The sequence below is a fragment of the Pseudopipra pipra genome, chromosome 1 (assembly GCF_036250125.1).
Source record: "Pseudopipra pipra isolate bDixPip1 chromosome 1, bDixPip1.hap1, whole genome shotgun sequence".
NCBI lineage: Eukaryota > Metazoa > Chordata > Aves > Passeriformes > Pipridae > Pseudopipra > Pseudopipra pipra.
This window is the reverse complement of record NC_087549.1, coordinates 24,054,755-24,126,843: the sequence shown is the minus strand read 5'-3', so window position 1 is coordinate 24,126,843 and position 72,089 is coordinate 24,054,755. Positions and strand designations below refer to the sequence as shown.

Genomic DNA, 72,089 nt, shown 5'->3' with positions numbered 1-72,089 from the left:
TTAGGAAACATTTCTTCACAGAAAGGGTTCTTAGGCACTGGGACAGGCTGCCCAAGGAAGTGGTGGAATCACCATCCCTGGAGGTATTTAAAAGACACGTAGATGTGGCACTTAGGGACACAATTTAGTGATGCACTTGGCAGTGCCAGGTTAATGGTTGGACTCGATGATCTTAAGGGTCCTTTCCAACCTATATGATACCATGGTTCTATGATTCTGTGTTCCTGAATGCACCTAGGTGTGCTTTGAGTTTAGTGCCTGCTTTGCATGGTCAGCAAACTGCTTCTGAAATCTTTTGTAGTTTTGTGCCTTATGTTTCTCCTCTCATCCAGCTCCTGGATGAGTGCTGGGTGGATGAGGACTTTTCTTCTTTAATAACTACACCAACTCCCCCTGTACTTACATGTCTTTCTTGCTCGGCTTCCTCTCTTCTCTTTGCTTGTCTTCCTCTTCTTTTCTTTTTTCTACTTTTCCTTTAGTTGCTATCCAAGCTTTCCCTGCTAGTTGCAATTCCCCTGCTTCCTCTCATGTCCTATATTCTCTGTCACAAACATTGATTTTCTCTTCTTGTTTTCCTAAATCCTGGGCCCAGTGAATCTCAAGTTATTCACACTCTTGGAGTGAACATGAAACATGAACATCTGACTCTTGAGGCTCTGTGGTCTGGACTGAGCACTCAAATAAACCCAAGGTTTGTGGATATATCCATCACTGTGCAAGATGAGGAATACACAGCTCTCCAGTTCCCAGCAGCCCAGCAGCTTATTTATTTGCTTAAAAAGGCACAGGCTCTTAGGGAGATGAAATGGAAGAGCAATGACATACAAAGAAAGGAAATTGTTTGCTTCCTGTGCAGATTAGCTTCATCCAAGCTCAGACTTCAAAAAGATTTGTAACTTTTAAACACAGTGGTTCTCCAAAGCACATGTCCACGATAAAATGATGGTTGACCTAATCCCCTTTTGCTTTGTCTCATGTAGACACTAACTGTAGACAGGTTTTGGTATACACTGTACTCACTGAAGACATTTTCTATTATAAGGAAAGTACCTTGTAAAACTACACATAGCTATAGCTTTATAATGTAATGCATGGCCTGAGAAAATATGATTTTTCTGTAGATCTTAGAGATAACCTTCTACCACAAGAAGGTGGTACTGTGTAGTTTATAGGGGGTTCCTGGCAGTCAAGAGACCTGGCAATCCCAAAAAGGGAGCACAGTATGCGTTCCTCCACCATGGAATGATGTCAGTGGTGCATGTCTGGAAGTGATATAGTATAATCACACGATATATATATTGACAGTGCATAAAGCTTAACAGTCAGAGATGTGGAGAACTCCTCATTCAAATAGGAGGAATGAATGGTACTGCTAAAGCACAACAGGAGTGAGAGGCCCTGCTGACAGAAGATGAGCACTTTTAGATTTCCATGCACCTAGCATTTAATTCAAGTCTAGGGACAACTGCAGTGCTCTAGTTAAACCAGGCTGACAGGTCATATGCAGGAATCACAGATGTTTATGCCATCAGAAACAGGGGCCTGCCTCCTCCTCCTTCTCCTCCAGCAGCACATGGGACCATCAACTGCAGTGTCCTGCTTCTCAGGCAAACCTTTTGAGTGCAGTTCTGCTATGTGGGAATCCTACTGCATGTTGATACCGGGCAAATCTCTTGTTCCAGTGTTATTATTGGGATGACGTGCCACAGGCTTGCTCTTCTGAGTCATAAAAGCCAAATTCTATCGTCTACACTAATGCTGTTTGTAACTAGTTTAGATTTCCATCTTATACCACTTTCCCTTATATAGCTATTTTTCTTCCTCTGGTGTTTACTCTTTCCTGATGTATTTTTAGAAACCTTTTGTATTCCTTTTCTCTTCCCTGCTAAGCAGGCGCCAGTGCCTCCTGTAGGATAGTGTCCATTAATCTGATCATTGTCTCATCTGCTCCTGTTTCAAATAATCCTTCCTGACAGGGGATGCCCAGGAATGTCCACAGTGTTTCAGATGGGATCTCACACTGTGAGACACTAGTATTCATAATTTGCTGTCTGCACATATTTGCTTTTCTCATGGCTGTGTTGCAGCAGTGGTTCATGCTCGTCCAACAGCATACCAATATAATAGGCTTCCCCTCAAGCCATTCCCATCTGTGGTTTCAAAATCAGCAAAAATTGTTTTTGATCCCCAAGTAATGGTGCCCTTCACAGTATTAACATCGAACCCATTCCTATTACTTATTTCTCAAGGTCACCTTTTATTCCTTTGTGATATTCTGGTTCTGCATTGTGCTGACAGTTAAAGATTACTCGTGTCTCTAGCAAATGCCATTGCAAAAATTACAGTCTTTGCTGAAGTCTCAAAGGAAAATATTTAATTAAATGAAACCAAGTCTGATCTTTGATAAACTCCAACTTATATGTACTCCAGCTTAGTAGTTTTGTTTTCAATATGATCTCGTTTACCTTCTCGTTCTGAAAGCCTGGTATGATTTTTCATCCCACTTCTATTCTTTACCTTCCTCAGTTATATTAAGCATTTCCCATTGGACAGTGAATCAAAATACCATCTGACAGTCAGTGGGATTAGATCTGTTGGGTTTTGGTTCTTTTTTTTTTTTTGAGGGTGGAGAGGGGGGTAGAGGGGGTGGAATTCATCCTTCTGTCAGTCTGAGATAATTAAACTTTGTAAACCCATGTGCCTTTGTTTCCATTCAGAAATTATTTTCATGTCTTTAATTATTCCTTCTTTTCAGTTATGCTTGTTCTTTAAAGCCATTCCTACTTCTGAAGTGAGAATACTAGTCCTGGCTCAGAACACTAATTTTTTCCTTTCTGAAACATCATAATTGTGATTCTTTACTCATAATTGTAGCCTTTTTAACTTAATACCAAACTGTGGCTACCAAAACTGTGGTTGCATGTAACTAAATCTTGTAGAATTTAGGAGATGGAAGCCCATTATTAGAGTTCCTGAAGTTCTGTTTACATCTCAAATGTGATAATTTCTTTTAGTTGCCTTGCTTCTTTCCATGTTTTATTTGATTTTTCTCCTTGTATACTAAGACAAAGTATGAATTGAATCTTTAAGCTATTTAGTCCTTGATCTGTTGTGACTACATTTCTTCTTTCCCTGTTACTATTTTTCCTTATTATACTACTGAAAAAATGTTTTATTTTTCATTTCCATTGTAACAACTATTCTGATTTTTGGCCTATTCTTACTTGACATCTGCACTTCCTGACGCACAAAACACAGTTTTATTTGATCATAAGAATTTGTTTGTATTCTTTAGGGCCATAGATTTACATACTCGTAATTATTTGTATTCTTTAAGGACTATTCCTAATGTCTTCTTCAAGAGGATACTCAGTCAATTAAGTCTGGAGTGCTTCTCTGTAAGTTTGCCTCTCCCTATGAAGAATTTTTCTATTTTTGACCTAAAGAAGTGACAAGATTAATCCTCACTTGGTTCTTGGAGTTTTTCAGTTCAACCAGCTTCACCATTTTTCCTCCCACTTGACCCTGAAATTGTGTGGGACTTGCAGCTCCAGCTGGATCCTTACAAGTCTATGGGGCCTGATGGGATTCATCCCAGAATCCTCAAAGAGCTGGCTGATGTCATCACAAAACCTCTCTCAATGATTTTTGAGCAATCTTGGGAATCCAGAGAGGTCCCAGCTGACTGGAAACTGGCAAATGCTGTCTCAATTTTCAAGAAGGGAAGGAAGGAGGACCCCATAAACTACAGGCGTGGGAGTCTCATTCTGTGCCTGGTAAAGTTATGGAGAAGATTATTCTGGGAGGTATTGAAAAACACCTGAATGACAATGTTGTCATTGATCACAGACAGTGCAGCTTCACAAGAGGAAAGTCCTGCTTATCAAAGCTGATTTCCTTTTATGACAAGGTAACCCATCTGATTGATCAAGGGAAGCCAGTTGATGTCATCTATTTGGATTTCAGTAAAGTTTTCAATACTGTCTCTCACAGGATCCTTCTGGACAAAGTGCCCAGCACAGCTGGATAAACACATCATGTGGTAGGCGAGCAATCGGCTCACAGATTGAGCACAGAGGGTAACAGTGAATGGGGTAACATCAGACTGGTGACCTGTCACTAGTGGGGTAACACAAGGGCTCCATCTTGGGCCCTGTGCTCTTCAACATCTTTATAAATTACTTGGATGCAGGACTGGAAAGGATACTCACTAAATTTGCAGATTAAACAAAACTGGGAGGCCCTGCAGGGAGATCTTGACAAGTTAGAGGACTGGGCAATCACCAACCACATGAAGTTCAACAAGGAATAGTGCTGGATTCTGCACCTGGATGGGGCAACCTGGGATGTTTGTACAGACTGGGGAATGAGATGCTGGAAAGCAGCACTGTAAAGGGACCCGGGGGTCCTGGTCGATGGCAAGCCGAATATGAGTCAGCAGTGCCCTGGCAGCCAGGAGGGCCAACCATGTCCTGGGGGACATCAGGCAAAGCATCACCAGCCAGTCGAGGGAGGGGATTGTCCCACTCTGCTCTGCACTGGTGCGGCCTCACCTTGAATATTGTGTGCAGTTTTGGTCACTGCAATGTAAGAAAGATATTAAACTATTAGAGAGTGTCCAAAGAAGATGGTGAAGCCATATGAGGAGTGACTGAGGTCACTTGGTCTGTTCAACCTGGAGTAGAGGACACTGAGGGGAGACCTCATTGCAGTTACAAGTTCCTAGTGAGAGGAAGAGGAAGGGCAGACACTGATCTCTTCCCTGTGACCAGTGACAGAACCCAAGGGAATGGCCTGAAGTTGTGTCAGGGGAGGTTTAGGTTGAATATTAGAAAAAAGTTCTTCACCCAGGGGTTGGTTGGGCACTGGAACAGGCTCCCTAGGGAAGTGGTCACAGCACCAAGGCTGACAGAGGTCAAGAAGCATTTGGACAACACTCTTGGGCACATGGTGTGACTCTTGGGGATGATCATGTGAAGGGCCAGGAGTTGGACTTGATAATCCTCGTGGGTCCTTCCAACTTGGCATATTCTGTGATTTTGTGATTCCTGGCTAGTACATCTAGAAACACTTAAATTCCTGTTGAGCTTTTTTCTTCAAGCTGAACTTGGAAAGTTAAAATATGCTCATGTGACTGCATTCATCACTGCATCCTAAAGACTTGTTTTCTGCTTCAGATTGATGACTAAGACATACAGTGATGGTCTCCTGTTCTCAGCTCAGTTTCTTGAGATTGTATCTTTTCTGTCCTACTCTTTTTCTGGTGGAGATAGTGGTTCTTCTGTTCTTCAGTTAAACCACATCCTCTTTACTGCTTTATTTCCTCTTTGCACTTCTGGATGAACTTTTTTTTTAATTTATTTTCTTTCTTCCTTGCTGTTTTTCTTCTTCTTGTGATACCACACTTCTCCTGCTCCTTTTCCACACCATCATGCATGTCCTGTCCATCTTCAGGGTTACTGCTTGCCCATGGGTGCTCTGTTCCAACCACATCAGGTAGGGCTTCATGCATAAATAGTTGCTGTCGGGTAACTCCTCTAGCAACTTATGTCATCTTTGTCATCACACCCACCTGGAGATCTCTCTACTCCTGCCTTAAAAATGAATTTAAATTGCCATCATTGAATTTCCTCATCCTTGACATTTTTCTTCACAGTTGTTGCAGGGAACTCTAGGCTCCCTTTCTATAGACTTTTATTCATTGTTTTCCTCTTGTTTGGCCCAGTCTACCCCTTCACTGAGTACTGCAGTTAAGTGGGATGATTGTAGAGCTGCCCTCAGTGTCCTCACATGTCTGCAGAGAGTGACAGATCCTGAAATGTGAAAAAAGAGGAGTTTCATCCTTGCAGCCTCTCCTGATAAAGATGCTGCTATTGTTGTTTACTGTCATACAAATGCCATAGCCAAGACACTTGATACTGTATCCAGGCTAGGATGCTCCTGGCCCTGGGTTAAAAAAGTTAGAAACACAAAACAAAACAATATTTTGAGGGATGGAGGACCATTGCAGGTATTCTGCCAAATCTTGGACTAGCTGATGAATTGCCATACATTAGCATTATGTGGTTCTACTGAGTTAACAACATTAAAGGCATATTTTTTTGGTTCTGTCTATGAACAAGCCCCTTACACTGTGCTGGTGCATCCAGGGTTGTTCTGGAGCTTGCTCGTTAAAGGTGAAGTTCATACTAAGGGTAAGTCCAGGCTTTTGTCATTTATGTTGACAATAGAACTCTGCATCAAGTAAAATCTGGAAATTTATATCATCCACTCTTCGAAAATGAAGTATTTCAGAGATAGCAGGAAGTACTACAATTTAAATTGGCTTTCAGGGAACACACCTGCATCCATCATATTAGAATATGGAAAACCATATTCTACATCTCATACATGTTTTGTTATTATGCCTAAATACTCAAATGTCTCTAAATGCTCCAGTGTTGTTCCAGAATTTTTTCCATGTTTTAGCATTAGATTGATGTATAGCGACATGATATAATACCTATTTTCTTGAGAAACTAGAATAATCTTTGTATTCCCTTTGCCCTGGGACATCTTTGTCAAGGTAATGACTATCTAACCCCCAAAAAAAGTGACAGTCATGGTATTTCTACGCAATGCCTTTCAAGAGACCATAGACATTCCTTTTCTGGATCATTGTTTTGATACTGGGATCTTCGATGCTGCTCCAACTAATAAAAAAATACAATCTGCCTTTTGATGTACGTTACGAGTTCATCAAAGACTTTTCAAGTGAGTGGCCTCTCTAGCTGTATTCTCCTAAATAGAGAGTAAGTGCTTTGTGGGAGTCTGTTTTGCTTTGGAGCAGCCGAAACAGATAATCACCTCATCCCTACATGTACACACTGAAACCCAGCAGAACTCTCTGTAGGGACAGATGCTTCTGGCTCTGCAGTGAAGTCAGTGCTATCAAAGCAACAGGCAACTTGGTCCTTGCTCTGCTCAGTGTTTAGATTTCTGTAACTTATCAGCCAAGTAATCAAAACATCAAGGCAGATGCCAAGTAAAGGGAAAATGCATGTTATACTGTTCTGAGACCTCCTGGTTCCAACAGTGAAAAAATGTGCAATTTACAGAGAGCATTCTGCTGGAATTATCCTAGTAAGATAGTTCCTGTAAAAATCCTAGTACAGGTCTGCCCTACCTTGACAGACTAAAACAGCTAGCTAGGATTAAAATTAAGACTTAAAGGCTGCTCTGTCATAAAATGGTGAGATTTAATTCTGGGGGTACAAATTGGGTTGGAAATCTTGGAGTGTGGACAATTTCTGGTGGACAGACATACAAACCAGACATCTGAATATCTATTGACTCATGCAATACCTAAAATCAGACCAATTCACAAAGGCCTCCAGCACTCTGTTCCTTCCAGATATCAGTGACCTTGTTTTCAAAAGTCATCTTTGATCTGTCTTGGTCACAAGACCATATCTGAAGACCACCATCCTTGGAGATGGATGGCTCCATGTATGGATCCCCCCCTGGCCTTTAGAGCAACAGGTTCCATGAAGTGTCGATCAGAGTAATTTCAAGCTGATTTCTTCTACCTGCTGGTAAATAGTCTTCTAAACACCATTTTCAAATCCTTCTACATCACTCTGTCAGCTAGTCCCCTGCAATGAAAATCACTGTTAGGTAACACCACTGTTCTCTGAAACTTCATCAGTGTGATGTGGTGTTCACCTAACCCTTGGCCATGTTTGCTCAGGGTAATGCCCTCCCATGTCTTCCCTTTCCAGGGTGCTTCTTTGTCATCTGGGGATTCCTCCCTGCTTCTATTCTGAGCTTGGTAGTTCCACTTGAATCCCCAATGCAGCACAGCTGATCAGCCACCATGTCAAGGAAGTTTGTCAAGAATACCTGCATTGCTTCTTATCGAAAGTCCTTAATTTTTCAGCTGACATCTGCATATTGGAAGTCATTAAAACACAGAACTACTTTTCACTGTTATCTAAACCCATTTTCAACAAAAGCACCGAGACATGCTGTGTTTTCTTGCACGACTCTACAAGGGTCTGGGAAAAACTGTCATGTTTCATTGCTTAATCCTTTTCTGTTTGCTCACATCTCATTTTCCTCTCACATTAGTCATGGTCATGACTCTTTATATGAAATCTCCCATGGTCATGACAGCTTTAAACACATCTTGAACCCCAGGGGGTAGTGCCACAAGCTCCCATATTCACAAGCTAGGAAGGGTTATGTCATTGCCATCTGCCTGGGCCTTGCGGGTATGACCCAGGATCTGTATCTGAAACCTGAGCCTTCCTGGCCCAGAACCTGTAGGCCATGGAGGACACCAAAGTGCTCCTTAGAAAAAGACTTGGCAGTAGGCTTAGGGCTCATAAGCATTAGCAACTGCTTCTAACCAGCCCGATTACGCTGCTCCAGTGGCTGTCTTCCCTACTCTCCTTGCTTTTTAGGTTTCCTGGTATTTTTGTGACTCCAAAGTGCACCCCTGCTCTCCCATTGGATGCACAGTGCTCAAGGCTCATTGATATTTTAAATCATGACCTGACTCTCAACCATGGACCTGCCTTGCCCATACCTCCACCCTGGCTTTAGTCCCAGCCTGTTTGATTGCAAACACTGTCTACTTCCATAACTTCTGCTTTCCTACAGTTTCAATTGGTCCACTGTACACCCTTGGTAGCGCACATTAGTTGCAACATTTGACTGTCTTTTCAGGCAATCAGCCTCTGAAGGCACCCTGAGAAATAACGTCACTGTCAGGCTGATTATAGTAATTCTGCTGAAAACATCATGGCACAAGACGAAACACCATGTAAAGACGAAACATGTCACGAGGAGAAATGGCCTAGGAAACAGCACAATGACAGAGAACTGCTTTTTCTCCCATACATGCTAGTTTTTACAGGAATGTTTCTTGTAGAAGTGTTTTACGGAAACACTTCTTTGTTAAGACTACCTCCAACTAACATTTCCAGATGCAAATCTGCACACTTTAAGAGCATCTTCAGACTATAATTGAGTTGTACATCTTTTTGCTCCTTCTGTTGTGTGCTTTGATGACACCATTTAATACCTCTGTGGGAGAGCGCAGCTCTGTTACATACTACAGTGTTAGAAAATGGGACTCTGCAGTGGGTGTTGGCAAGAACTCAGTTTTCAGATGAATAGTTTGGGCAGTTGCAGTGATGATGGTGAGTAATTTCTGAAGAGAAGACATAGGTCTTACTGTGGGAATTTATAACTCTGGACCATTGTAAAATTCTGATATGCAGTGCAGCAGAAAGCTAGCAGAGTTTGTTTAAGACCCTCAGTGATATGAAAACTACTGACAATGTTTTAATAGCCACAGGCCTCTCTGAGGGGCTGAGAGACTTCCTAGCAGCAAATGAAACACTGCAAAAGGAAATGAATGCTCTTTGTGCATATGCAGGAATGCACATCAAAGGCAGACCGAGACCGGGTGATAGTCCCTTGCAAATCAGACAGGCTCTGGAGTTTGCTGGTATCAATAATATTTAAAAGCCCAGGGTATCTTTCACTCCAGATATTCTAGGAAAGTGGCTATCATCACAGCTCTGCTATGATAATGCCTCCCTGAGCCTCTGAGAACACAGTCCTTTCCACAGCTCTGGAATCTGAGCATCCTCTATATGGCATCCCCTGAGTCACTTGGCATCTTAGTGGATCTGGCTCCCTCCCTCCCTCTCTCCTTCCCTCCCTCCCCAGCATTAATCCTTTCCCCAGCAGGGCTCTTGCTGCTCCCAGATGCTCTGCTGGGGCAGCCAGCCCACCTTGGGCACCACCACACTGCCACTCTTGCTAATTGTTGCTTATGCCAGGTGCTTGCTTAGTCTGTACATAGCTGTCTTTTCATCAGAGCTGGGACATCATCCACACTAACAGCACGGAAGGAGCTGTGTGGCGGTTTCAGCTATGCTAGTGACAGGCAGGCAGGCTCTGCCTGAGCTGGCAGCCCAGTGAGGACTCTCCAGGAGATGCCAACAACCCTGTGCAGGTGATGGAATTCCACAGGTTGCCTTGAAAGGCTATCCCCAGAGTCGTCCTTTACAATGCAATCGCAGACCTCTGGAAAGGCAAAAAACATTAGCAGGTGACAAACTGCAAGCCCGACATCCAGGATGTATTTAGTTACAAATACCTGATATTTGTAACTAAATGACTTGTTAGTACAAAATGGTTTACTAATGCTTGAACCCACACAGACAGAAAAATGAGCAAAAATAGACACTGCCTAGGGCTTCACATGTGTCCCCTTCTCGCTTCCCTCTTATTTAAACTAATTAGGCATCATTCAGTTTTCTTTTGGCCTCAGGTCCCCTGAAGTAAGTGTGTAGTAAGATGCCCTCTTACCTACTCATTCACTCTATCTGATAGCCCACACTGACAGCCTGATTTATACAGAAATAATAAACCGCTCTGATCTGTGCCTCACTTAAAAGAAGTGCACTGTGCATCACGGAAAAAAAAAGTGGAGCCCAGCAAAACACTTAAAACTGGGACCTAAGACAATAAACGTAAGGCTCTAAAAATTAGACTTGGCAAAAGGCATTGCAGATAAAATCAATAACGAAAGGATAAGAATATATTAACACAAAATATTTCCTGGGGAAATGGAAAAAGTTTCATAAGAGTAGATTTTAACATCAACGGAGTTATCCAAAGGGCAAGAAAAAAATCTGTAGTCTTTCAGATGTTGGCCAAAAATGAAAGAAAAACAGGCGCCTTCTCAGTCAGGTCTAGCAGCAGGAGCCACCAGCAAAAGGAGCACAAGAGGGGTGGCAACTGGAAATCCTCCAGCTTCTGAAGCCCCTGGCACTTGTTCCCTCTAACTCTTCCGTGGCCATCAGAATCAGAAGTATGTGCATGCATCCTGAAGTTCACTGATCTCCTTCCAGGTAGGAAAGATGGTGATGGTTCAGAGTTGCTGCACAGCCTTCAGGCCTGTCCACTCATGTAGGTCTTCAGCTAAGGCTCAGAACACACTTCTACTCTCATTTTTTGGTATATCTTGCTTGGTGCTGCCTTCCTTTTCTTTCTACCTGCTGCTCCCACCATCAGCTCTTCTGTAACTCTTCACTGTCCAGATTGAATGTGTGGAAGCAACACAACACCAGCTATGCCAGTCCCCATCTCTTGTTAGTCTGCTTGGCCAGCTGGGACAAGTTAGTTTCAACAGCTGTAACTCAGGTAAATCAGTCAGTAAATCAGTAGTAAGTCAGTAAATCTTTGCTGGCATCACTCTAGTACTACCAGTCCTCCACTGCTTTCCTACAATGGCTTTTCAGTGCTGAGCGAGGACAGGCAAGTCACTTTCCTGGGAAGGGACAAGCAGCATGGGTGAGCTCACTACACTGAGCAGAGGGATGTGATAAACCCTGCATGAACCTCACCTGAGGAAATGTCTTCTGGGTTCAGCTGTTGCATCTATTTGGCTTTGCCAAGCAAAAGAAATAATTCAAATGTAGGCATATAGTTTTGCAATGAAAACCTCAGGGTGTGAACTCTTTGAAGTTTCTGGCAGGTGGAGAAACAACACGAGGTGTGTGCCTATGCTGACTGCCAGCAACTGGATCCCAGCTCTTCACCTGCCAATGGGATTAATGCACGAGAGAGGTCCCCCCTCATCTCCAGCTTCCATCTTCTTCCCCTGGAGTTCATCTGTGGCATAATATCCATTTGCAACTGCACTCATCGTCCGTCTGCGGGCCCCAAGCTCTAAATAGAACAGACTCAGATAGTTTGTCTCCCTGCACTGTACAGTCTTTCACTATTGGTGGAGGAACATGCTGTTCAGCAACAAGTTCAAAGATCTGCTGCTGGTTTGCCTTTAATCTTCTGTTTTGCTTTCGGAATATGCAATCAAAAAACTGGAAGTGTTTTTCCTGGCTTAGGATCCTTAACATGATCATGCTGTCCATCTTTTTGTATGTTTCCATCGTATTTAATTGCACTAATGGATGCTCATGTTGTAATCCTTTGGTCACAGACTCTGGTGCCTCCTTTTTCTGAGCTCTGTCCCTAGAGGATCACAGAATTACAGAATATTCTGAGTTGGAAGAGTGTTCCCCTGCTGTGGCACAGACCTGTAGCTCTGGGACTTTGCCCTGTAATTGAAGCTGTAAATTTCTGAGTCCTCTGTTCAAGGCACAAAGTCAGTCAAGAGGCAAGGAGAACTTCTCTGAGGGGGTGAATGACACTGGAATCACATTTAAAAACTGGGCACAAAACCTCTGATGTCTAGAAGGAGTGGTAACTATGGATTGTGTGGTTCCTTGCTCTAGTTTACATAAGCAATTAGCTAATTTTAGCTCTCAGTTCTGGCAAATCTGTGGGAAATAACACCAGGAATAAATGTGTTTATTTTTTTTAAAGCAAAGTCTTCTCAAACTCCTAGTGAGGTGCACCTAGGATTAGCTGCCACACAGAGAGATTAGGAGAGCATCCATCTGCTTCCAGCCAAAACCAGTTGCCCTTTAACATCCAGCTTCCTAATCTCACCTAAGTGCCCTCTACACTCCTCCACATGGTGTTTGCCTACCCCAAGACCACAGCTCAGTACAGAGCCATTCTATGGGTGAAGACACAATTCTCCCTGCATTCCCCAGATCTGGGGGGAGTCTGTCCCCCCACGAGTGCTGATGGCTCCAGCCAGCCAGGTGGCATGGCCGTCCCAGCCATGCTGCTGGCACACAGCCCTCCCCATCCATCCCCATGCCACAGGGGGCTGCCTTACCTTTATCCCCATTAATAGGCACAGCAGTAGCTGTGTGTGGTGGATACAGCCTTGTACGCTTGAACATGTGAGCAGAGCTGATGAACTCTGCTTCAAAACATGGATTAAGGGCATGTTTCTTCTCCCCAAGAGCTGCCGTTCTGTGGCATTTGTTCTATAAACCTAGATAAAAATCTTGTTCGTACTTTTCAAGTTTGTATTTACAAAGGGTTGAAAAATATGCATAATGACAGTTTAATTAATGTATTCTATTAATCCTGGAGATAATCAAAACCCTGATAAGCCTCTAATCTTATAAAAAAGGATTAGAAAGCACTGAAACATCTTTTGCTATCTGTGAACCTTGTAATGAGATGTTGCATGCTTGGAGGAGGAGCCAAGGAAAGGAGCAGTGCCAGAGGACATATTCTCAGCAGATTTCGTCACTGGATTTCTTGTGTGATATTGCTCTTGGCAGAAAGGTTGTAACTGGAGTCCAAAGCCATCAACACTATTTTCAAAATTTGTCCTCCTATCAATGTATAAAGTTATTCTAATAATTTGTGGATAAAAAGTAGGAGAGCTTTAGCTCCTCTAACGTCTTCTTCTAAGTATCATGCATTTAAAGTACTAATTTGATTTTAATGCTTGCAGACCTTACTAATTTCTTCAAAGTTAATCCTGCATGTGTGAAAATCATGCCAGTATTCTGGCATGTAACCATTGCCAGAATATCTATTTTTCAAGAATAAAAAATGAGTATAAGCAAATATTTCAAAGGTGTTTAAAAAAGCAATAATACAGCCAACTTCAGAGAACTATTTTTTTGACGTCTGTAAAAATTCTTGTTTCAGTGCTATCTATAGCTTTACACTTTTACGCTTAAAGTGTGGTTTATGTGTTGTCAGTTATTACCAATAAGTGTCAATGAAACAACTTTGAAGGATATGGTGACTAACAGACATTGTCAAGAATTCGAGGTGCTCAAAAAAAGGTGAAAAAGTGCTCATTCTTTAGAACTTAAATTCAGAGCAAAAACATAATGCACAGGGCAAAATGTCCTAATAACTGCTGCTCCTGCAGGGACCTGAGAACCAGCTGGAGCTGGTGGGAAGCATGTTGGGAAGGAATAATAATAAGTATTGCTTCTCTTCCTCTCCAGAGACCCAAGGAAAACTGAATTTGTCCCTTGGAAAGGAGACTGGGGGCAGCAGTCTGCTCGGGGGAGAGAGTTAAGGCTGGGTGAGAATTTTTGTCTGGCTCCCAAAAGATACTGAACCAATAAAGGACCCAGAGCAAGACTGGGTTAAATAAACCCCTAGAGGACTGGGGATGAAATCCTGACAGGCAGGCAGGAGGAGAGCAAAGAAAATGAGAATATTTCTGTCAGGGTTGGAAATTCGTTTTTTTTTGTTTGAGGGGGTTTTTCAGTTTGTTTTGTTTGTTTAAGGGAGGACTACTGCACAGTACAAGAAGCACTAAGAAGCATGTGATGCCCCAGCCACAGGTTGGCTAGCAGCTGCATTGCTTAGTTATGCCTGTGCAAGCATGAATATCACAAGTCCCTTGAGTGGATGGGACTTTGGGCAAGTGGAGTGGGGAAGGGGACAGAGGTGAGGTGAGGCAGTCAAGGTGCTGCAGGCCCTGTCTGTGCTCTGCTGCAGGCAGAAGTGTGGGCTGTCAAGGGGTCATTGCAGCAGCAAGGGAAAACATGCTTGGCCCTAGAGATGTCCACCCAGGGCAGCTGCCAGAGAGGGAGCACCCCAAGGTGATTTCATTCAGATCTCTCCTACCACACATGAACCACTTTTGGTAAACACTTGCAGTAGAGTTGACTCCCAATGCACTGAGACTGAAAGTCTTCAAGACCAAAGAAGTGTTCAAGACCCCAAAGATGGGGAGAACTTTTTTGCTTGTCTGAGAAGCTCTGCTATCCACTGGTCTAAGGGCAGCTGGGAGAGGGTGCAGTGAATTACCCCATGAGACACAGGAAACTGCAACAATGCCTCTGCAGGTTGAGGACAGGGAAAAGGTGCTGCTATCAAACCAGCCATGAATGTAGGTAAATCAGACAAGAAATTTTTCGATCCTTCTCCAGAAAATAAATTTTTGAAAACAGGAGATGAGCTTGGGTAAACTTATGAAACAGAAAGACAGGTCGAGGAGGTAAAGCAAAGGAGAACTTCTGCACATTTTCCTCATCTTCAGATAAAGCTGTGTGGCTATACACAAGTACAACAACTCCTGAACTTTGGCTCCTTTATTTATAAAACAATATACTAATCCTAATCCCAGGACACACTGACGTAACTGAATGTCATACTTTCCAAATAGAATGGATTGCATTCCCATGATAAAATAAATACATTCCAGCAGTGAGCCCCACAGCAAATAACAGAGCTCCAACAGCTGGAGAAGCTGGGGCAAGAGGTACAACAATTGAGTTGTGTTGTTGAAGCCCAAAAGCAAAGTTTTTGCTGGCAGCATTCTAGGAAAACCTATTATAAATGCAATGCTACCAAAAAAGTGCTCTTTTCTTTCTAATTCTATGCTGCATGCAAAAGCTGTTAAAAAATCTTAGGTAAGCAAATACACTCTTTTCCATATGACCTTCTCTTTGATGTTTTCAAAAATAGATTGTCTTTTTAGTTTAACACAATATTTGTCAGCTTTTATTTACAGTTTAAAAGAAAGACTGTCACCAAAAACGCCCTTCTAAAGGCATGCTGTCAGGAGAAAGGCTTTCCTTTCCTGAGTGTCATCCTGTGCTCAAGTACATTTTACTGTAACTAAGATAGAAATGCCTCCAGCAATCATTGCATCTTCAATCAGCTGGACACATCACTTGCCTAAGAGCCATTTTTAATCTGTATTACATGAAAATGAGGGTTAAACACAATAGGTAACCAAGCAGCAATGGTTTGCTGTCATGTACGCTCTCTTTTTTTTAATTTATTTTATAAAATAAGCAGGCACTAAAAACTTTAAAGAACATTTTTATTCTTAACTAATGTGTAGGGGGCAAGAGCAATATTTGCAGCAGTATGATACAACAGCATATTACCCAAGTCTACATGACTTGGCATGGTTTGTTTTTTTAACTTGGAAATTGTAATGAAAGGCCATGGCACTTTACAAACTGGTTCTACTCTGTGGGTATCAAAAATGAAAAACTGAAATGTCACATAGTTAGTACAAATTCAGCATAATGTAAGCAGGCATGACTCAGGACGGATTACAGATTGCAATATGTTTAGGACCTCCTTTGCTGAGAGTTAGAGATTCCTATCATTTCACGGGACATCTTCAAAGGCAGCGCAGGACTTTATTCCCTTATCTGCTATTCAGTGACTTACTGAGATGGAAAGAGACAAGTATGTGCAGGTCGATAAAATGTAGTCCTCTGCAAAGTCCATATTTACTTCAGCTGTCAAACAAAGAAGGATTGTCCCATGTTTTGATCCTTGCAGGAGCTCAGCATTTAGTGTTAACACTTCAGTCAAAGCTGATATGCTTATAGCAGCTGCTGCTGAAGACTATGTATGTTTTTTGTTTTGTGACTGAATAATATGACATACAAAAGTGAGGCCAAACCCCTGGGAGTCTGCTTTAACATGTTTTTATCCTCAGTTTGTGATAGTAGACTTCTGGGCTTTGGGAGCTGCAAAGTTCACTTACTCACAACCCAAAGGGCATTTTTGCCACATTTTGTCACTTGATGAAACAGTCTTTAAGTCAGTCTGTTGAGTTCAGCACTATCTGTTGCATCTTTGGGATGGCTCTTTTCATTTTTCTGTCTGTATTTTATGTGGAAAAATGCACCCCCTAAAATGGCACCTGAAAAACAGAGAGCATTCATCAGTAAAGGGAAGAGAAAACTTTCTAAAAAGATGTTTCAGCAAGGGCCCTGACATCTGCACTGTAATATCCATGGTGCTTTACCTCTTGAATAGAAACAAACAGCTTTGGGGAATGACCATGAAGCCTTGGACCAATAGCATGGACCCAAGGAGCTGGTGGGCAGGATCAACTGCCCTGGGGCTCAGAGGCCTTCCCCCAGAGAAGAACCTCACCTCTAGGATCTGATCAGATGGCAAAGTGTCTATTTTGGCCTTCCTCCCTTTGAGCAGGGATTTGTCATGTTTGTCATGATAGATGACTGTCCCACTCCAACAGTGTTGGTGCAACCTCACCTTGAGCACAATGTGCTGTTCTGGGCCTCACAACTGAAGGATGTTAAGGAATGGGAATGTGCCCAGAGAACAGAAACAAAGCTGGTGAAAGAACTGGAAGGAATGTCCTATGAGAAGTGGCTGAGGACTTTGGGCTTGTCTAGTTTGGAGAAAAGAAGGTTGTAAGGTGACCTCACTGCTCTCTAGAGCTCCATGAGGAGTGGGAAGAGAGATGCTGAGCTCTTCTCCCTGGTATCCAGGGATAGGACATGTGGGAATGGTTTGAAGCTGCACCATGGGAGGTTTGGATTGGACATTAGGAAGCATTTTTTTACTGAGAGAGTGGTCAAACACTAAAAAAGGCTTCCTAGAAAGGTGTTCGATGCCCCAAACCTGTCAACATTTAAGAGGCAATTGGACAATGCCCTTAAAAATATGCTTTAACTTTTGGTCGGCCCTGAAATGGTCAGGCAATGGGACTAGATGATCGTTGTAGGTCCCTTCTAACTGAAATATTCTATTCTATCCTAATACTAAAAAATATTTTGTCTTGTTTTGAAAAAAGTTTTAAGCTACTTGTTGAAGTTGCATCAGCTCGAGCCTGTAAGAACATAATACCATTCAGTACTGCTTAACAATGTAACTATACTTTGTTCATGCAAATTCCCACAGTTCAGAGTAACTCTCCATATGAATAAGGTAAACCTACAAAGCTGAAATAAATGAATAAAATCATAACTATAAGTTACGGGTACAGATATTTTAAGTGTGACATCCCTGGAAACTTCAATATTGTCACTATAATCTGGGTGCCCAAGACAAGGCTCCAATCCCTTCCTTGACAAAGAAAAGGCAGTAGGTAACAATGAAGTGACAATATGCTACAAGTGCAGCAGTTTCTTCTGTCCTAGCTGATTGCTATGCCATTATATGTTGATTAAAAAGCACGAAGTAAAGAAAGCTAATTTCTTGAGACCAAACTCTTAAGTTTTCAGCAATCATGATACACAATCATGAGATCTCCTCTCTTTCATCCTGCAGCATTCGTGACAAAACTTCATCCAACAAGTGAATTAGTGTCAGAAATGCAGCAGCACCACCATATCTCAGAGATGTGGCTTCAAATCAGCCAAGAAAAGTGACTTACCAATGATGAGCAGGACAGCAATTAGAATCCCAATTGCCTGCCCGGCGGTTGGCAAGGAGTGCTGACGCTCTACTTCAATAAAGCACGACTTTTCACTTGAACACTTGCAGATGTTTACTGCAAAAAGAAATGCCATAAGGTTAATGAGAAGTTTAGTAGTTACATTTGGTCAGTCATAAATATACCTGCTGTCTTGAAACTAGTAGTTCTGTGCACAGCATACCTTTAAGATGCACTTTGTTTTCCAAAGCTGGCTTTCCATTGTCATTAAGTATTATTGGAACGTTATAAATCTTCTCTTCAAAGTTAGGATGTTTTGGAGAGAGGTAAGCATGAGTAGCTGTAAGTAGGAAATGGGACATTCGTGTCAGCATAAGAAAGAAATTTATCTCAACATTCATACCAGTTGCAAATGTGCTTTTTTTACGGTTGCTTTGCATGTGATGGTAGTTCCTGTTTTTCCCTGTCTTTCAAGGTCTCATTGGCTTGCAGACATGAATTAAAAAGGGATTATCCAAAAGCCTAGTCTGGCCTCCAGCATAATACAATCATAAAATTTCCTTCCTGATTTCTACGCCGGCCCAAATCTGACATTGGGTAGTGCAACACTGATAGCATCACATCTAAACCAAGAATAGCCCTCTATACTCATAGAGACCAATACCATCTTAAATTGTTCACAAAGTAATTTAGTAGGATGGGCCATCCTTCTAGTCCACTTAGACAGTTGCATCTGAGACACTTTAAAATTTGGAAAAGCCTATAACAGCCACTGAGATCAGATCAAAGTTCTACTAATGTCAGGATCATGTTTTTAGATCAAGTGGAGATTGCGAGCATATATTTTATTTTTTCCTTCAACAATTTTCAGCTCAGGGGCTTCTTGAGCAAGATGTAATTTCTTGCTTTGAACTTGTAGAAAATTTAGACAACATCCTGTGACAGCAAGTTCCAAAGTCAATTAGCTCCTCATTCTATCTGCACGGGAAATAACTCCACAAGCTTCATTTAAGGTTCCTAGGTTTGTATACTGGAAGAGAGGGCAAAGAATGAACCTTTGGCCACTCTGACCATAGCATTCATGATTTTATAACTCTCTATCATATTTTTTCCCTACTGTCTTCCAAGATAAAAGGTAGTAGCTTACTTTGCTGCTCCTATGCACTTTCTTATATCAGGCTACTTTATAACTCTCATTATCCTTGTTAACCAAAACCTGTTTCCAGTTATACTGCATCTTTGTGGAGATAGAGAGACTGGAATTCAATATTTGAACAAATCATGGATTTATACAAGGGCATAATGGTGTTCTCTGGTTATCTTCTCTGGTTCTTTCCTAGTAATTCTCAATATTTGATCTGCTTTTCTGAACACTGCTGATAAATTGATCTCACTTTTCCGTGAAACTGCTTACAGGTCGCCTTCCTGACTCATAATGGCCAGCTCAGCACCCATGATTTCAAAAGTGAGTTTGTGAGTTCAGGGTCCATTAGCATCTGCTATGTTGTTGTTCAGCCAACTCAGTCTTGCCAGAATGTTCTGAAATTCTTCACACTTGGTTCCTACTCCAATAACTTTGTATAATGAGTAAATTTTGGCTTCTCATAGCATACTTATATGTATTGAATTATGCAGATCCTAGCAAAAAAACCTTTGGAAAACCACACGTGAATTCCCTTCACTGCAAGGGCTGACCATTTACTCCAGCTCCTGAATTTTAAATTAATATTTATCCTTTCATAACTTGTCCCTTTAACACCATGGCAACCCAATTTTCTCTAGTGGGACACTTCATCAAACACATTTTATGAATTCAGACAGGTTCTATCAGCCAAGCACTTATCCTTGCGTTTATTGCCCCCTTCAAAGAGTTCCATTCAGTTTGTGAGGCACGACTTTGTTTTGCACAGGAAATGTCAGAAATGTACAGTTTGCAAACTGCTCTGTTTCTTTTTCATCAGTGATGCGTAGTCCTTAAGCACATAGTACATGTCATTCTTACCTGCTTCTCCTCTCACAAGTACTCATGAGATTTTAGCTTGCAACATGCTACATGTCATCTCTTGAAAAAAATAATTAATGACTTAGGTGTTCTCAACAACCTAATTTTTTTTCTGCATGGAATACTGGATATGCAATAACAGGAGTGAAAAGGAATTAAATATTTCTTTGTATTTCCCAGAGTACTAAGAGAGTCCCATATCATTGTAAGAGTAGCTGTATTAGCTTACCATTGACTTTTGAGATTTCCCAATTATTTCTTGTATTAATATCATCCGGAAGGGAAAATGTAAATTTTGAATAAAACCACTGTTCATCAGCATCAGTAGCTTGAATCAGAGTTCTCTCTCCTCCCTTGACCGGGTAGCAGAAGAAAGCAGGATTATCCTTAACTAAATATGGAAGGTTGTCATTCACATCCTGTAAGTGGAGAATCAAGGGTGTTCTGGATTTCTGAGCTGCGTTATCTGTAGAGTTTAACAGAATGCAAAGTTACATGGACATCTTGAATTCACATGCTGGGTTGTTGCATTTGCAGCTATTCTAGAGGTATCAATAACTATCAACATGTCCAGAGGACAGAAACAAAGCTGGTGAAAGAGCTGGAAGGAAGTGAAGAGTGTCATTGTGTCTGAAGGTTGCAGAGGCAAGGTCTCAGGAGGACCTGAGGAATTCATGGTAGTTGCCACTACTTTTTAACAAGTATGGTTTATTTATCACCAGCTCTTGCTTACTTCAGAGCACTAGCAAGGGTAAGGAGGCAGACAGACCATCATATCTAGTAAGTGATCATATCCAAGGTGACCAGTGCTCTTTGGAGCTCTTTTAAGCATGAAAATCCTTAAGTTTTGCACCTCTCTTCTGCATACAGGAAATGCAAGTCAATACTGAAAGATTCTAATGGCTGGGATTAGAAGCCCTAATATATTTCAGAGTTGATAGCATATTAGTTTTATTCATAATAGAATGAAATTCTGTACAAGGCTGCAGACTACTCTCCAGGTATGTTTTCAGGAAGCCTAAACATATCTGTAAGAAAGACTAAAATCTTTACAGCTATAGAGGAAAAAGTGGCAGAAAATGTTGAAGCTGAAAACACCAAAGAAATTCTAACCCTCTTTATATGTCATGTGGCTCAAGCAAATATAAGATCACGTGGTAGCTAACTTCATGAAAACTGTTTTAATCCTCATTACCTACAGCATCAAGATTTCTTTAAGAAAGTTAAAATCTTAAGAAATATATACTTCTCAGGATACATCATAGGATGTATATCTAAGGATACATGTTCCTGTACTTTTCATGGGTTTAGTCATGGGAGGTATGATAATTCCTCATAAAAGAGTAAGGACAGGTGATTCCTCTGTGTGTATATGTGGTTGTTTCGTCACTTACTCAGCTCTGTTGCAACAACATCTATTGTGTACATTTCTGTTTCTTCTCGATCCAAACGGGAAGCAGTGTATACCTGCCCAGTGATTGAATTAATTCTCAGCCATTTCTTCACATCACCTTCTAAGGAGTATCTTTCGAAAGAAACAGGGAAAAACAAAATCACATACACTATTCTGAAGCAGAAAAAGAATCTGACAAAGCAAACTGATTTTAGCCAAGCAGCTTGGTTACAATTGTACTCAAAGACAGGGTTCTTGGAAAAGTCACAGTACTACAGCCAAGCCGGAGATACAGAAGAAGAGAGGCCAAAATCATCCAGAATAAGAGTGAGAGCAGAACCATGGAAATGCCACCACTACTCCATGTCACTCTCTCCTCATTGCATTTCCCATGCCTTGGTTTCGCTGGGGGCACAAGCCAAAGGCTTGGGGGGAAGAGGAAGCAGTGCAGCCAGACACCCTATTTTGTATTAGCCAGGGAAAACAGGATCCCCAGCTGGACTACAGTGGATATCTGCTGCCTGTCTGGAGAAGCTTGACAGAAGCAATTACCATTGTATAGACTTGAAACAGAGTGTGCTTTAAACATCACCACATAATTGCCTTTATATCATTGTTTAAAAAAACACCAAGGTCTCTGGGTATTTACTTATACAAATTTAATCATGAATATGCCAGTTAAAGCACAGGCACTTGCTTGAGTAGAAGCAACCTGACCTTCTCACTCAAAGTTTTTGTTCTTTCAGTACCCCTTACATTAGAAACAGCATGCTAACATGCTTGTACATCTTTTACTTTTTATACTTTTTATTTTATGCTCTTTAATCTATTTTTTAGCACAAATGTGGTTTATGTATTTGTGAATATTTGTCATCTGTCTCTGTCATCATCCCCTGGAGCTTCTGGACTATGTGGCTCACTTTCAAACCAGTTTGACAGAAGGCCAAACGTGATAAGTTGCCAAAAGTTAGGGGAAAGTAGAAAGCCAGATGAGAAACCTCTGGGAATAAAAATCCACTGGAGGCCTAAGAGTTATATTCTACAACTCTATTAACTACTTGGTGTTTTGCTAAATTTGAGTTAAATTTCGATAACTGTTTGTTGATTCTCAGCATTCCAGCTGAGAATGGTGCAGCAAGAGCCCCAGATAATTCTCCTATCTGACTCTACTGTGTAAGGTACATTTACACCATGCAACATGGCACAGGAGTTGTCTTGTACAGAGCTTTGCATCAGTAGTAGAAGCAAGCTTATTATCTTTGACAGATGGGAAAGAAAATGAATTAATTGTTAACTGCAGACTTGAGGTTGTGTGTTTTGATGGAGAAAAGCCATATGTGGTTTCCTGTGTGACATGAAGAGCAGCTACTCTCCTAGTGGTTCTTAAGGGTACGCAGTATATTCTTCATTCATTTGTTAAAGGCATTATGAATATGGAAAACCTGTTATTCTCAGACCAGCGCTGCCTTTTTCCTGGAGAAATATATTGGCCTTCTACCCTAGTGGTTTTCTGTTTCAAGGGCCCCACCGGCTGATGCTTGTCACAGTACAGAGAGAAATCTGGTCAGAAAAGCACTGTCCAGCAGGTGGGTCACTGGCCATCACCCCACCACACCTCTGCTTTCTACTAGGAAACAAGATTTCTGTAAAAAAAGTATTTTCCTGCATGCCAAATATTGGGCATATTTTCCTCGTACCTTCTTTAGAACAATTTTCGAAATACTAAATTCAATGAATTAATTACAGTCACACTTTTTTACCGTACAGAATCCCCCTCAGGATCATAGGCCTCCACAGTCATGACCAGGGTGTTGACAGGAACGTCTTCAGACACTTCTTCTTTGTAAACTGGCTTGAGGAAAACAGGTGGCTCATCCTCATTTGTTAAGAAAACTTTAAACAAGGTAAGGGAACTTGAGTTGTACTGTACTCCTGGCACCAGCGGTTCGGGGTTTGTGGCATTGATCACCAGGTTGTACACTGGCTTTGTTTCAAAATCAAGAGCCTGGATTAGAAAAAGAAAAATGTGCTTTAAGCAATGACCCTGCTGCCATGAAGAGCTTCAGTGAGAAACCACAAGTCCCCCTCTTATCAAGGAGGAGATTGCATCCCAGGTACAGACAAAACAAGGGAGAGCTGTCAGGAGAAAAATGACACTGAGAACAGTCAATTTAAATGAAACCATATGCCAGTTTAGGGGCCTCCTCAACAACTGCATTTTCTAATAATGTTGCCACCTGCCTAAATTTAATAACTATATCCTGTTTACAGGACTAGTATTTATAGCTCTGTATGAGAAGGCCTCAAAGGAACTCTGGGTGCCAAAGGTCATGCAAGGGTTGTTACACTGCAGAGTTTCTCACAATCGCCTCCTTGGAAAAAAATGACACTGAGGTTGATCCTGAAGATGGTCCACCAAACGCTGCATCTGCCTGCCCTTGGCCTGGCCAGCAGCACGTGAACTGGTTGCATACAACATGGTACCCCCCTTGGAAAATGAGCAATAAGTTTTCTGGACTCATAGTCCAAGCACCTTAAGAAGGCTAATTTCAAAGGGAGAGCAATTTTGCTGTTGAAATTCGTGGACACAGCAAAAGCATTCTGCTGCGGTTCGAGAAGGGGGGAGGACCATGGCACTACACAAGTCCGGGACACGAGGGTGGGGTGCAGGTAGAATGTTTTTTTCGCGTGTGCACTCCGTCTTTTGTCTGCTTGGGAGGGGAAAGGGCCAGAACACAGGGTGGAGCATGAGACAGGCAAGCGAGGGGACAAACCAAGGTAGGGACAGGGCAAAAAGGGGAGGAACGCAGGCAGAACCAGGGGAGGAAAGGGCGAACGGAGGCTGCCTCCTGTCTGCAGCTTCTCCAGCCAATTGGCAGAGAAACAGAGGAGCAGGGAGGTGAACAGGCCGGGATTTGCCCAGAAGACACAAACTCTGGGGGAACATACAATGTGTGTGTACGTAATAACTATAAAGTCTGCATCATAAAGTCCGTTCAATCGCTGTACATATTTTTCCATTTCTGGAATCGTTCCCATTCCGATTCTTGGTCCTTGACAGCATTCCTCATATTCATGTCTCCAGCATTCAGCATATGAACTGTATCACCCAATGCAGCACATGCTGGCCTTGGCTTTGTTGCAGTCAATGTTTCCCTCAGCAGGAACAAACTGTCTCTCCATCCTGACATTGAGACTTGCTAGCCTCACTTTCACCTCCCATTGCAAAAGCCACCAATGGCCCAGAGCAACAGCAGGGAGGAGAACCTGCCCCATCACCACCCGCCACTACCACCATAGCCTATGGAAGCATTTAACTGGTTTTCTCTTTTCCTATGCAACTGCAAAATCACTCAAATGATGCAATTTTTTTTTCTTTATGGTACAAAAGGACCTACTTTGTTGGCCTTCGTTCTCTGCTGGAGAAGGAGCCAGCAGCCAAGCTGGTGAAGGGAGCTGCTGTTGATGGCTGGTGGTCAGGGGACAGCAAAGGCAGGAGGATAGGGGGGTGTGTGTGACCACTTCACAGATACAGTGCCTGACCCCAAGAGTGAAGCCTTCTGCAGTCTGCACCATGCTTAGAGTGTCCTCACCCCTCCACTAGCCAACACCACTCCCTGCAAATCATCACCAAGGCTGTTACTGTTTATGACAAATAAATAACAGTAAAGGAGAAGAATGAATCCATCTATTCACCTTGTTAATCTTGATGAACCCTCGGTTTGTTTTAGCATCTGTGTCTATGATGAATGTGTTGTTTGGATCTCCTTCCTGCACTTGGTAGATGATGAGGGAGCTCCCTGTGTCAGGCTCATCTCCATCGTGAGCTTGAATTTCTAATATCACAGTTCCTACTGGGACACTTTCTGCAATGGTCACGTTGTGATACTGAAGAGAGAGAGATCATTGAAACATGATACACCAAGCACCATCTGTGGACAAAAACTTGAGCACTACAACAAGTTTGCAACCCACAAACATGAATGTATTCTAACCCACACCAGCCAAGTGAGGGAGGGAAGTTTTTAGCCACACATTTGTCAAAAGTGATGGGATCTATGTTAGTGGGTAGACTACTAGTACAGCAACATTCACAATCCTTCACTTCCTCTGTTGTAACCACTTACATGGTTCATGCAGTGCTCACAGTAGCATGGACAGCACAGCTCCTCAGTACCCCATGAGCACTCTGGCCACTCCCTGTTAAATATTTAATTGCTCTATGCACCATAGACTATTGCCACATTAGCATCTCAGCTCCATTGACTCTGATTGATGCATGCCCTCATCCAGAAGCTTCATCTTGAGACCAGCTCCAGTACTGAGGCCTTGAGGCGAGGTGTACAACCTGCTATGTAGGCACCTAGTCTGCATGTGACTATTCTCCCATTGCCATCCACAGAGACCTGGGCAATGCAGTCAGCAAAGCCCCAAAAGCAACAAAGCTTTCCAAAAAGGGCACCTACACTGGATGGGCCAGACAGCTGTCCTGAGCTCACTGCCTGCATTGCCTACAAGAATGGTGGGAGCTTGGACACCTATATGTAGGCACTTCAGCCACTTCAGTGTCTGCAAGGGAGGCTTGGGCCATCAGGCAGAAGTCACAAGAGGTCTGCAGTTCTCTCTGCCAGATGCCAGCACCTCCACCAGAGGAAAAGGCAAGAGCCTGATGCCCATTCTGGAACTGAGGGCCAGCAGGTATGTGTTTGGGCACGGATCACTGTGCTATTCCTATTCAAACCAAATAGGGCCTTTGATTTCCATCCACCTTCTGGCTGTTTTGGGTGCATTAATACTGTGTTTGGAAGGGAACTTGGGCGATGTTAGGTTTTTTCCAATTAGCTATTTAATTAATTTTAAAAGCTTTTCTTTCCCCCTTTTCTTTCAGAATTTACACTTCTGGAATAAACTGCTTTAATAGAATAATTTCTTTCTGTACATGTGGTTTTCCACTGAGCAAATCACCTTAAATTTGAGAATTAACTATGAGTGAGTCCCAGTGTTCACTGTTCAGATAGAGCCTATATACAGGCTTGCAGCAATACTCTGCCTTTATTTTCAGTAGTGGATTACTCTGTTACTTGTTCTGTAAATGGTTAGTTTCCCATTTACATTGTACAGACATTGAACATACACTCAAACAATTGTCAAAAGCATCCAAAACAATGTTAAAAATACTCACATCTGATTTTTCAAAGATGGGAATTTGATCATTGATGTCAATGACATGTACTTCCACGTCACAGATTGTTTCAAATGCTGCATGGAAGAGACAAACAATGTCACAGCAGCCCCTCTGCCAAAAATAACTTTCCTCCAAAACAGTTCACTGTGAGCAAAAGTGAGCACTGTCAGATTGCCCAATCCAAGCAAAGTCCCGCTGTTATAAGAAGCACTTGATCTCAAATATCTCTGGGTCACTGATGACCTCACTCTATCTTACCATTCACCTTTCCAATTTCTTGAGCATCGTCCCATCCTGCTTCATTTTATGTCCTTCACTTTTTAAACCATATCCCTTTACCAGGATGATGATAGCTGTGAATTGTGTTAGCTTTCTCAGCATCACTTTTGTGTGTCAAAAAGTGAGTCCTGGGTTGTTATGCTACCTTGTCCTGTTGGCAGGCCATCAGGCAGCACCCTCATTTTTGTTACAGCCAGACTTAAACTTCAAATCTGTGTAAATCTAAGCACTACATGAGCAGAGGGCATCCATAGCAAAGGAGGGTTGTGGGTTTAAAGCATAAAATGTCTGGTCATGTGCTGTTCATATGTAGCTGGATTTTAGTGTTTTACAGATGTACTTCATGAGCTGAAAGTTAAGGAATATTCTAAGTAAACTGTTTGGATGAAATCTCAATAAGCATCCAAAACAAATCACCAGCTTTTCCCTCTGCAAGGTTTTCTATCTTCTACCTAAATGATGCTATTTCATTTACAGACATGTCACACTTCTTTCTTTACATGCCAGTTCCTCCATCTATAAGTTTTGCTTAGCTATAAAGACTCCAGCACAAAGCTTTAAGCTTTAGCATGGCGCTCAATTTCTTTTCCATTCAGTGAACCACAAACAACTCTTGGGAACTTACATAATGGACGAGGTTCTTTTCAAAGTTTAATTTCAGCTCTTAATGTTCTCAAATACATTATCTGGACTGCTGAGCATCTGTGCTTAATTTCTTGATTTTTTTTCAGTAAGTCCCTTTGAAAGATTTTGGGGGAAAATCACAATCATGATCTCTTCATTTTTTTTTACCATGTGGAAGGAAATCTCTCACTGGAGAACTTATTAACAAGCTTCCCAATTTAGCCACACTCTGACCTAGAGCTGGTTTTCTTTCATGCTTGCACTATGAATCATGATTAACTGCCCTGTGTCTCAAGAATGAGGCAAGTACCACACCAGAGCAAGACAGTTTTCAATGCTACTGCCCATGCAGTGAATCTTCCGTGTCTCTTCTCACATCCCTTGGACACTGAGCACGGGGGATGCCAGTGTCAACAGAGCTGTTCCAGTGTTTAACAGCAGGCATTACATACCTCCATCTGTCACCAGCACCTCCAACGAATAGTTGGATGCATACAACTTGCTTAAGGAACGACCAGTTAACTGCAAAACCCCGGTGTCTTGCTGAACATAGAACAAATTGCTTGTGGGAACTTCAGGAACCTGACTTTTGATTTTGAACCGCAGGCGAGAGTTAAGGGTGTTCTCCTCATCCATGTCTGTAGCAAACAGGGTGCCAATATTGCTTCCTGTGGCAGAGTAGACACCAGAGTCAGGTAGATAATGCAGTGGTCCTGTTTCTCCACAGAGGTATACACTGGCAACAGTGATACCAATGCAAAGAGTAGAGGGTCAGTAAAAATAAAACTGCATGGAAAACATTGTGACAGACACAATAATTTCACTTCTGGGAGTTTTTCTTTTAACATCTCAGCCTACTGTTTTAGGGTTGGGGCAGTCCAGAAGGACTGGGCCACGTATTTTGACCAGAAGAAGTGGCTATAACAACAGGCACTTCAGTCCTGAAACCAAATAACTGATGTGAAGATTTAGGGACAGATTTGGGTAATGGTCCACTGAAGTCAAAGTCATTGGGGAGTATCTGGACAAGGGAAAATGGTCTCATACCCCTTTTAGAGCATTATTTCTTGTATTAGTAATAAAAGGGGTGTTTTTCTTTTTATACTCTAAGCAGTTGTCCAAAACTGTGACTGTGAGAAAATGCAATTTTATGTTTTAAATGGAACAACATTTTTGTACTAGGTGTCTTGGGTCTGCTCCTCTCAGGTTGTTGAAATCCTTTCCACATAAAATACAGGGTTATTTGCATGGGAAAACATTTGTCTAGGAGACCTACATTTTACTCTTTGGGATCAGAATTTCTACCTTCATTTGCACTCAGCTGGCAACAATGACAGGACTAGAATGATGTGTATAAATTAATAGAAGCTGTTTTCTTACCTCCAACTTCATTTTCTTGAACTTCAATTACAGTGAGGGCCTGCTTGCACACAGGGGGATTGTCATTAATGTCTTCCACAATAACATGAATTTGCAAAGGCTTGTCCGTCAATTCTCCCTGGTTATCTTTTGCGACCACAAAGAACGTATACTGCAATAAGAATAGCGTGATTAGATTTTTTTTAATGACACTGTGATGATATTTTACATTTAAATATGTAACTAGAGAGGCGTTCCACGCAAATGAAGTGTCCTCTCGTGTGTTCAGTATTTTCATTCTGTCAGAACTCTTCCATTACCTCTCAGTGCCTGAGGTCCGAGTTCTCAAAAGAATTTAAAATTCCTTGACTGCACTCTGGCCCTGCTCTTGCAAAAATTCAAGAAAAGTGGGAATAACTCCTTTTTGTCACTTTGCAAACTCATCTGCTACACCTGGAGGTAGAATTTCTCCAGCATATCTGATCTCTGGCCTATTCTGTGCCCAAATTTCCTCCAAGAACAAAAGGGAACAGAGAGTTTTCTGTCTAAAAAACCTCCAGATGGGAAACTTCAAGGTAATTTTACAGTTGCAATTCAAAGTTAAACTCTGCTTCTGGTGTGGAGAGATCTCTGAGGCTCCTGGGGTCTGAAGCAGTTCTGAAACATCCAAATCTTCTGCCCTCCACAAATGCCACCACCTATCTCTTGCTTATGCACCTACAATCCTGCCATAGGTGATCCATGTTGTACATTGTATACATGCTGTAGGCAGTGATTGCTACCGCCAGCTCAGTGGCAGGGTAACAACCTGAAGGCTGTTTATAATGTTGCACTTTCATACATATCAAGTCATTCCCAAACAGAAGTGGCAAGAAACAAAGCTTTTATTCATTTTCCCCCCTCTGTCCTTTCTATTGAGCTTTCTCATATTTACTCCCACACCAATAATCACTTTCCAGCTATGGTCTCTCGCATCAGTGAGGTTTTATGTGTTTACTTACAGTATCCTTTTCTTCCCTGTCCAATGGCTTGGTCACATAAATAACCCCATCCTGACTGATGGAAAATGGGAGCCTGGGCAGCTTTTCTTTTTCAAAAATGTCATAAGTTACATTTGGCTCATTTGACTGCACCTAAAAGAAACCAAAAAAATAAGTCAGGATACGAAGTCAGAAGTGCAGACTGAGATTTAACAGGGATCATTTCTGGACCACAAACAGAAAAGATTGCATTCCTGTTAGTTTCATAAGCCAGAAAAATAACACTTTGGCAAGCTCCTGGGATGAACTGCAGAAAATCAGACTGATAATCCACCTCTGCTCTCTGAACTGTGTGGTGAAGCCATCGTACCCCAGTTTCTCCAGCCGTCCAGATAGGCTACAACACTTATTTTTTTAAGGAAGGGTTTTGTGATATGGACCTAAATTGACACTAATTTATTCCATCTCCTTACACTGTCTCTTCCTGCCTGTTGTTTTGGTTTATGTAATTCAGAGAAGTGAAACAACAAAACAATTATCTGGTACCTATCTGCACATAGGTGTGTGCACACTCTTTGCATGCATCAAAGTCTGCGATGAAGAATCTTTACTGGGGTGCTGCAGATTTAAAATGAAATAAGTACACAGACTGTCAAATTAATGAAGGAGTCAGTATTACCATTTATGTTTCATACTATAAAGCAGCAACTGCATTTCATTTTTCCCTGGGCACAATCAACACGTCATTGGCTGCCACATGAAATTTGTATACAAGTGACCCCAGAAATGATGCACCATTGCATGGTAATCTTTCTTCTGCATGTTTTCACTCTGGACTTCCTTGGTCTGTCACTGAGACTAGTGAGAATAGCTTCGAGTCGATTACTCTTGCAAAAAGGACCCAGGGAATCCTGCCATGTTCGAGGGATGACGGCATTGAGGGTGTCAGTGCCAAGGCATTTTTCAAAGACAAATATTTCTGAAAGGCTCTTGGCCTGTTAGTTAATATGTACTGATTGTATGCATTGCTATTGGTCTGCAGTTATCAGCAAAATATTTTGTGTTTGCACTGTGAAAAGAGGAGTACCATGGGAATGCAGGATGTGAAGGAGGATGTTTCAGTCCTCCCTAGGTACTTTTGATGTAGCAGGTGTGCTACATGATACAAAACTGGTCACATAAGGTGTCTCTTGATTGTGGGGGACTGCCCACAGCAGGGCTGTTACGAAGCTTCTCCCCTGCCAAGCTCTTCTGCAGCTGGAAGAATCTAACCTCAAAATAACCTTCAGCAGACTAACTCTTGATTTGCCCAAAGCCTGGAGGACCCATGACTGGACTTTGCATCTAAATTGAAGGGCAAAGTCCAATCACTCTAATGTTTGTATTGACTGTACCTCGGTCACCTTCAAATTGTTAACTTTCCTACTAAAAATAAGTCAATGAGACCCACACTAACAATCATTTCCAAAGGATACCATATGAAAAATAACTGGGAGGTGTTGAAGTCCTTCTGAAGAGCCCAATGTTGAATGCAGTGGGGGAATCTTCCCAGTTAGCTGGGAGGAAACGACTCTGTGGCACCAAGAAGTGCAGGGAGTGTGGCCAAGGAGCCTACCTGGCTGATGTTGACAGGATGGACCTGGGTTGAGTTTTCTTGGATGCGGATGGTGGCGGGAGCTTTCCACAGGCTCTCCTTCACATGGATGATCACATCGGCACTGCTGGTGAAAGCATTTGTTGACATTCCTGCCATGTCCTTCACGGAAACAACAAGTGTGAAGGTGTCCTGCTTTTGTGGATCTAAGTAATAAGAGCCTAGAGACAGAGCAAAGAGTCAAGTGAAACAATGCAGAGGCTGTAGGGATGTTTCATCTCCCCGTTGCCTCCTTCATGCACTGTTTCTTTATTTGCTTCAGACTCACTCCTTAGATGGTCCTCTGTGAAAAATCTCAGCAAGCAGTTTCTCTGAATGATGCAGCACAGCATCATGTAGATGTAATCCTATGAGACCTCTGTGCTGTGGTCTCATATTGTGCAGATGCCCTCACTCCAGTTAAGCACTTGTTCAGCCCAGCAGAAGAGACAGGCATTTCTAAATCATTGCAATTTAGTTGGGATCACATGGCTGACTGAGTTTCCTCTGCATTTTTCGTGTTACTGCTTTTGGTTCTCTAGATTTCAAGGAAGAGAATTAATCCCTAAATATGACATAGTTCAGTCCTGTGAGCCAGAGGATCTATTTCTCTTCTCAGTGTACTTTTAGATCCCAATATACATTTCTGCTAACTTCTCTTGGATTTGGTGGGACACAAAACAAGTTCCCCAAAAACAGGGGCTCAGTGGAGTATGTCCCACTGACTACATTTATTCAGAATGTAACATCAGACCTGTGTAGTTTTGTTCCTATGTACACCCTGGAACTCATGCTTGCTCTTTGAAAACAAGAATCTTTTTACATACCTGTCCTACTTGGTGAGATGGCTCCTGTTACATTATCGATCTGGAAAAGCATTTCTTTATAAGGGTTGGGAAAATGATGGAGAATGCTGTACGTCAGCTGTGCATGGGGAGTTGCAGGATTATCGCGGTCAGTGGCATGGACATACATGAAGGGTTTGCCTATTTGGATTAGAGAAGAAAAAGTGGTAAGAGAAGAGACTGAAAGCTCAACATATAGTCCATTCAAGGCAGAGCTCTCAAGCCAGAAAGGCAGCTTATGGGGAAGTGCCATTGATTCATATTTCATCTCTCATGGGAAGCCATGACTGTGTGTAGACATCACACTGACTGTATGTCATCCCGCAGGTCCCCTCCTCCCATCTCCACCAGTAGGATCACAGTAGATGTGAAGACCAGCAGATGAAGAAGGTGACAGAGTTAAATCAGCAGAGAGCTATCTACCACATAAGAGTGCCTGAACCCAGAATGCAGCTCACTGGTATCTCTCTTTTAAGGACACTTTGCAGTTCTTACACAAATCAGTTCAGCCCAAAGCACCTCGATAAAAGTGACCTACAGCTGTGACACAGTTTTAATTAAAGGAACAATTATACAGTGAAAAAATATAGAAATACATGGTAATGTAACTCAAATTTTACCTTTCGAGCACCAATGTAAATTTCAAAATATTTCTGACTTGGATGCAGTTAAGAATACAGTAATACATTTCAGAATGATTTTCTGACCCCACAGAGATTTATATGCATATTCTTTAGTGAAAGTTTCTTCTTGTGTCTGTAGTCACAGTGATAACAGTAGTATGAGTCTTTTGTTTCATATCTAAGATGAAACTGCTCTTTGATATTTTCCTGACTTATGGACTGGATCACTGCAATCCATAATCTAAGACTCTCTTCTAAATACCAAGGTTCAGTCCATGTTCTGAGAAGCATCAGTTACAGAAAATACGTATCCCATATGTACCCTGGCATTTTATTTCGCTGATGTGCAAAGAGTTACATATTTTTAGCATTCTCTTTCTGTGTAGTCTTTGGCAACCTTTAAACTTTAAACTCCTTCTAGCAGAGGAGTTTTTTTCAGTGCAATGGAGAAACCAGTCATATTTGCCTGCTAAGTGATACTTGCAAAGCAATAAGTACTATGAAATATTTTTGATTACACTCATCTCTTTGCACTACATAGTGGTGACCTCTTTGCCTTTTTATCATATTTATACAGGTTTTCATCCTTATTTTGTACAGTCCTGTGGGAAGGAAAACTGGTAATTTTGTAGCTTGTTGAAATACAGCACCCACTTTATCTTCCTGTTTAATTTACCTACCTTCCTATAAACTATAATATTTAATTATTAAGATAATTACCTGGACGAGAGTTCTGCCTCACTACTCCAGCATATGTTATCTGGTCAAATTCTGGTGGGTTGTCATTGATGTCCTCCACATATATTGTAACAGCATATGGACCTTTCACTACATTTCCATTTGCATCCAGACTTTCCACCTGATTTCCAAAAGGAAGCAACAGCAAGGAAATATTTTCATGTAGGTAAATTAAAAGTCATAAATTAACATAAGGATGTCAAATGTCAAGTCATTCCTACTGTGACACAGGTCTGGTGAGAGTCATCACTGGGTAGCTCCCTTTACAAGTACAAATTTGCCACTGTAGCTCACCGGCAATAATTTGCCACAGTATATAATGCCAACTAAACAAAAGAACCCACTCGTGCTTCTGATGGCACTTTTCAGAGGACAATTTCTCACTTCCAGGCTCAGTAGACAACTTGTATTTTTGCACAGCTCAGAATTTATGTCTTTCTTTAAACAGAAACATATACTTCCTAAAGAACAAGTAGAAAACTCAACATGATATAGCATTTATAAATAATTGCTATTATAAATATCAACCAGGTAAATAGGCTGATCTAAAGGTTAGTAAAGAAAAATTAATTCTTATTTTTAATGACTTTTTTTCCCAACAATTTGGCTTCTTATTCTCCAGCATTCTTTGACTTTAAAGCACCAAGTATATACTACATCTGTCAGACTTTATTTTATTTGCACATAGTAGACAAAATCATGATTATTTATGCCTAAACAAGCATAATTTTTTAGTTCTGTCATCACTTCTTGTCTATAAATGATTCACATGCTTAGGATTAATGTCTGGAGCTAGAAAATTGTCCTCTCTAATTCCAATTCAAGGGTGCTTTAGAGCTGAGAACTTGAAACCATTAAACCCGAAGTGTTAGACTTTAAAAAGATAGCTAAAGTTAGCTAAAAAATCATCATGTACTTTGTCTGTTCAGATACTGATCCTCTCATGGTCATTTCCTTCTCAGCTGCTAGTGCCTCAGAAAAAAACACCACCATTTTTGACATAGAATAACAGCACAAGGCTATACTGAGACCAAAAGGCTGCCTATCCGCTGTCCCACACCCAACAGTGTTTACAATGAGATCCTTATGAAAAGGGTACAATAGCAGGACAAGCACACAAAGCTTTTTCCTTTAATAAACTCCAACATGTGCAAACCAGCTTTCTGCTGTTATCTAACGTAGGTTAGATCTGTATCTCTCTGTCTAAATGTCTTTTACTCACACAATTTGTTACCATGCAGATTATAGCCTTCCTAAATAGATTACAATAGTTTATTTTCCCACTCCAGACATGGAATTCACCCTATCAGTCTTCAGGGATAACAAACAAAACTCATTCATGAGGCCAGATTTCACTTCCAGTCAAGTTTTCCCATATTTTAAGAGAGTTAAAGGACTGGTGTTGGCATCAGGATAATTTTTGTTTTCTCAACACAGCTTTCCTCCGCTAAGGAGCATTTTCCTGTGCAGCCTTTCAGAACTATGAAACCATGTGTCTTCCAGCAAAGCTCAATATTAAAAGTGAAAATGCTGTCTGTAAACATAGACAAAATAAAGAATTGGAAATTTCAAAAGTTTTCTATTAATTTCAGGTTTACCAAAAGAGAGCGAATTTACTCTCTCTTTCTGATTTTCACTGAGTCTTTACCTGCAGCCAGTGCACAGGTTTGGTCTCCCAGTCCAGAGACCCATTGAGATACAGGATGCCCTTCTCCGGTGCAATGTCTATTATTCCATCTTTATCACCAGACAATCTGAATGTCACAGCAGGTGGCTCAGATGTGAACTAAAACGGAAAAAAATCAGAGGGAAAATCATCCTTTTTCAATGTTTTCACCATAATAAAAATCATTCCATGCTTTTGTGACTTTTAAAATCTATTGCCAGAAGTGTGTTTGGCTGGGAGAATGATATTCTGAGAGTCTGCTCGAACAAATCTGCTCTTTTCTGATCCTCAACAGAGGAATTTTCACATTATTTCCTTAATGCTGCAAGAAATCCCAACTGTAGTTTGTTTCCAAAGCAAACGTCTGCTTAGGACAGGGTTTTGTCTGAGCACGGGAATGGAAAAATGTGACACACATTCTCCGTTTGCCTGGAAGCTGGATCTGTCCTCTGGTTATGGCTTTGGGAAGAAGAAAACCTCAGAGTCAAAGGAAAATTATGACACAAGTTACATGGAAACCCGTTCCCTAGGAATGCTGATTTTATTAATCCTTGTCTTAGGATATCCTCTTAAAAATGTGTTTCATAGAGGGGGTTGTCTGCTGTTGTTTGCATGTAGACTCTCGAATTCCCAGAGAGAGGAATTAAACATTAATTTCAGATCCTCTTGGGGGACTGTTCTTCCCACCAACACAGATGACAACACTCCATATGTGGTCTCTGAGTGCAGGCTATGGGGGTCTTGACCAGAGTGGATAACAAGAGACACTTGATTACCTGGTAAAGGATGCGCACACCCCCTCCTTCTGGAATAGAGAAATTCATGTCCTTCAGAGGCCCAGTTACATGAAGGTCCCCCAGATTAAGGCACATAGCCTGTGAGAGAGAGAGAAAAGAATAGAGGAAAACAGCTGAGGGTTGTCTGCTGTCACCATGCACAAACAGCAGCTTTCCACTACTACTGAGCTTCTTGCGAGTTATTTTGCTGTAGTATAACAGCAGAGATTCTTACTGGTTTGCACTGAACATCTCTAGGTTCTTTAGTGCACATCCATATTTAAAAGCAGTGTTATTTATTAATTAATTTGAGAACAAACACCTGCCCCCTGCCCTTTTCTAACCACTACATAATTAAATGAGATTTGATCTACCTTCAACAGCAAACAGAAGCAGCAGAGATGAATGTAGACTGAGACCAAAAGAAAGTTTAGAAAATCGTTGCTGTATCACCCCTGTATCCCCAGCAGGACCATCTATGTCCCATCTAGGAGTCAAAAGGTCTTGTGGCAACTAATGTGTCTGAAGGTCAAATACCACACCTGGGGATGGGGAGGAATAGGGACTGCATCCCTCATAATTTCCTCAGTAATTCAAATCTTTTTTTGTAAGGGAACAAGGTGGACCTCTCTGGGTCCCCTATCTCATCACCCTCAGTGCCATAGCCATCTGGACCAGTCACTAGAGCCCTGTGCCTTCACATCAGTTGCATATGAGTGCAAGCCACAGACAGAGCAAACATGTCCTCCTGATCTTTGTCTTCTACCTGCTGGCAAAAATGCCATATGGTTCTGTCTCAGCCTCTGTCTTTTTCTTAATGTCTGGCAATATCTTCACATCATGTTTTTTCCGCTGATTTTTTAATGAGTGTTATAACCACCACTCCCTAGTGCCCCAAGACCTCCAGACACACTTCTGCCCTAATGTTTCAGGGCTGTTCCTTTTTTCAAACAAAAAAGGTAAAGCGAAAATGAGCCTCCAAGGGCAGCCCTTGCACACAAGGCAATTCAGGTGTGGTTCAGATAATCTACCTGTTTCTCCAAAAGCAAGACCAAACTCCCTTGAATACCTACTCTTCACTCCCTGTCTTGCCAATGCTGAGAATCTGCCTGCCAGAATTAGGGCTCCATCATTTGGCTGCACAGGTAAAATTCCCTTTCTTCCAGAGTAAAAATTACTTTATTATGCTTTACACATTTAGAGTCCCAGCACCACCCTGTCCAACAGCCCATGGAGTTGAGCTCTGGGAGTGCGTGTTCTCTGCTGCATGACTTTTCCCCTGGATTTGGTCCTATTGCTGCTGGGACAGCTATTCAATCTCTCACAGAAAAGCACAGTCTACATACTACCAAGGGAAAACTTAATTCTGCCTATGAAAAAAACATAGCTAAGTTCAGCACAATTTACCCTAAAGCACTGCTCTGTGTGTGTGTGTGTCACAAGTGGTGTTTCAATAAAACCAGATTCTCCTTAATAATAGCCAGAGATGCTGCCTTCCTCGCCTACAAGGGTTTGTGACTCCCTTTGCCAACAGGAAAAGCAGAGTCCTGTGAGAGATGGGGAAGGAGGGGGAGGGATGCTAGTGAATTCTAGCGTCAAAAGAAAAATATGAAAAAAAGCCATCTAATAGTTACACATCCAGGAAAGAGTAGTTACAGCTTCCCTTTACTGTTTTTGCTAAATGCCGACTGTGGTCTCTGCCACAGACATGATAACAGGACCCTGAACCTGACCTGCTAAGGCTGTTCCCGTGTCACAGAAGTGAGCACAGCCTGGAGGTGTTTCTCAGGGCCATTTTGTGGACAGATTTTGCTTGATCCTGTTCCTTGCCATGAAGGAACAAAGGCTGATGCTATAAAACCCAACGAGTTCAAAGTGCAGTCTGTGAAGCAAGTAAGAGATATCACCTCTCTCGATTAAAATTATTTTATGTGGACCATAAATCTTTTCAAACTTATGTCTATAACATGAATCACTACTCAGGAGTGAAAGGGAAAAGACACTTTACTCCTTGGTCCATATCCAGTGGCATCCCTTCTGAAGATGGCTATAATGCCTGCGGAGTGGCTGCATGGGGGGGTCAGCACTGCCATGGGCAGCAGCTTTTGCAATAAGAAGGAAAAAGGAGGTGCTCCCTACGGCACATCAGTCCCACCCCTCAGGCTGTCCATATTCTAAGGCATTTTTTACTGAACTTGAATTTTACTCTTTTTTTAAACCTTTTCTGTTAATTTTCATTGTGAAGTAGAAGCCACCACTGCTGTAGCCTTTACAAACATCATTAAATCTATTGAATTTAATACATGAGGTCCATAAATAACATAATTAATATATTTCAGTTCCAGAAAATCCCCTGAAAAGGGATTCACATAGACAGAATAATGAGGATACATAATTAATGTGCACAGTTTAAACTATGTGCCATTATAAGTCTTAGAATACATTTAATATGTCATCACACGTATGGATTATAATATAGAACACATGATACAGATGTCTTCACTGTTCGGTGATTTATTCCAGTATTTTTAAATCTTTTAAAGTATGAAATCCAGTTACTGGAAACAGTGATATCTAAAGATGAAGCACAAGAGGCAAAATAGGTAAATTGGTGCCTTTCTGGCTTTTTAAAGTTTTTTTTCGTAATGATTGAGATGTCTTCTTAGCTTTCGGCCGTGAGATTCCACACACATTTTGGGGCCCCCCCTCCCACACCCAGAGTTACAGCCCCTCTGCTGGCACAACTGCCAGCCTAACCTGCAGGCTGGCATACCCCATGGATTAGAGTTCAGAGGCTCACAGGTAACCTTTACCATTTGCTCCAGATAAACAAAGAAAACCTGTAACTCACCGAGTGAATGACAAGCAGCAATTGAAGTCCACACAGCTTAAGCATACTGGAATATGCTTTGCTTCAGGTCCTGCAAAGAAGAGATGACAGTCACTTTAACGTCATAGAGTTGGCCCAGTCTATTTGCAAACTAAGGCAACAGCTGAGCTTTCCTGAAGCTGCAGGGAGAGAGCTGAGGAGTGAGCTCTGAAGGACCAGGGGCAGCTCTGCCCATGGGAGGCAAGATCGCTGGTGTTCCAGGCTGTCCAGGAAGCCTGTGCCCATCAGACCTGTGCTCAATGGTGCAAGAGGTGCCACATGTTGTGAGAGCCCCAAAGAGCTGTCAGAGATTGAACCCAGTACACAAATTTAAGCCATGCAACCTCATTGTTACAATGATTCTGTCACGCAAGCCCCATTTTCGTTTCCCCTTTGCTGAACACAACAACATGTTCACAGGAAAAACACAACCACAGTAAGACGAAAGTCTTTCAGGGACCAGTCTTAAGGTATCTGTCTTCTGGTTCCTAAAAAACAACTGTTTGCTTCAACTTGCAGATGCAGAGGAAGCCTGAGGTTATCTGCATCCCTTAAAACAACACAGTTACTGGAAATGAAATTTCCAAGTCCAAGGAGCATTTGTCTGCCTCAAATTTCAGAGAAATGCTGAGCACACACTTCCACGACTTGTGTTACATCCTCCTGAAAACTTGATGGGTTTCTCACAATGAAATCCTACTTTCCCACTACTTCTAGGCTGTTTCTGAAGAAAGGTGAAGCTGATGTACTGTGCTGCCATCTTCAGTGGTGCCCCATGTTATGCGGCTCACACCTACAGGTATTGGGGGAGTGGGTTGCTTCAGTTGGATACAGCAGGTTCCCAATAACGCCAAGGTCGAGGGTTCAATCCCCATACAAGGCCATTCACTTAAGAGTTGGGCTTGGTGATCTTTGTGGGTCCCTTCCAACTCAGAATATTCTGTGAATATCCTGCAGCCACCACAGCTCTGTCCCATGGAGCCTCCCAGGGAGAAGAACAGAGTGTGGAGGCACAGCTCCCTTCAGACACCTTTCTGCTTGGGCTTCCCATCATGCTGTTTTCTTCCCCCTCCTTTTCTTTCCTCAGTGGCTGACCCAAAAGGGGACCTGTACATATAGAAACCACTGCCCACATCACTGTTCTCTCTAGCACTCATTCTAGGACATGCTACAGGACTTTATCTTCCAGATCCCGTTCTAAGCAGGGTTATATATGTGTGCAATTACACCCTTTGAAATTGCTAGGCTCTTTCCTTGGGCTGGAGCTAAATGTGTGAGTACTGGAAGAAAATAATACGACACTCCTTTGAAAATGGAAGTGACCAGGAAAATCATTAAATTTGTCAGGAAATGAATGCTGAAGTTGAGCTCCCTGTAGCTGCCTGGCAGGGATGCCTGTCGAGCAGGTCCCTCACTGCCCTCCTGAAGCCAGAGGAGGTGGCACAGGCAGGGCAGAGAGAAGGAGAAGACACTTTGAAGCCCCTGGAAGGACACTTTAAGCCAGGACTGCTGCTGATCTTTCAGTTAGATAGTCAATGAAAATTCTTTCAATTTCTCTGCCTGTACAACAGCCTCTCCACTCCCCTCTTGTCACTCTCTTCTGAATACATTGGCCAGTTTCAGCTGCACTTAATAGCAAAAAACTCATTCGTTCCTAATTTGGGGAGCCAGGTGGGACAGAGGACCCAAGGCGTAAGGCTGCATTTTGTGCCCAGCGTGTGCCTGGCAAGGGAGGCACAGCTGTACATGCCCCTTGGCCAGCCAGCAGTAGAGGGACACCAGGAAGCTAAAAGTACTAGCAGAGGCCAGCAGGGGATAGGAGAAAAGGGTATGGGGTGGTCTGGGATACCATGGTCCGCTTTAAGGGAAAAGAGAAGGAGCAAGGCCTACTATGGAGAGGAGAAAGTTTGAGGAAGGGACACATGCAGCCTTACTAGAGGGGTCAGAAAATGCTGGAAAATGCACTCCTTCATGTGGCTGCCCTGCAGCACTGTGTCACAGCCGGGTTCTTCTGTCCAGATCCAACTATGAAATGCAACAGTGGAAATACAGCCATTTCATAAGTTTGCATGATAAGTGCCTTTGCTGTTTCCTTTTCTTTGAACATAAACATCCTTTCCTTATGTCATGCCATTTGAAGTGCATGAAGATTAGCCCTTGAACATTAATTTTTGGCTGGAAACTCTTACCAAGACTCATGAAGCATTGCCCTGCCAAGGACCAAAGACCCAAATGCATACTCCTCTGTCACTCATAATAGAGTTTCAGTATATATAGATTCATACAAAAGTTTTCAGTAATAGGCAGTTTCAGAATTAGAATAATATCAGCTCAACTAAATGCAGCCTGGAGTTTGGCTGAGGATTGGAGCTATATTTTGTCCTTCATTTCTTAGCTTCATCTCAGTACTATATCCCTAATAATTCCTTATGGTTCTCATGACTGAACAGAAATCTCTAGGATAACCATCATAGAAACATCCCAGTGACTTTCAATAATAAACATTCAGAGAACAAAGAATATTCCCCGAGGTTAAAGATCAGTAACAATCAGAAGTATTTGGTTCCATGGAAAAAAATACTATTTTCTTTAGTTGATTGATTTCAGATGTTCAAATTCAGCAAAGAGAAAACAGAGGAAATCAATCCAAATCAAATACAAACCAGACTAAGCCTTAGCACAGCAGTCATCCATTTCACAGGGACAACTGAGTTCCTAACACTGTCTGAAAATCCTTTAACAAAACCCTTGCTTCAGCTTTTAAAATCTTTCTGTTAAGTAGCAGTTAGATCATCCCTTACCTGCGACATGAAAAGCTTATTTTGTTCTAAAAATGCTTCTTTCTTTCAGCTGTGGGAATCACCTTTGCACAGGTTGGCAGTGTCTGTCTGTGCTTATCCACACAGTTTATAGTTCTTCGGACTTGCCTATAGAGATTCTGCAGCTCAAACATTAACTGCATGGAGAATTATTGATACTAATGACTAGGTGTGGTATGAAACAGCAGCCCTGTAAGGAAGCAGTGTAGCTCCAAGGTAATTTACAGCCTTCAATATTTTTAGGTCCTTTGCAATTTTCTTTCTGAAGTAATTATTTTCAGTGGGGCTGTGAGAAATGAACACTCAGGGCATGGGTTGGAGCTCCAGTGGGTAAGTTAGCCTTTCTGTAGAAGAGGAGGTGGACAGGACAGGTCATGGGCCTTGGTTGGAGAACGTGTTTGCTACTTCCCCAGCTACAGAAATAATTTGTGTTCAGAAGACAATAATTTGGACATAAAGGTGTCTTGTTTTCACAGCAGATCTGTGCATGGGGAGAAACCAGCCTAGTTATGAGAATAATTTGCTAGTTCTCAACTCAAAAAGTTCAAATTCTGTCTGAGCTCAACCACAGATTTGCTTCAGGTAGCTTTGGGCAAATCACTCCATTTGCCCTTTTCCAGACACTCATCTCATAATGGATGTAATCCTTCCTTTCTCTCGAGTGTCATCTTTCATGTCTCTTTAGGTTTACAGCCTTTCAAGAGAACCAGTCCCCACTAGTTTCTGTATTTTGACACCTGCAGTAAAGGGAACTGAAATCAGCTGGCCCATAAAGAGCTATGGTAAAACAAATAAAAAATAAAATATATTTGGTAAGAAAACATTTGTGCAGCACATTATTTTCTGATTATGCATCTAAAGAAAGAAGTGTTTAAAATCCATTGCAGCTCAAAGGTGTACAGTTCTGGGGAAAGTTAAGCTTTCTGTTTTTTGTTTCAGATCACCCTTTTCCTCGAAATCAGTGTTTGTTTCTCCAGGAAAACACCTCTAGGCTGTGTTTTCAACAAAGTTTCAAAGACAACTGTTCTCCATTTGCTCATGCAGACGGAATGATTCAGACTTTCTCAAAGTTGTCTGCTAGCAGTCTGCTAGCTCTTTAGAGCACAGTTCAAAACCAGTATCAAATAAAGCATTAAAACTCATTGCTAATGATTCTAAGTAAATATAATAAGGGGAGGGAATTGAACTTTCTTGGAATTATGTTGATTTTAAGTACATACACATAGAATAATTGTGTGCTAGTTGAATATGAATGAGCAGTACTTTCAACATGGAGTATTAGTTTCAAAATAGCAAGAATTCACAGCAGCAAAACCAAATTAACTTTCACAAATTCCTAATGTCATTTTAACCCTCCTTCACATGACAAGTGCAGAATAATTCAAGTCAGTATGTCAGAAGTCAGAGCCATATGAACGAGTCTCACATTTGTCTTTCAGATAGTAGTATCTCTGCTCGCAAGTCCAATTATTAGGAAGTGCAGTGTGTTATTTGAAACGCAAATATAGAAATGTAAGGTACCTAATATGCTTCATTGAATGCCTCTATTTTTTAAAGTCACTGGAAGACGTGAGGCTTCTCATACCCAGTATCTTTCTCTGGTTGAAATAGTTTTCCAGGCACAGAGCAACCGCTTACAGGTTGCAACCATACAGGAAAAAAAAACCGCCCATGTCAAATTCATTACAAAGTCCAGAAACACTTAAAGCTTTACAACAGTCATAACAGGGTGCCACAGATAAAATCATGAGAACAAACTCAGCAGTGTGACTGGTTCCTTGAGCCAGCTATTTCTCTGAGTAAATCCAACGAAGAAAAGGCAAATGTCCAGGTGTTCATTGTGTGAATCATTGTTCAGTGAGTCGGTTTTTCCAGGAACAACTCTTCTCATATCATTAGTCACATCCTTTTCACTCTTCCCATTTATCAGGTCTGTCATTTCTCCCTCACTCCTTTTTCATTTTTCTTTTTGGCTTTTCCTGGTTTCAGTTCAGCTGATGTCTCTCCACGTACCTGATGCTACAATAAATCCACACCAGAGCTTGGGCAGAGATCTCCCAAGCTCATTTCATTCATAGTTAGGTGTGGCCATCCTCAAAGCAGGAGGAAGTTGAATCAGCAGCACACCTGACTCTGATGAACAGCACACCTTGACCTTCATTCCCAGAGGATCTCCTTGAAGAGTTTGGTCAGCCCCATCCCTTCAGAAGTTGCCTCACACATGTGATACTCTCAGCCATGCTCCCCACCTCCTCAGGCAAGGAAGTCTGACCTCTCCCCCTGCACACAGACAGACCATACTGCCTTGCCTTCTTTATCACCGAGAGAAGAGGCCTGCTGAGAAGTTCCTTATTTGCTGCCATTAGGTCCTGGTCCCTGTTAGATGCTGAGCTAATGCTGTTAAACTCCCAGGTTATTAAACTTGCCTGGGTCAAGATGATAGATTTTAGTTTCCCTATTTCTTCTTGCGAGCAATGACATAATGGAATCAAATGGCTCTTCTGGAATAAACAAGGCATATTCTAGAGATTACTTGTGTTTACTCTACATTGCAAGACCTCCAAAGGAGATTAAAATTTGAGCTCCATACTGAAGCAAGAGAAAATTAACTTTCTTTCAGTGTGCTGGTGTCCTCTAGTTAATTTTCATGATGTCTTAGGTAGCATATGCATTATAAGTTGTGAACTATATATTTCAAAATTACTTTTTTCCTTATAAATGCAGAAGAAGCAGTTTTGTTACCTCTTCCGTTCATTACTCAATACATATAAAGACATGTCGCCAATTTGCACAGCTCAAAATATATAACACTCTGTAAAATCTTTTCTCAGCTACAGTCTTTTTATAAAGCATGGTAGTATTATAACAACCATCAAGCTGGCAGGCTGACACTATTTTTTTTATTCACACACATATGTAATTGCAGATGGCCATAGGACCTCTGAAGCAGATGGTCTTAGAGCAGTCTATCATCTGGATGTATGTGCCCACCTCTAGGACACTGAAATAGGCATGATAAAAAAAACTAGTCTCTAGGGCTTTATTTATCACTGTGATCACAAATTCTGCTCTCTGAACTGGTACATATAGCAGTCATTGGATGAGAATCAGAAAAAAGCCCAGGAGCAAAGTCCAGAGATCAAGACTCCTCCTTCAAACTGAAGCAGGACTCAGGTGCTCTTCATTTCTCCTCTCCTCTCATCAGACATCAGAGCCAGCCGATCCCTTCAGATCCTGAGGGATTTGTGGCTCTGGGTCCCAGGTGTAGGGACAAACACTTTCCTGGCACCATCCAAGCCCCAGAGCTCGGGCAGATGCTCATATTCAGCCCTGTGCTTAGCCTTCCCTGATCCCCAGCACTGCAAAGCTCACTGCTTCACCTCCTCACCTCCTGGGTTTGCCCTCCTGTGGTTTTTCACTGGCCCTGTTAGCTGGGTCAGGAATAAAAGCCTGGAGCTTTGGGGTTGGATTTTGCTCCAAGTGCTTGAGCAAAAAAGCTCAGCAGTGTTTAAGCTTTTTATTACATCTGGTTCTCAACTTCTTCATTAAAAACTACTATTACAACATCCACATAGTGTATATGCATATATGAAATATATATATGGTGACTGACTTACAATGCAAAGGCAAACCAAAATTCAGTGGACCATACAGACAAATCTGCAGTGCCTAGGCAGTCACATGTCCCATTGCTCAGTTTGGAATCCGGAAAACTGACCTTTGAAGGAACACATGTTTCAAAAACCAGCAAGCACAAATGACTGGAAACTGATGCTGTGTGTGTCCCTCCCTCCCACCTGCCCAGCTTTGAATACAGACTTGATTTCTGCTTTCCTGACTCTCACTCTGTCCTGGCTGTGTAAAATCAGCAACAGAACATCAGTCCAATACCCTCATCTCAAGTCTGATGACTCGTCTTAAAGGGTAGGATTTATTGTTGCCACGCTAAAACAAACCTAAGTAATGCAGAGTTTGCCCAGTGAAGACAGAACTGCTTCAGCTTTACAGTTTATAATCAACCGGCTTGTTCTGCTGGAATGGGTTAAAAAAATTATGCTTTTTCCCTGAGTAGGGATAAGTTAATCCTGGCTTATTTTCACCTTGGTTTTAGCTCTTCTCTTCCCCACATAGACAATATTCATACTGCCACTGCTTTACATCACGAGGTGGAACTTTTACAGCCTCATAAGATACCAAGTGTTCCCTTGTACACAGCATCTCTTATAAGTATTTGTACTGGCAAATGTAATAGCAATAAGAGCAGCAAGCTTCAGCTCATCAAGAGTTTTTCCTGATAGTTGAGTTCCCAGATTATGTTTCCCTAAATAATACGTGCATTTCGAACACTGAATTGACTTCCTTGAAGCCACTGACAAGAGTAGGAAGAGATAGCAAGGAACTGAATATTTGCATTGACTTTAACTAGCAATGAAGGTACTTAATGTCCAAATATCAAACTCTGTTCTCATTTTAACACTCATTCTTTTCAGAGGAACTTCAAGATGGCCATAAATGTGGTTCCTGATGGAAAAATTGTCACAAATCAGTTCACAGATATTCACAGAATATTCCGAGTTGAAAGGGACCCCAGAGATCATCGAGTCCAACTCATAAGTGAATGGTCCATGGGGATTGAACCCATGACCCTGGCATTATTAACACCATGCTCTATTACCTCTCATCTCAGCAGGCCCGTGAGGTTTGGTTGCAGCTATGTCTTCCATTGAAAGTATTATGAACTTCCAGAGAAGTGCTAGAAGTGGAGTCGAACCTTCTAGGGATCTGTCTATTTCATTTCAAATTTCACATCAAATTACATGGCTCACCTGATAAACCTGAATCAGTGCTGAGACTGACCTTTATTGGAAGGAATTTACATGCATTATAGGCCAAGCCAAGCACAAATAATTTCATTTATTTCACTTACCTACTTTGGTAATCAAGACCTAGTCATATGGCTGAGCCATTAGAAGACAAGGCCTATGGTCTGCAGGAGAGGAGGGTGCACATTTTGTGTTGCAGCCACCTACAAGGAACGTTATTTAAAGTACTAATTCCTGTGCTCAGAATAGAAAATATCAGAAATACTGCATAATTTTTACTCCACCACATAATTTTTAGTCCTGCCAGTGGTGTATGACCAGCTTTTGTTGGCACACCATACACAAGCTGGGACCTCAAGGGACTATTTCCATGACTAAATAACTGTGGTATTGGCCTATCAGCGTATGTACTTTGTGTTCACTTCTGTACTTCCAAAGACTGCAGTGCAACCATTTTAGCTCTTTCTCTGTCTCACTTGTGACTTATACGGAAATGCCTCCCTGAACATACACCTCTGCTTGACATTTATGGAAACTCCATGACTTAATGCCTTCCCTCATCTCCCACCTTAAAGTCTCAAATGTGCCTCTATTTCATTACTTTTCAAGTTATAAGGACAGTCAGTAGGATAAATTCATCAATTCAGAGATACCTCTGCCTTTTGGATCTCAAGGTCAGTGCAGCCAGAGGATGAACCTGTACTTTTAACATTGCAGTGCCCATGAGAAGAGATGCTGTGCTGTTGGCCTGTGCTGGTACCAATAGCCATCTTAAACTCCAGGGATCCAGGACCAGCAAAGCTGAAACTAAATGCTGTGCATTCAGGGGTTAAATTTCATCATCAAATACAACAGAAAACAGAACAGACTTCCTCTTTATAAGCCCAAACACAAGGTTAAAGGTTTCACCAAGAAACAGAAGGGCAAAGCCATTTCCTTTTACCCATGACTCCAGCGAGGTCTTGTGATTGGCTGGGCTTGGGCCAGAGCAGCACCTCGTGTCTGCTCTCAAGTTTGCATTTCCTTTCTGTAGGTACTACCCAGACCATATCTCCAGCACGAGTACGGAAGGGCAGGGCTGAGCAAACAAAAGCCCTGGCACCCAGCAAGCTCAACTGCCACAGGTTGGAATTTCTTCCCAGTCCAAAGGGAGACCAGCACACTTTGTAGCTCATCTATAAAACAAAAACCAGCCTAGTGAAGAACACTTTGCATGAATTTCTTCGTTTTAATGGATCTTCTCTAAGTGCTGGGTGGACCCAGCAGTTCATGGGATAGTGAATAAGTCGCATCAATTACTGGTTAATGATACATTTACATTTAGATAAGCATTATAGGAGTTCCAAGTATTTTGCAGACATGGATTAATCCAGTTTTGCAAGATCTGTAAAAAAAACAATCTCCTTTCCACAAAAATGGTGCTGCCATTAGTTTCAAGAATTCAAAAACCATAATTCAGGCCCAAAATACCATGTTAGGCTTAAAAAGGTCTTAATGAGAAAAACAATATGAATTAATGTCTTTTTATTCACCTTTTGTTGTGTGACTCACAATGTTTCAATATATTTATAAAGATTAGAGAGGTTTCTTTGAACAAAAGGAAACTTCTCACATGTTCATAAACTTGTAGAAGTTATCAAACAAAAATGAGACTGTTTCAACACAGTCTGTTCAGAAGACAAAAATATAACTTTGTCTGAACTTTCTATGTGCTTTTCAAATAAATTAGTGCATTATTTGGAATTACAGAGATAATTATCTCCTATCTTTATCTAATCTAAAGCATAAGGAGCTTGTTATCAGTCTAAGGGCTTTGAGGTTGCCTGTACAACCTAAATGTTCATAAGATCATATTCCTAAACAGCATCTCCTATTGCCACTTTCCCTTCCCTTCTCAGAGAGAGCACAGGGCTGGAAGTGCCCCAAGTAGTTGGGCATTTCTTCTCTCTGTGTCCTTAGATTCTTTTTTGATAATTACCCAGGGGCAGTCTGAAGTCCATAAACCAAGGAATATCAATTTGCTTTGCCGAAAATATCAGAGGATGGATTTCTGTATGGGTAGAGCACTTACCTGGGACGTGAAAGAGGTATATTTATTCCATTACCTCTCTAAACTGCAGGCTTATTTACTGCAAGCTTTTTCCACATTTTCTCTACCAACATTCTAAGGAGTTCCTGGGACATGGACAGGAGCTCAGCATGCTCCTGCCAAGGTGCTTTGCATTTGTTGATGGATTATGTCAGTACAGCTGCACTGGGCACTTCCATTCCCTGGGCTTCATCAGCGAGGCACACCATCCCAGCCACAGCACCAATGCCAGTGCAGCTACTTCTGTCAAAGTCCATGTGCCAAAGGATTTTACACACATCCTGGTGGGGCTGGGTGACTTCCAAATACTACTGCTGGCAAAAATTCTGCCATGGGTGCTAAGGGAGCATCCCAGCTCCAGTGGCTTACTCATGAATGGAGCAAGTCAAGGAGGAGCAAACGCAGCATTCATGACACAAGATTGCATCAAGCGGAAGAGGAAAACCTTAAAACACAGAAGACTGAAAGTATAATTAAAAAGGAACTAAAATGATATTACAGTGGGAAAGCTTGAGAGCATCCTACCGGGCATCTCTCTGGGATTTGACAGTATTTAGAGAGGGAATACATCCTGAGCAACTTTAGAGCAAAGCTGTGAATTGTAGAAATACACACACACTACTGAAAGCCACAGGTAGACACAGAAACATCATCCTGGCCATGTAAAAATTATTGAGGTTCATACTTAGTTCAGTGGAAGTTAAACCACTAAGCAATTCAGTGAAACACAATAGCATCAGAGAATGAGCATCAGAGACCTCAGCAGAGCTGGAGGTCTGGTCACCATGCTCCCCCTCACCCCTGCCTGGAAGGGCTGCCTGCCCAATGCCTTCCCATTGCTCCTCCCGGCTCTCTCACTGCCAACTGGGCCTCAGGGGAGCAATGCCAGGTCCACTGGGGGATGGGGCATCCTGGGCTCACCATACCCACCAAGAAAGCAGTGCAAGAGGGAAGAAATGCTAGTCCTGCATGCAGTAAGGACAGATGCAGGAGCTGAAGTCAGGCATCCTTAAGTGTAACCATGTAACAGTCTGAATTTTCTCATTGAAAATTCCCACCTCCCTTTCTCCTGTTGGCCCAAAGAGCAGTCAAAGTTTGGCTCTGGGCAACCTGTGTCTAGCAGGACACTTTTGAGTGCACACATGCAGAGTATCAGCTTAGAAATGACTGTTACTTAAAAATTAATTCCATTTTAAAATTATTCATGCATAAAATTCAGAACTTGGAGGAAGTGTGTTACACTAATCATTTTCTTAGCAAATTATTAACCAGGTTATAGGTAGCACTGTAAAGTAAGCCACACAGGACTCATGTGCTCTCTTGAGGGTGCATTGTTCTCACTGTCTGACAAAAGGGAACTTGTTACAGCACAATTGCTAAAATCACAGGTAGTTAGTACACTGAATATCAGTGTCTCCAGGCAAAAAAACACTACCTTGATGATCTTACATACATGATTACAGAGGATAAAGGCAGAATACTGCAGGCTCCTGTGTGAGGTGGTCACTGAGAGAGGAGGTTGGGCTCACTGCAACACCTGTGGGGGATTTCTGGAGTGAGAACACCAGAAGGAGAGGGCAGGTGGGGGGATTGTCAGGCTGCACGCTATCACGGAATTTCTTGTTGTGGCATATGTTGGGATTCACCGTATTTTCTGCAGCCATTCTTACCCTGCATCCCATCCCTACATCTAACCCATGGTCCCTTCTGAAAGCAACCTCACTGAACCAGAACTGGTGGGGACTGCAGACAAGGTGGGCAGTTCTAATTAAATATTATTTAATGCACCTGGAAGCCACATCTGATAAATACCTGCAGTGTGCTGAATACCATCAGAGCCCGCAGCATTTGACCTTGTAACTGAGGAATGCTTAGTCCACAAAAGAGAGCCTGAGGAGGACCAGCCTCACAGCTCTCACAAACATTTATCTCATACATTTGTGGTCAGGCACAGGAATGATTTAAGCAATGCATTCAGCTCTAAAGTCTTCAGAGGTGTTGCAAAGCGTGAGTTGTAGGGTTCATTTTTGAAGATTCAATAACTTATTAATCCAGGGATCTCTTCAGTACCTTACCTCTTCTCTGGGTGCAACAGCTTTCTCTAAAAAGCCTTCCCAGAGAGAAAGAAGAGCTGTAGCAGATTATAAAGACAATACTGCACAGAACTCAACTGCTTCCTTCCTCTGCAGCAGCTCTCTGTAGATCTCATTATCATCACCAGCACTGATCCTGTCAGGAGCCCTTTGTCCCATTTCTATCTCAAGTCCTAACAGCCTCAGGGAGAGAACTCTGGTCTTTAAAGCTTTCCAAGGGGTTGATGTTGAAAGGCTTTAATATGTGAGGGTTAAATCCACAGTACGTCCATTGATTTAATTGAAAATTTCTTTATTTTAGCTGACTAAATTTTATCGATAATTCGCCCACATACAAAAGCATGTAACACCCTGCAAATCCACGTACTGCCATAATAACAAATAATTCTTTAGCGTGATTTTTTTGTCCCAAAGCGTAAGTAAACCTTTCTTCTTGCAGTTTGTCTGTCACAATTAAATTAATTAAGCTGGACATACCCAGTAATTCCACTTGCAGATCTGATCTATCTTCTTGAAAAGAGTTTTTTATAACAGTTATTGCACTATAATTGGCATTTTGTGTGTTCTTGGAGTCTTTTTCTATATTTATTTTATTTTATTTGGACTCTGTGAGTTTTGCCATTTTGGCCTTGGTGTGCTCATTGCTATGACTCACGTATTCCACAGCTACTGCCAGATCTCTGGGTCCAGTATTGTAATTATTGCATTAGGATCTGTCATTATAGCCCTGACTTAATAAATAGCCAGAACAGTGATTAGAATTGCTGATTGATCTGTTCCGTGGTTTTGGAGATTCACATCTGAGATGAACAGAGGGATTGTCAGCATTTCAGATTAAATTACTTTTAATCAGTCATTCCAGGTATACTAGCTGTCATATATATATGTATATATATATATATATAGTAAGAGTTGCTGTATTTGGTAATCTGGTGATGATCGACTAAAACCATGATTCAGATTCATCTCATAAGCTTCAAAGGAAAGCCCCAGCTCTTCCTCCATGCCCACCTCACTGGAGCCACGCAGATGACAGCAGATGATTGCAGTCTCCTTTAGGTGAAACTCACAGTGTCCTTCAGGAGTGCATCTCAAGCATTGCAGTCCCAGGTGGACAATTAATCTACAGAACCAGATCAGACTGAGTCCAAAGCAAAAAAAAAACCCTGAAATGTGCAGAGTATGGCTACTCAGCACCAGCTCTCTCACTCCACATCCAGAGGTCAGAGAGTGTAAATGGTGTTTGAGTGAACTGAAGCAAAAGCTCTGGAGCGGATGCTGCTGCTGGTGTTTCTTCATCCCACAGCTTCCCCTGTGCTCTCCCTGAAAGCTCAGGGCAAGCCAAGAGCCTGCAGGGTGAACCAAGAGGGCCAGTGAGAGGATGACTGGGACACACAAGGTGGAAGTATATCTTTAAATTGTTTTGGTCCAAAGGCAGTGCTGAGCCTTTCAGCGCAGCAGCCCCCGAAGACAGAATTGCAGTGGTGTCTGCTCACCATAACCACAGGAAAACAAGGTGACACATCATGCCCAACACATGGTTCTTTGTAGCAACAGCTCTGGGGAATGGCCCTATCACATTGGTTTTTTCTTTTTAAAATCATGTTTTAGAAGGAATTTTCATTATCCTGGAAGGAATGGAAAGAGACAAGTGAGGGCGTGAAAACTTACTAGGTAACTCCAAATTTTTATGATGCCATCTATGTATCAAGTGATGCTATGAACACGGACGGGTTTTATCCCTAAAGGTTGTATGATCAACATGGACATTTTACATTTCTTCAAAACTTATTTAGTTTAGATTTGTAGCTTGACTGATATAGAATAAGCTAAAGAAATGTGCTGGTTGCATAGAGCTATACTTTCAATTCTTAAATATAATCTTAAAAATTTCTTTAATCTGTGCAAATTTTTTCCATTCTTGAATGGGGAAAATGTTCTGAGAGTTTAAAAGTCCTGAAAACTAAATTCTCTAGACTTCTCAGGGTTGAACTTAGGTTGTATGCCAACAGCTCAAAAGCAGTCATTCAAAATTCAGCAACATGGATCTTGTCTGTGCTCTTTTCAAAAAGTTTTGTTTTCTGTTCTTGTCAACACTTTATTCTAGATTAGGAATACCCTTCCAGGGAGTTCTCATTAGCACAGAGTCATACTGCAGTGTGAGCTTTTACCCCTAGAGAACTGTTAGAAGTCATCCACTCAGCAGAGGCAATTCTGGGCAAACACTCAGCAAGTTCACTCCTTTCCAGAGCATTTTGTGCATGATAGCTGTGCAGCTCAAAATAAGAAATCCAGTTTTCACCAGTATTAGTGTTTCATCTTGTTGCCTTCATCATCAAGGAAGATGAGCTGCCAGGCTGGAGACTTGGCTTTTCTGAACCATATGTGGGCAAAGTGTAATGACTGTGCCTCTAACCAGCACAGTCGAGAGGAAAATAGCACAGTTACACCCAACAGGAAGTGAGGATTAGGATGCACCATGCCAGCTACCTGCTTTCTGTCCCAGAACGTAGCGTTTCACTTCTCTCCAAAATTGAGGTAATGGTACTCATCTACATTTCTAAAGTGTTTCCAGGCTAAAGGCCAAATACCGTTTCTAGGAATGATTTATTTTTAACTCTATCACCACAACACCATTTCTATCAGAGAGATACTGTGCACTCATATCTTTGAGTGATTCTTGCCTTGCCATCCTAGGTTGCCAAGTAGCCTGTGTTTAGAGATGTAAGGAATCCTCACTGCACTTCTCAAGTAGCAATTTCACCCAGCATTCAAAATATTTTCTCTACTTGAAAACATTTTTAGGCATTTCCCACTGAGGCTCAAAGACATTCATATATTTTATTTTATTTTATTACAAGGCATGTAAGTAAAAACTTGCGTATCTGAAAAAAAGATATTAGATAGAAAACAGTAATAAAATTAACATTATTATTTTAAGAAAATTGGTAATAAATACATTTCCTCTCAACATTAAAATGCTTGTTATTTTGCACAACAATAAATACAGCATAGCTCTGGCATGGAGAAAGGCCAAGACTGGATACAAGAAGTCCATGTGGTTTCATAAAAAAGCTCAGGTGATTTATAAAGGTTTGGCATCCTGCACTTGATGCACTTTGATACAACTTGCACTTTTAATTTTACTATGATTTTTTAACAGTCCCATAATATTAAAATATGAGAGGAAAATTTGTTTGATTATAGGATTTTTACTTTAAATATTTTCAGAGTAAGAGATGTGTAAACTCACTGAAACTAATCCTCAATAAAAAAAAAAAAAAAATAGGTATCTTGGCGGCTATTCTACAAAAATGCATTTTTTTCAGCTGTGGGTGCCCAAGTCTGACCAGCCAACTAGCAAGGAGCCAATCCCCAGTCAGTTCCTCAATTCTTTACACAGTTTTAAAGAGGAAATATTACTAAGAGAGAGAGTAAAGACAGTAGTATTCACTTCCCAAGTCATGGCATTCAAGGTTCTTACGCTATTATCCAAAAGTGAAAGGAGAAAGAACAGGTATTCCAGAACAGTTCCCAGCATAATTTTGGGTCATTCTGGTCTATATGTTACTTTTAAAACTACTGGGGAAAAAAAAGGAAGAGAGATATTTCCATACACTGTGCTGTTCTTATGCCAGCACATATCATCATAATCACAACTGTGAACCTAAGTCACTGATAGCCCAATCTAATATAGATTGATTGATTGTCCCATGACAAAATTAGATAATGTCCATAAAATGCCACAAGCTCCGGCAGAGTCCAGCACTCTTAAAGTACTGATAGGTCATGGCAAGACTTGGACTTGAGTTTGAAGGCCATGTTCTTGTTGTTCTTGGCAACTATTTTGCCCCAAAAACGCCTGGCTTTCTTGGGGATACTCTCTCTCCGCTTCTGTAGCGCCAGTCGCTTCTCATTCTTTTCCTTGCTATCCCTCCGGAGCCGGACTTGCCGCACGATGCCTTCAAACAGCTCTTTCACGTTGTGCTGCACAGCTGCTGAGGTCTCGATGAACTTGCAGTCAAACACAACAGCGCAGGCTCGTCCCTCTGCAAAATTGCAAGGTGGACTTGTCACAGCGGGTCACGAGCCCCAGGGGCAGCAGGAGCGGAAGCGGAACAACAAGCTGCCATGTGTGGAGGAGTCAGAGCCACCAGGGAATTCCTCAAGCTTAATATAGGCCCAGATAAGTCTTTAATCACCTCATGCTGCCTGTTAGCCCATGATTCATCTGCTCTGTGTCACAGTCCCTTCCCAGAGAGGGGGGGGGCAAATCTCCTCCTAGAAAAGCCCAGGCCCTCCTGCTGGCTGCAAAGGAAGCTGGGACTGACCGACTTGAGCTGAGACACCAAAGGCTGGAAGGCTCAAAACCACATGGTCATCTTAGATGTAGGCTCCCTCAAGCTGCATTTAAGGGTGACCTGCAGGCATGCAGCACAGCATAGGAGGTAGGGCACCATCCTCCTCCATGGGCTGTGGGTGTAAACAGGGGGCTGGGGACAGTAGCAACTTTGGTGTGAACAGACATACAAAACCCTTAATGAAGGCAGAACTATGTCTGTGGCTTTAGGAGTGCATCTGAAATCATAGTTCTTACCCTCAGTTATGTGAGCCTAAGCTAAGCTAAACCTGACAGCTGTCTTTCACACACAAGCCAATTCATGCTGCCTTCTGGCATGCTGTGAACTCATTGACAGGACCACTAAAGAGACATGAATTCATCTGCCATCTTTCAAAAGAACTTTCAATATAGGCAGAGAGGAATGAGAACCATCCCTGTGCTTTCTATGAACTCCTCACTTCAAACTCTTCACTTGGGGCAACCGTGACAAGAGCCAGAGGAACTGTGCACATACTCAGAGAGAAAAACTAGTCTAACTCAGTTGGGAAACAGAAGTGCAGAACAGCTGAAGAGAGAAGAAAATGTCAAAACAGAGGAACCCATGTTTCTGACACGCTGAGATCACACTGTTGTGTGTTATGTTGTGTCACCTAAGCCTTGGGGAAGGCTCTCCAGGAAGAGATTTTACTGGTTGCAGATGTCGAGAGTCAGCAGCAGCATTCTCAGCAGTCTCTCCATTCCTATTTATGGGCTTAGTGGTAATTCATTTGTGTGTAGCCAAGGGAAGGCTGTTTTAGTATCCCAAAGCAAGGCAGCAAGGAGACCTCTCCTAAAAGGCTGCACACTCCCTGCCCAGACTAGCAAAACAAAGGTTGAGAGGGAATTTTATTTTGTCAGTGAGGACAGAGAACAGGTTATAAAGAAGAGAGTCTTTGTCAGCAGAATAAAAGGGGCTAAACTCATTATACGTAAATATGTATTTGGAATCCAAAGGGTTTCCAGCTACTGGAGAAATCACACACTGCAGTGGTCTTACACTAGGAGCTGGAAGGAAAGCAATTCAAGCTGCTTTTATGGTGGTACTTAATAAATATAGAAAAGGGATTATCTGACATATAGCAGCGTTACCAAGAGAGGCTTAAGGATGTGGCAGACCCCACCCAGTACTCTGTCCTGTGTTCCAGTCCTCTGTTGTTTTACTGCTCTTTTATTGCCCAGTCCTGATCACAGTGTACTCCGTCAGTCAGAGTTTGCCCAAAAGCTACCAGATGACGTTTAATGTTTATGTTGGGTTTATGCTTATCATTTTCCTTACCTGCCACTGAAACTTCGCGGCACCTGACAAGGTCGCTTTTGTTGCCAACCAAAATAATGGGGATATCCTCTTTCTGGCGTGCTCTGCGGAGTTGTATTCTGAGTTCAGAGGCCTTCTCAAAGCTTGCTCGGTCTGTGATGGAGTAGACAATCAAGTAGGCGTCTCCCACTTGCATGCAGTGGTCCCGAATCCATTCTCCCTCACGCTGTTCAAATGAAATGGTCAGACATCGTTATGCCCAGAGCAGGTTTTACTTAGAAAGTAAAACATTAGAGAATCCAAATACATTCCTGCTGTAAACTGTAATGGGTATGGTTTGAATCACAGTTATACTAAAAGTAATTCCAAAGTGGTGATTGTATGAATATTTCACGATGAAGGAGAGCAAAACCTGCCCCACATAATTCATTGTGCTGGAATGAACATGGTCTGGAAAAAAGCTTGAATGTTTTGTTTTATCATTAAAAGATGAAGAATACTTGCACTTCTCAGGCTCACACTGCAGAGCCATTAGGCGTGCTTGCCTTGATGTGGGGGTGGTATTAATCCTATATTTTCCCTGATTTTCCTGTATGGAAAACACGTATTTTCTTTCCCAAAAGATACCTACTTTTGATATTAGCAGTCATTCATATGCACTTTTCTTTCAGTGTTTGACTAGAACAAAAATAAAGTACCTTATTATCCCACATGTCGAGCAGTATAATGGTTGCACTTTCCCCATCCACCATCAGGGTTCTTTCATATGTGTCTTCTATAAAAAAAAGCAGAAAGGTTGGTAATGTATTATTTTGTGGCATCGTGTACATTACAAAAAAACAAGCAGTTGAATATGGGTAACTTGTTCACAGTTAAAGTTATTGAGCCCAATTTTAGACTGGCTTACATTCAGTTCTTTCCTCATTTCCATCAGCACTGAACCTGCACTCTGTTCATTACTGGTTGTCTTACTTTCCATGATATATGAAGGAGGCTGAAAGATCAGGAAACAAAATGTTCATTATTTTGGCTGATATTCTCTTTATCTTATGTGGGAGAGAGAAAATAAAACCAGTGGAAGAAATAACCAAAGGCTGAACATTTGCCCCATGGGAGCTGCAGAGTCCAGTGAGGCTGAGTAATGGAAAATATTTGCTTTCGCTTTAGCATGGACAGTTTACGGGTGAACAGTCACTGCTGCTGAGAGCAATACAGCCAACAGCCTACCAAGCAATGGGGACAGGGTGTGTGAGACAACAGCTGTTGAGTTTCGAGAGACTGAGACTTCTGTTGCACCCTACTTCTCTCCCATTTCTCAGTTTCCCACATCACCTTTGATGTCAAATAGCAAAAGAATCAACAAACCAGAGAAGGTCAGTTATTTTGTACTGAGGCCACAAAAATTCATACCTAGATTATAAACGCTATGTGGCAAAATTCTGCCTAGATCTGAGGAGGCTGTTCCCACTCTGGAAGGGTTGAATTTTGATCACACCTTGCTGTGAAATCTCAGTCTAGCTTCTGCTTCAAGTACTAATCTCTCTTCTCTTCCACAAAGTCAGGGGCATTTGGATGAGCAATAAGGGAGTTGGACCCATTTCTAACCTTACGTTACTGGTCAGTGAAAAAAGCCAGTCTTAGGGCTTCTGAACATACCAGCCCTCTAACTGTAGCATTTGAAGAATCTGCCCTAGCCATGCTTGTAGATAGGACTGTGTCTAACCTGTGCCTCATAATACTTCTGCTGGGCATTGATGGAGTGAACTTTCCCCTAAATTGTAATTGGTCTTTCTTCAAAGCCATGAAAAACAATGAGCCAAAAATATTACACATTCAAAATGAAATCAAATAGAGCCCATGCTTGAAACAGCTTAAAACGGCAAGATTAAAAAGACAGAGCTAATCACTAGGAGTGGTTTCCCTTGCAAGACCCAATACCATGACATCTGTTCTTGTGGGTTAGCTTCATCTTGCAGTCACTAGCAAAGCCTGTCCATAAAAGTAGCTGTCCTCCTCCATGAGCTGGTTACCCCAAAACTATCCCCTCTTGTAATAAAATTTCCAGTTTGCAAGCTAAAGTTTGGGGAATCGTTTCTTCAAGTAACTGAGCATCTGTGTGAGAATAAGCTCCATGTACACCAGAAGACAACATCTGAAAGGCTCCTTCTCTACTCTGCTACACACGGAGAAAGTACAAATAGGTACTCCTAGAAAATACTATGCCTAAATAGTCATATTCAGCACTGATTTGCACCTTGGTCAATCCTAAAGAACTTTCATAGAATATAAAACACACTGAAAGTGAGATCTTAGTTCATGTTGTGATTATTTTGAAGCTGACACTAAAAATGGAGAGATGTAACAACAGCGAGTTTTCCAGTACCTCAGCAGAGCTGGCCTTGAAAATCTGTCACTGCCACACTCCAAGCAATGTTGCTGGGAGTGCAATGGAAAGAGAAAACCACACAGCTTCACATGAAGGAGAAGAAAACTGCCTGACAGGGGTGTGCTAAGCAAATCAGCTGCACTTTCTGACTGTTCACCCCACAGACCTACTCTATGTCATTCCTTTAGCACTAGGAAAACTTTTATCAGAGATATTTCAGGCTGAGGAGCTGGTGGGACTACAGGACAAGGTGATGGCAGAAGCTGAAGGCAGAGCACACCTAAATCCATGAACTTCAAATCCCCCAAAGGCATGAAGATCCGTGCCCCCAGTCTGAGACAGCAACCAGGGAAAACATTATTCTGACCCTCCTGATGCTGGGCTGTATTAAATCCTGGGAAAAACCTCCCCCAGCTGGGGAGTTTAAGACAAAAAAAAAAAAATCTGTCCGGCCTATGCCCCACTGAAGGCTGGAAGAGAAGCCCAGAAACTCTCTGTGTTAGCGCTGGCACCATCGCACCAAGGGAGTACAGGCAGGAGAAGAAAGGGATATTGGAGAGACAAAGAAAGTCCTGCATACTTGCAGATAAGCAAAAGCAGGCAACAAACTGCATGTCCCCTGAAAGCAACAGTGACTGAATCCTTAGAGCCACTGCAGATTTCTGTGGCAGCACAATGCTTCCACATCAACATCCAGCACACAATATAGCTCAGGACTTGGTGCCACAGCTTCACCTTCTGCATGATCTGATCTTTCAGAATAAAGAACACTTTGCAATCCCAAACAAAGCAGAGGAGGATAGCAAGGGGGAAGCATGAAAGAAAACCCTGTAGCTTGTGCCTTTTCCTCCCCAGTGGGCAATAAGAATTTTCCTGCTCTCTTAAAAGACCTTTATCTGTTTTTACCCTGGGGGAACCTATGCTGTTCAAGTAATATGAAATGAGACTTTTACTCAAAATTTTATATATTTTTCTCAGACTCCATACAGCCTGTGCTGAGGCAATGTATTTATACAGAAAGGCTGAGATGACTTTTAATGGCAAATATTTTGGAGGTGACTTTTTCTTTATATATAATTCCTAAATATTTAATTCTTGTAGACCATGAGGACCTTCAGTTATTTTCTCTCCCATACAGAAAGATGGAGTCAGTCACATGAAGCCAGTGGTGACACAGATGTTGGACCAGCAAGAAAGCTGAAGCAGCCTCTTGTATAGCATCATCACAGGCAGGAATGAGGCAGTTTCCAACAGGTATTTTGGAATGAAATAGCATGGGAATCTGATTTGCTCTCTTTCAGGGGCTTTCAGTCATGGTTGATATCTTACTTATCTCATTTTCCTTTCTTGTCTTCTTAAAAGAGATGCTTGAGTTGAATTAGTTTTGATGATCAGATCCAAATGTTTGTTACCTCTGTTTTTTATTAAATGGCCTCTGTTTCTTTTGTGCCAATTACTACTGGCAGAGCTGACTGCAAGCAAACACAAGGACATAATTACCTACCTCCCAGCACCTCACAGTCGCTGTCGATGCTGTCATGCACCCCTGCAAAGATGTTGGCTAGCGAGGACTTCCCCACGCTGTGCTCCCCGATCAGCACCACCCGGTAGCAGTTGCTGCCAGACTCAGAGGAGATGACAGAGTCAGACGACTCCGAGGACCAGCTCCTTCTGTAATATTCATCAGGACTGATGGTGTATCGCTTCTGTGGGTTGTACTCATTGGAATCTTTCTGGACCAGCAGATTTTTTCCATCAGCAGGGATGCTCCATCGCTGCTGCTGCTGGTGCAGACTGCTATTGTGGGTGCGACGCATGGTAACGTTGTTGAGAGTCATTTTGAACTCCTAGTGAGAAACAGGGAAATAACAAATGTTACCCACAAAACATTTAGAAATGCATTAATGCTCTCTTACAAACTTCAAGGTAGCACATCCTCTGTAGGGACTTAATATAAAGAAAAGTTAGTCTTTCTGCACTCTTTCGTACTTGCTAGTACACAAAGAAATACTACTCGTTAGGGAGTCACAGTGTAGAGATAATGCCACCCTCACATGCTAAATCCTATCTTGTTTAGCCTTTACAAGCTCACTGATATGCCAGCTGCAGCCCAGACCTGGAGAGAGGGAGGCATTGCTATGTCCCAGGAGAAGAAGGAAGGGGCAGAGCTCACCACACCTGTTGTACACAGCAGCTGTAGGCCTGCTGAGAGGCTGTCTATGGCAAAGGCAACACTCCCTTGGCTTGACTGGAGGCAAACAGAGGCACTGGTCCCAGTTGTCTCCAACTGCCAGTGTGACTAGGTGTATAGCATCTTTCTCACTGTCTCAGTTAAGAGCTGAAACTTTTGGGAAAGCAATAAGGCATTAGTCACTGCACTCTTAGACAACCCTGTCATAAGAAAAGAGCCATGCAAGCAAGTCTCGCTATGACGGGGTGAGTTTGGATCTTGTCTGTAGCCAGGTAAACAAAGAATGATTCTGCCTCAGAAAGTGACTTTTCGGCTGGTAAGAGGGACAACACAGTGAAGTCCAACAGCCCTTCTGAGGAGGTACAGGTTATAGCTGCTACAGGAGGTATCACTATCATTACTTTATAGGTATTAAATCAATAACTTCTTTTACTGTACAATTAGTTAGATAGGTTCACTCTTCTTGTCTAAGTATAGCTCATAATTACATTTTACTCAACAAACTCTATTTTGCCTTGCTTGGAGGCAGAGAACAGTGATGTCATTCTCACAGGCCAGCAGCTACCATTTTTAGGAAAGTTACTTTGATACATTCCAGCTCCCAAAGCGACCGTTATTTAGACATTTTGCTTTTTTGCCATATATCTCTGTTTCTCGGCTCTCTCTTCCACGTTAGTAAATAGGATAAATTGTCCATAAAATGCACCCAACCACTTTCAGGCTTCTGTAATAGGTGGTGAACAATAAAAAGTACATCAAAGCATCAAAGCAACATGCACAAATTACTATTCTTCTTCACACAAGACTGTCTGAAAACTTCTGTGAATAAGTGCCCGGAAGGACATAGGTCTAATATACAGAAAAAGTACTCTCTCAACTTATTATGGCATACACAATATTTTCTCTGTGATGTGCAGTAGTTCAGGGCAAAATGAGATTATACGCGTGGTCCTAGTCATGGTAACTTTGTCAGCAAGAAATATGTCTAAACTAGAAATCATGCACTAAGCAGAGGTTGCTTCACAAACAAAATTAAATATTTATTACAGTTGAATTTTAAAATGCATTTTTCCCCTGCAGTATCCCTATTGAAAAGATCAGATGAGAATAACCAGCTTTGATTCAGTCAAACAACAAAGCATAACTCACAATCTGCAATAAACAATCACTCACAAACCCATCACAAGCACAAACATTTTACGATTTAGCCTCTAACTAATTACCATTCTTCATCAAACAAAGCCAAATGCGTCCCTGTCACACACTGCCTTCCAGGTTCAAACTGGTTTTGATACCCCATACTGCTTTAAGCTGCCTGGGTCTCCAGCACCTTCAGTAAAAGACCAAGTCAGAATCCACTCTGCCTTACTTGTGCCAGGCTCCTCCAGGCAGTCCAGTCCCTCGTTCACACTGCCCTTCTCTCTCAGTGGACTGTGGTGCACTGAGCTGCTCTGCCGAAGTAAATCCTCTCCTGCTTTGGGGCTGCCCCTTTAATTCTTTCTCAGCAAACCTGGTTTATATTAAGCCCATCTGATCAGAGACAGGGCTTTTCCGTGACGTGGTTGGCCTTTCCATACAACAGCCAGCCCCCAGCTGGGAGGAAGCAGACATGCAGAAGAGCAAAAAGTTGCAAACATTCTCAGAAGACTCAAAATCATATGATTGCTTTAATATTGCCAGTAAAATAAACGCATTTGTTTCTTCCATGATGAAAACAGGAAAGTGGAACAAAGCAAAATAATACATGCCATTTTGCCTCAGACAGTTTTTAATATATATGTTATCAAAATTAATGATGATTAAAAAGTTGCCTAAGTTTCATTAATGCATAAAATTCTCTAAATATATTATGTATCTGTCTGCAAAACACACTTAAGCCCCTGCTGGATAAAACATTTCTTCAGAATAAAATATTTGAATGTTATTTTGGAATTGCCTTAGAAGTAGTAATATTACTGGGGGGGTGAATTTTTAGTTTGTTTGTTTGTTCATTTGTTTTTTAAAGCTCTGATGTTTACAAATCTATTTTTCTCTGTCAGCCTCAAAGTGACTGCACTCAATTTCCTGAACTGCTTAACCAGCTCTCACTTCTGCTGCAACCCTTTACTAGCAGGGGCTGGAAAAGACACAAAAGTAAAAATTCAGTGTTACTGCAGTTGGATATTAGCAAAGATGCATCAGAATACACAAACACTGTGCGCAAAGACACACAGTGTTAAGGCTGTCCACAGGAAAGATGAATATACAGTGTACATGCCATAGACCCAGGGTGTGGTCCTTAAATTTTTATAGTCTCACAGCTGATTAGCAGAAGACATTTTGCCAGAAGTAAAAAAAATCCAAACTTGAAGTGTGTGGCAATTGTAACAACATACTTCTTGATTAACAAACGAAGAATATGAAACTGTCACAAAACTCCTTGGTAGGGCCACCACAAAAAAAGTATATGTAAACACTGTAGTCAGCTGTCAATTATTCAGGCTCTGGATTAAGTATGATGACCTCAAAACCAAGCTTTTACATCTTTCCTTTATGTTTATAATCTCCTTCTTACTTTATCAGTCCCTGAATCTAATAGGACTAGTTCTTATCCTGCACGTAGAAAATCTGAACAACTTTGGTTTTGAGGAGGGGAAGAATTTTTTTTCATGCTACAGGCAAGTAAGTCTTTAACTGATGATATACCTTTATTGAAAGGAGCAATGATATGCAGAAAAGAACATCTCTTTCTGTGATTGTAGCCTAGCACATTCCTCTGCAGTAAAATGGTTTTTCTTCTGCAAAAAGCAGAGCTTTACAAAATTGTTCATTTGAAATCTGCTTGCTTTGTTTCCCGTTTGATTTTACTGAATTCCTGTGTCTTTCATGAGGATTTTCAGGGACCTCCTGAGCCTTTCTCAAGTTTGAAGGGCCAGGAGCTTTTCCCAAAGTAATAGGCACTCATCAATGTACATGGGAATCATGCAGATTCTACCAAGGGTAGAACTGAGCAAAAATATGTCCTGATTTTCTTCACCTGTGTTTCAGTGCTTGGTCCCAGGCCCTGCATCTCCACCTCACTTGTCTCTTACACATCAGCCTCTGGGTCTCTGCTGCTGCATGATATTCCCAAAGATCACAAAGTGCCACCTCCAACTGTGTAGGATGTACAGAGGGGCTTGTAATAATTACTGCGCAAAACATAACAACATCTCTGTGAAGGATTGGACAATTGTTTGCAAAAATACTTCTGCTGTTGGCATACTCAACTGAAATAGCTCATTTTTTTGAAACATGCTGGAAATCATGAAGGTGAGTGGGTGGTTGGAGTACTGTGCTCTGCACCTCTGGTTTACTTACTTTCTTTAAGTTGTCTGTAATTTGTCACCACTGAGTAAAAGAGCAAAACCTGTCTGCTGCAGGACTGGAGAGATTTATGGCCAGACTGATTTCAGCAGAACTGTAGGCTCTAACATCTCATCCAAGTGTTTAACATACATTATAACAGAAAGTGCAGACAGAAGAAATAAACCAAAGTCAGAAAAGCATTTGTGTTTAGTTGTAGTTACAGTTACATTAGGAATTGCTAGATGTCATCTTTCACATTCTCTTCATAAAATTCAAGGCAGAAAAAGAAAACACGTCTCTCCAGCAACCACACAATATATTTCTTCCATAAAGCCATCCATAAGGGTTGTCCCAACCATGGCATGAAGCGTTTGTACTTAGGGAACTTGCACGGCTGTTTCCCTTTGTACTATCTCTTCTGAGCCTACTCTGGTTTTCCAACCAGACAATCAACTCTCCAGGTCCTATTTTGTACTACTGTCTTCTTCCATATGATGGAGAGTTCTTCCTCAAGGAATAGCATCAGCACTCATGAACTTCAATTACTCTGTCTGTGGGGAAAACGCTTACTTGTCTTTAAAGCTGGGCAGAGGTGCAGTATTTTCAGCCTTCTGGTACTTACTTCCAAGGGATAAAAGCAGGTTGATTAATGAACTACATGAACTGAGTCCTTTTCATTAGGGCTGAGTATAGGTTTGGATTTCCAAATACAATCTCATGGATTGATGGAGACCAGTGCAGCCCTGGTCTGTTCAGCCCTTTTCCCCCTCTTTGCTGGGTGACACCTCTCAACTCAGACTGCCCAAGACAGAGGCAAAAGAAGTGCTCAAACGTAACCACCCAGTGCAATACTAAAATTCAGAGCAATTGTTTTTCACTCATCCACTCTCTGTTTCAATAATCACATCTTCAAGGAATTCTCCCTGCAGCCAAAATGAAGTAAACATCGCAGAGTAGCAGCTCTGCAATCCTTCCCCAGCCAGTTACGATTAGACAAGGTGATACACAAAGCAATTAGGCAGAAATTTTCTATTGGATATAAAACAGTAGTGATTTTTAACTTACACTTACCTAGCTAGTTTGTATTTATGTATATGAAGACAAAAGTAGTTCCTCAGATCACCTTCTGACATAAGGGTTGTCCATAGAAAAGACCTAAATCAACTTGGAGTAGGAAAGAAATGCAAGGGGAGAGGGGAAATGAAAAAAGAAGGAAAAACTAAATTCAGATTTATTTTAATAGAAACTGAATGCAACGTGTCTGAAAGTGCACTTTCTCCTTGTGCATTTAGTGGAGGAATACATCTCCATTCTTCCCCTCAGAAGACGTGATTTAGTGGACCATGTTCCCAGCAGTGAGTTGCCTGAACCGGCATTGAATGAAGTCCACCCACCTTACTCTCCTCCAGGGTACCGTGGCATTTCACTTTTGCTCTGCCTTTCACATCTGGCAGTGCTCACTGGCCCTTGGCTATTCTCAACCCCACCAGCAACATCAGCTATGAACAGAAATTAATTTGAGTGCTGGGGCGGATACTGCTGGACACGCTGGGAGTGCCCACAGTCACTATGTGCCCTAGGGAAGCTGCTCCATTGTCATCATCCATTCCTACTGCACAGGGGACACAGGTATCTTGGTGAGCAAATGTAGAACAAAAAGCAATAACAGATGTGGGACAAAGCACGACTAGGCCCACAGCAACGGGACCATCAGCTTATTTACACCAACTCATGTCCACAGCTTTGTCTTAGCCTGTCCCAATTCACAGCCAACGACTGGGTATGAAGTCTCATGCTGAGTGAGAAAGGTACAAGGGATCAAATACTTTGAGACTGGGAGGTACAAAGTAGGGAAATGAAGAATTATTTGCCTGAGGTAAACTGTTGAGGGTCTTAAGTGGGATGCAGGGCAGAGAAAGACACTCAGAAATTAAGGAATAATAAAACTCTGATTTGTTTTAAGGGAAACAGTCAGGATCACCTGAAAGTGCCACCATCCAATCTAAAAAAAAAAAGCCATTGCTCCCTTCACTGGAGTAGATTTGGTAGACTGTTCCCAGCTATTGCTTGTGGGGAGTGCTGAATTTGTTCTACCAACTTTTTTCCTCCCACATCACAGCAGCATTTACAATTCTTTGACTGAGCACTAAAAGCAGAACACGATCCTTTGGTGAGGGAGCACAAGGATAGGTAAGAAGCAGTGATCTGTAGTCTTTGTGCACGAGATAGCTGTAAAAGCCAGCATTAGAGCTCTCAGGGAATAGGATTGCCTTTAATCAGCTGACTCACTGGAAAACTTCTTATTAGTCTATTACTTGCAGATAACCTGGATTCTGATGAAGCAAAAGAAAAGCGTGTTCTATATCCGCACACTGCAGAGCTTTGTTGACTATAATGGGTGTCCAAAAGGTATTTTCCCCATTAACTTATTAAGCCAGCACAGCTGAAGTCTCAGCAGGGAGTGAGAAATGAGCAGCCAGAGGAAGCAATGCAGTTCAGTTCATCATAAAATACAAGTTACTTTTCAGTCTAGTTAACTGAAAAGAAATTAAAACAACTGTCAGTTTTGGGGGGAGAAAAAAGAGCAATGATAAAGAGCAAATGGCAAAACTGGATTATTTCAGTACTTAGCAAAAGGACTGACTATTTTCCACTCCTGCAGTCAATGACGTTAATGAATTCTGCCAATAATTGTCCAGGGAACAGGATTAAGTCATGTATGACATAAATAGATGTGCTTTTCAATGCAAATAAAAAATCATAATATACTAATAATAGTAGGATGTGAGCTAGACATAAATGTTCTTTGAATACTGAGCTAAAAAAAATCTTCAGACAAATGGCACCAGCACAGACAACTTTTTGCAGTTGATCTTTGTAGTATGCCACAGTCCTCAGTACAATCAGGTTCAGAAGCCATGATCTCCTTTGCAGTTGCAAGATTCACAGAATTCAATAACTTGATTTTATAGCACTAAGTGATGCTGGTAATTTACAACAGGCAACTGCTGCATCAGCAAACCATAGGTTAGGAACTTCAGTAGAACAATGGGCCTCTGGTCTTTAGAACTGTTGAAGGAAGACCCAGGAAAAGGTCTGTTGCTCCAAATACCATTTCTTCTTCACTGTGGTACCCAAGACTCTTACATTAAGTGCAGCCAACAATAATTATCAATACTCAGGCATATTCACACAAAAGTACAAAGGAAGCCCTCAAAAATCAACCAATAGAAGTAAACTTACTTCAAAAATATTCCATGTGGTGGTCAGGTCTTCACTTTGAGGTCTTGATTGCATTTAATTGTTTGCTTATTTATTTATTTATTTGATTGCATTCTACACAACAAGCCTGCCTGGGATGGAAAGAGAGCACCACTGAGCTCTGCAACCCACCTCAGCTTGCAAAACACCTTCTGTTTCATATCACTAAAAAGTGTTTTGGGCTCGTTGCCTGGGTGGAGAAGTCCCATTGCTGGAGCAGGGGCTGACATGGGGTCTTGGGCAAGGCAGGGGAGCCCTGGAAGAGTGGGCAAGGCTGTGGGTGTCTTCAGGACCCAACACCGACTTGTCTCCCCCCTTGAGGAAAGGTAATGGTACATGGTTGAGGCAGAGCTGAGTTTGGTTGGGCTGGTTTCAGTCAAGGTCACACCAGGGCTGTTATTCACATTTGCACCAGTAGAAAGGTGACGTGCTAAAACACACAGCACAGTGGCTAAACAAGCTCTTCCTCCAAAAGATCAAGTCACATCTGGGCTATGGTGTCTGGGCATCAAATCCCTCCCCAGCTCCCTCTTTACTGTGCAGTCAACTAGCAGTAACAAAACCACAGCTAAATATGGTGTTCTTGGAGGGAGCTCTCATCTTTCCCCGTTTACAGTATCACCCATCCAGTGTCCCTAGTTCAGTGCTTGGCTGCCCACTCACCACACTAGCACCTAGTAAAGTGATGCTTCATGCGATTGCTCAGTGATTCACTGCCTTGTTTGGATTTTCTGGCTCCTGGGTTCATGTTTATCAGCAAAATACACACTCTCCAGTGTCAGGCTGTAAGCGGATTGGAGTCGTATGAAATGCCTTTGAGTAAGATGCTCTACACAGTCAGGCATATTTAATGTCTATTTAATTGAACAACAGTACCTCTTTTATTAACACGGCTTTACTCCCATGTCATTCAGCATGTACCTTCCACTTTTCCAAAATGTAAGATGTGATAATGAACATATAAGTGAAGACATGTTTTTTGTTTTCTTTTTGAAGATCTAATTCTTCATCTCTGTTGTACTGTGTTCATGACAGGACAGCAGGACAACTGAACACTGGGCCTAGCAGGTAGGATTCACTTCACCTCATTTAAACTACTTACCTTTGTTCCCAGAGGGAAGCAGACAGGGTTAACCGAGTAGCTTCAGGGTGATTCATCCAACACAGGTTACATGAATCATGGAGATGCCTCTCTCCCCACTGACAAGAGGGATGGGGAAATGAGTCTCTCTGCACTAATGCTGGCCTTAAACTGCACTGTCTGAAAATTATACTGGCAGTCAAATGACATGAAGACATCACTAACAGCCTAAAGGCTGATTTTTACAGGGGCCTTTTCAGATGGCAAATAAATAAGACAAGGTTTAAGATGTAATCATTGCATATACAGTGCTGAATAGAACTTTCCTGCTGTAGTACAGGATATGCATAAATGCACAAGCGTCTTGTTTACAAAACTGGAGATATCAGTACAGGAGCCATGTTCAACATGGATGGCAAGAGGGGTCTTTTCACAGTAGCTGCTGGGACACTTCTGGAGACCAATTACTTCTGTTGCCATCCACACTGACGGAGCACCAACTGCTGTTTCTGCACAGCCTTAGACATATGGTATCATGGCTTGTGGAGTTTTCTGCCCTGCTTCTGCAAGCCAGTGTGCTGTCACTGCATCACCACAGACTTATGTCCTGCTCCAGCCAACCAGCTTCTTGAAAAAGGACTATCACATCCAGCGTGTTTTTCAGGGAACATACTCAATAAAATAGCAGCAGTTACAGTGTTGTCAGTTTCTATCTTACTCCACAAAGCCAGTTCCTTATCACTGAAGGCCCTTACATTCCATAGGAGGCAGAAACGTGTGGTACAGCTACAGCAGGATCTTCTTGAACCTGTAGCTGGGACACACACATGCATACATGTATAACAATGCTGAAGTTGTCTGTGTGACCTCCTACAACCACCACTAGTTTGTCTTTTGCTTCTTCTCTATTGTTTTAATAAAATTTATTCGTTTTGAAAGCTGGCAGTAAATGCAGGAGCTGGGCATAGAAGAAAAAAATCCATAATTAATAAATCATCATTTTGATGGCTAGCAGTACCTTCAATAATTTCACTGCATTGTGCTCCAGTGCAAATCATGTATCTGCAAAATGTACATCTCAGCGATAATGTGTAGGACAATACCATCCTTTTCAGAAGCAGTGGGCTCTGCAAGGACTCTGTCACGTTTTTCCTCCTTCATGGTAATTAACATATTATTTAATGCTTTCTGATTATTTTCTATGCTAAAAGCTATTAAAATTTCCCATGAATATGGGAGGACTTGTTCTCTTCAAGCCAACTACACTGAGCGTGCCACTGACTAAAAGATGTAGATGACTATAAAACAGAATGTCTGTCACTTGCTCAAGAACATTTCTCAGGTGAGCTGCTCTGAAGCTGGATACCTGACACGCATTGTTCCCACGAAGCACAAAATTAGAGAAACTGGTAGCAAAAAGCTTTGATTCCTTGAGCCTCTGGAAGTAGCTAAAGCCCTGTTTTTCACAAATCCGGTGTGTCACTGGAAGTTTAATCAAAGGCCATGCTGGCAAATTTAGAAGCTAAAAGAAAAATAGTTAATTCAAAGTCACAAGCTCAAGGAATGTATTTCTAGCACGACTCATAAACTAGATCTGATTTTTGATGCTCTACAAATCTCAGTTCTCTGTAGCTCACAATTCGTCCACTGGAGCCGAGCGAGTGAGTCGGCCCTGCTGTCCCTCCTGCCACACTGTGCCCTCCCTGCAACACTGGTCTGATGGATTTTAAACAATTCTGTTACATTGCAAAGTAAGACCCAATGTAACACAAATGTGAACTGAGATGATAAAATATATCATAGTGAACAAAGAGAGAAACAAGGGGAAACAATACAGACACGTCCCATTGCAAAAGGAAGAGAAAATATTTGGATCTCCTAGTTACAAGCCCACTTCTGTTTGACTTCTGACCCAAGACAGCTGCTGGAAATTACATCACCACTTCTGGCCAGCATAACCCTGCTTCCAGTAGCTCTTTGCCTTGTTAGCAGGGTATGCACAAGAGCAACTTCAGCTGAGTGAGTCAGTGGAGGGAAACGGGCTCCTTCAGCAGGCACAGCAGAGCAGCTAAAGTTGGTTTTGGTACTGAATTGCCTTCCATGCTCTCCCTAACTCACAGTTTAAGGAAAAGATGAAGCTAAAATGAGAAGCACCCTTAGTGGACAAAAGATTCTTTCATTAGAGGATCACATGGAAAAACTCTGTCTGACAGTTTACCTGAACATCTTCAAACATCTGCTCTTATGAAATTCCTCCTTCTTCTCTTACAGTGGTATACACCAGAAATCACCCTTAAAATAAGTCAATATCAAGCATAACTGATATTTAAAAACATCCAAATTATACAAAGGCAAAACAAAAGTCCACATGTTCCACAGGGAATGAATACCCCCTGTCCCGTATATCTGCACATTTCTGGTTCAACAATACTGTACAACACCTGTGCTGTTGTACAACTCAGTGCTTCTCACACTTCTCATGGAGAACAGAACATAGCTGCCGCCTTCATTTCCCTGGATTCTCCCTGCTGTCTTCACTCAGGAGGCCCTCAACTCCACCTTTGAATTATTTTATGATTAACCACATGATTAGTATTGTCTTTATGTGTTGCATATAACTTGTTAACCTTCTGGCTAAATAAAAAAAAAAACTGAGGAAGAGAGGTAAAGAGACAGAGAGTCAGAAAGATATGTCCTGCTCTCAGAATAGCCTTTTTGAGATCGTGCAGGTTCAAGCACTGTCCTTTATTTGAAGATGTTATATCACTTGTGGAGTGTCACTCCACTTTTTACACTGCCAGCATCCCAGGAAAGTGCTCCCAGCTCCCAGTGTCTCAGTCTCTTACTACTTACAGTCATGTGACTATACTAAGGAGTGAAGCCTCTGCAGCCCAAAACAACTAGGAGAGACCTAAGAGCTCCACCATTTTGGCTTTCCAAAGGACTCCTCAACCATCAGTAATATAATGATCCTTATCGTGAATTTTCACCCAGCATACAGGCAGGGGAGGTATTTCTTCAGCTTTCTGATAAACCAGAAGTTTCCCTGTAGGTGCCCTCACACAGGCTGACTCCAAAACCCTTGCAGCTCTACCTGAAGTGATCATCAGCTGCTCCTTTCACACCGGGGGCTGTGGAGCAAATACACAAAGTCATGTGTGGGTTTGTTCAAATTCAACAGAAAAAGGAAGATGCACATTTGATCGACTTCAGGCCCAAAGTCTTTGGAACTGGGAGAAAGTGAGGATGAGAATGTGGAGATGAGGACAGCCTGCATTAACAACATTTTATGAGCGATGAGAGGAAAGTTGAGACAACATGGGGGAAGGAATTCTCACCCAGGAAAATGTCAGATTCTGGAGGTA

The 72,089-nt window shown here is 41.9% G+C and overlaps 2 protein-coding genes across 2 annotated transcripts; both read right to left on the bottom strand.

Annotated features, from left to right (window-relative positions):
- Positions 1-15,703: 15,703 nt before the first annotated feature.
- CDH17 (cadherin 17) lies at positions 15,704-41,960 on the bottom strand. The gene is made up of 18 exons (XM_064648812.1): positions 41,820-41,960; positions 39,001-39,070; positions 36,150-36,248; positions 35,356-35,493; positions 33,690-33,828; positions 32,329-32,487; positions 31,484-31,683; positions 29,890-30,021; positions 28,910-29,060; positions 27,982-28,197; positions 26,624-26,700; positions 25,138-25,329; positions 23,202-23,446; positions 21,443-21,573; positions 20,278-20,514; positions 18,270-18,386; positions 18,047-18,163; positions 15,704-16,564 (listed from the first exon to the last, which is right to left on the bottom strand). The coding sequence occupies exons 2-18, from the start codon at positions 39,043-39,045 to the stop codon at positions 16,458-16,460; spliced, it is 2,502 nt and encodes an 833-aa protein (XP_064504882.1). The 5' UTR covers positions 39,046-39,070; positions 41,820-41,960; the 3' UTR covers positions 15,704-16,457.
- Positions 41,961-53,682: 11,722 nt separating this feature from the next.
- Positions 53,683-62,539, bottom strand: GEM (GTP binding protein overexpressed in skeletal muscle). The gene is made up of 5 exons (XM_064648801.1): positions 62,425-62,539; positions 60,369-60,711; positions 57,177-57,253; positions 56,500-56,704; positions 53,683-54,891 (listed from the first exon to the last, which is right to left on the bottom strand). The coding sequence occupies exons 2-5, from the start codon at positions 60,700-60,702 to the stop codon at positions 54,614-54,616; spliced, it is 894 nt and encodes a 297-aa protein (XP_064504871.1). The 5' UTR covers positions 60,703-60,711; positions 62,425-62,539; the 3' UTR covers positions 53,683-54,613.
- Between the last annotated feature and the right edge of the window lie 9,550 nt (positions 62,540-72,089).

Excerpts from the sequence above, each read along its gene's own strand:
- GEM (XM_064648801.1), bottom strand. The coding sequence starts at position 60,702 with ATGACTCTCAACAACGTTACCATGCGTCGCACCCACAATAGCAGTCTG. Across the intron at positions 56,705-57,176 it reads TCGACATGTGGGATAATAAG|CGTGAGGGAGAATGGATTCG; the intron begins GTACTTTATTTT and ends TCATTTGAACAG. Across the intron at positions 54,892-56,499 it reads CCGCGAAGTTTCAGTGGCAG|AGGGACGAGCCTGCGCTGTT; the intron begins GTAAGGAAAATG and ends GCAATTTTGCAG.
- CDH17 (XM_064648812.1), bottom strand. The coding sequence starts at position 39,045 with ATGCTTAAGCTGTGTGGACTTCAATTGCTGCTTGTCATTCACTCG. Across the intron at positions 32,488-33,689 it reads GAGGCAGAACTCTCGTCCAG|GCAAACCCTTCATGTATGTC; the intron begins GTAATTATCTTA and ends TAATCCAAATAG. Across the intron at positions 29,061-29,889 it reads ACAGGGAAGAAAAGGATACT|TATACGTTCTTTGTGGTCGC; the intron begins GTAAGTAAACAC and ends TTCTTATTGCAG.